The 68,351-nt window shown below is 50.8% G+C and overlaps 4 protein-coding genes across 6 annotated transcripts; 3 read left to right on the forward strand and 1 right to left on the reverse strand.

Moving 5' to 3' along the window:
* Window positions 1-1,807: 1,807 nt before the first annotated feature.
* On the forward strand, window positions 1,808-8,016 carry LOC132019646 (tubulin alpha-1C chain). The gene is made up of 4 exons (XM_059403027.1): window positions 1,808-1,930; window positions 4,744-4,966; window positions 5,110-5,258; window positions 6,925-8,016. Exons 1-4 carry the CDS (start codon window positions 1,928-1,930, stop codon window positions 7,897-7,899), a joined length of 1,350 nt encoding a protein of 449 aa, XP_059259010.1. The 5' UTR covers window positions 1,808-1,927; the 3' UTR covers window positions 7,900-8,016.
* Window positions 8,017-23,977: 15,961 nt separating this feature from the next.
* On the forward strand, window positions 23,978-27,920 carry PRPH (peripherin). The gene is made up of 9 exons (XM_059404840.1): window positions 23,978-24,751; window positions 25,158-25,218; window positions 25,401-25,496; window positions 25,888-26,055; window positions 26,157-26,282; window positions 26,359-26,579; window positions 26,681-26,730; window positions 26,975-27,054; window positions 27,514-27,920. Exons 1-9 carry the CDS (start codon window positions 24,210-24,212, stop codon window positions 27,577-27,579), a joined length of 1,410 nt encoding a protein of 469 aa, XP_059260823.1. The 5' UTR covers window positions 23,978-24,209; the 3' UTR covers window positions 27,580-27,920.
* Window positions 27,921-49,309: 21,389 nt separating this feature from the next.
* Window positions 49,310-55,944, forward strand: TROAP (trophinin associated protein). 3 transcript variants are annotated; one of them, XM_059403028.1, is made up of 15 exons: window positions 49,310-49,405; window positions 49,656-49,810; window positions 49,915-50,086; window positions 50,793-50,950; window positions 51,040-51,177; window positions 51,370-51,452; window positions 51,955-52,007; window positions 52,469-52,581; window positions 53,507-53,623; window positions 53,742-53,825; window positions 53,925-53,984; window positions 54,228-54,353; window positions 54,476-55,109; window positions 55,404-55,597; window positions 55,782-55,944. In XM_059403028.1, the coding sequence occupies exons 2-15, from the start codon at window positions 49,667-49,669 to the stop codon at window positions 55,812-55,814; spliced, it is 2,109 nt and encodes a 702-aa protein (XP_059259011.1). In that variant the 5' UTR covers window positions 49,310-49,405; window positions 49,656-49,666; the 3' UTR covers window positions 55,815-55,944. The 3 variants fall into 3 exon arrangements, with proteins under 3 accessions (XP_059259011.1, XP_059259013.1, XP_059259012.1); XM_059403030.1 differs by having other exon boundaries at window positions 49,317-49,405; window positions 49,632-49,810; XM_059403029.1 differs by lacking the exon at window positions 49,310-49,405 and adding an exon at window positions 49,412-49,544.
* A 702-nt stretch (window positions 55,945-56,646) lies between these two features.
* On the reverse strand, window positions 56,647-60,213 carry C1QL4 (complement C1q like 4). Its single transcript, XM_059404841.1, has 2 exons — window positions 59,529-60,213; window positions 56,647-57,407 (listed from the first exon to the last, which is right to left on the reverse strand). Exons 1-2 carry the CDS (start codon window positions 60,063-60,065, stop codon window positions 57,228-57,230), a joined length of 717 nt encoding a protein of 238 aa, XP_059260824.1. The 5' UTR covers window positions 60,066-60,213; the 3' UTR covers window positions 56,647-57,227.
* Window positions 60,214-68,351: the final 8,138 nt, after the last annotated feature.

Consider the following 68,351-nt stretch of genomic DNA (forward strand, 5'->3'; position numbering starts at 1 on the left):
TCCAGGAACACCAAGGGCTCACTCTTGCTTGGGGAGGGGGGCGGGAGTTGGGTTCCAGCTGCTCACTGTTAACCACTTGGCTAACCCCTCATGACCTTCAAGTCTTTGTTCAAATCTCAGGTATGATTAAGGCTAACCCCATCATCTTGTTTATATGGCAAACCCTCCCCCTACTCCACCCTCTGAGCAGTCTCATTCCACTTTGCTCAGTATTTTCCTATAGTCGTCCTATGCACTCTTCAGGTTCTGATGAATTTTATGATTTACTTATTTACTGTGTTCATTGTTTCTTTCTTCCTATCCCTCCTAGAACACAGACTCTATGAGGCAGAGATCTGCCAATTTTGTTCACATGTGTATTCCCAAGAACTCAGAAACTGTGCTGAATATATTGGTGGAATGAATTAAAAGGTTGAAAAGTTTTACTAATTAACACTAAAATATTTAGCAACAGACTATGATGCAAGTTATTCCAACTTTCAGAATATCCTGCCCCACAGTAGGTTCTCAATAAATATTTGATGACCTAACTGGGGTACTGTCATTTGAAAAGGAGTCTCTGTGCATATTTCCACTGCGTTTACTTTGTGTGGAACAGTTGGGGTGTATCTTGAATTCTGCCTATTCTGTATCCCAAATCCATTTTTCTTTTCATTTTGCCTCTTTCTACTTCAGGAAAAAGTCCTGTAACTTCTATTCTGTAGAGCAGTCACTTTTGTTCTCTGAATATTTCCATAAACTCTATCACCCTGAGAGGGTGAGGAGCTAAGATAACACGATAAAGTTTCAAAGAAAGAAAAACAGCTGAAGTAAAGCATGCTTCTGAGAAATAAACCTTTGCAGAGACGGTCAGCACGGTTTATTGACCATCAGGCTGTACAAAGTAGTGAGGGCTTATGGGCAGCTCCATTACTCCAGCTGTGCGAACTTAAACTAGTTTAATTCCTCTGAGGCCTCGTTTCCTCATCTGTAAAATGGGGATGACTCACAGGGTTTGTCGTAGGGATGAAATGAGATTGATATAGTGTGAAAAACCAACTACTCGAAATAGCACTAAGAAATCGTAGCTATTATAACGAACGGATGAAACTGCTTTTGCACCAACTGAAAGGAGACTGTTGTTAGGGACAAAAGGTTCATTTAAAAGAAGGTAGAAAAACAAGTAAAGAAGAGAATATGGGCTTTAGGCCGGCTGGTGGTAATTAAGAGCTGGAACGGGGAGCAAGGCCTTCTCTCTCCGGAATCCCTCGGCCACCAGAGAAGCGGGCGCCAGAGCTCTGCAAGGCGGGAGCGGGGGCCCCGCAACCGGGAGGCGTGCGGCGGGGACTGGCTGTCGGTCTTGCCGGCCGCCGCTCGATGGTCCGGAGACCCCCCGCTCGATGGTCCGGAGACCCCCGGGCGGGGGGCACGGCGGGAGGGGCTGCGCTCCCTACACCTGCCCCCTAACTCCTGCGGCTTTACCCACCTGACGACCCCTCTCCTTCTCCCGGAACCCACTGGGAACCCGGTAGATGCTTTGCCTTCCTTTTCCTTCCGATCGCCGTCCCCATCCTTTCCCCGCCCCACCCCGGCCTTCCCAGGCCTCAGGATGTCTCCTCCCTCCCTAGCGCCGGTTCCTTCCGAAGAGTTTGGTTTGAACTTTTGAACCCACCAATCAGCGCCGCGCGCCCTCCTCTCTGCGGGGCTGGGTGCGACCCGGCGTCCTGCCCGCCGCCCCGGGCTCGGAGGCGGGGTCGCAGCGGCCGGGGCGGGGTCAGGGGCCCGCCCCCAGGTCACGTGGCCACGGACGGGGTATATAGGGTCCCTCGGGGGGCGTACTTACCACTTACCACTTCTCCCCCGGACTCCTTGGTAGTCTGTCAGCGGGAGAACCTTGTCGCCGTCCCCTCGCCTTCTCCAGCTCCAACGAACCCTATAAGTCTCAGTCATGGTGAGTGGAGGGGTCCTGGGGATGTGACGTGGAGGTGAGAACAGCCCGAAGGGGCGGTGGAACCCGGGTGCACGTGGGGCCGCGTCCCGGACGCCTGCGAGTAAACTGGCTTCTGATGACGGGGTTGGGAAAGCCGAGTTTACCGGCAAACTTATGTTCAGGCTCGAAAAGGCGGCCAGGACGCTGCCTTGGGGGGAAGTGGAAAGCCCTCTAGATCCCAGTGAGAGGGCATCGCCCCAGGGCTCGCCACAACCGAAGGCAGACCAGCGAGCCGTCACCTTGGCCCCGAAAGACTTGTGAAAACTAAAAAAATCCCTCCCCTCCATTTCTCTAAATGACTTCACCTTCCCGGTGTCTTAGCACTCCGGCCCCGAAGGTGCATCCACTTCCTGGCCCCCCTCTCCGGCGTCCAGTGACTCCCCGCTGAGTCACCTGGGTCTTGTCTCCGGGGAGGGCTTCCAGTTGCATCAGTCCACCTGAAGGAGGTAGGCAGGCTGCTCCTTTTAAGGGAATTATTAACCGCCACTTTGTCTAATTTTGCAATTCTAATGTTAATGCAATGGGATGTTTATAGCTCAAGCTTTGTGCTTAGGCCACGTTTTTAAAAACCAGTCTATAAAAAGACAGTTTCTTATAAAACTGTTGAGTAAACAAGTACTAACAATGTGTTCTTAGAGAAGGTCTGTTGGAGGTCTACCTAAAAGAAGTCATGCTGTTAAGTCAGGATTTGTGTATTAAATGTTTAAAAATAATATCTTTAAAGAAAGGGGGATACAGTGAAGTCACCCTCATCAGAGACTACCCCTGTTGTCAAAACTAAGTCTGTCTGTAACAAATTGTTTGAGTGCATTTCAGCAAGGGAGGTGGAAAGATACTTGTCAAGGAGTGATTCAGAAAATAGTGCGGCTTTTTAAAGAAGGGCTGGAGAGCAAGAGCAGCAGATGGATTTAGGCAAGCACTGGCTAGATTAATAGTTGTTTTTTTTTTTAAGGTGGCTGCTTATCCAGTGAAAGCTAGACTAAGTGAGTTGATCACCTGTGTCTTCATCTCCTGAGTGGCCAGGAGAGAGTGGAGGGCAGGTAGTGACCATGGTCTAACAAGAAAGCAATTAAGAGGGGCACCTGGGTGGCTCAGTGGGTTAAAGCCTCTGCCTTCCGCTCAGGTCATGATCCCAGTGTCCTGGAATGAGGCCCCCCCACCCCCTGCTCTCTGCTCAGCGGGGAGCCTGCTTTGGGCTCGCTCTGTCTCCCTCTCTGCCTACTTGTGATCTGTATGCCAAATAAATAAAATCTTAAAAAAAAAAAAGTGTTGCACAGTGAAAGTTGTTTTGGGCTCATAAGTCAATAGAAGAAACACTTCATTAGAATGAAAGGCTTTTCTCAAATACTTTATCTCTTTGGGCCTGGAGCTGTCAGGAACTGCACTCTCTCCAGCTTTCCTGGGCTGTAGAATTTCCAAAGTTCAGTTAAAGGTAAACATGATGCAATGGTAAATAGTCATTGGTTCATTAGAACAACCAACTCCCCTTTCTCCCACAGCCCTAGAGCTGGGTGAGTCAATGCAGGTAATCATGAGCTCGGTGATGTGGTGAGGAGACCATGGGTGTTTTATGAGGAGTGTAGGCGGGAGGGAGGACCATAGGTCAAAGGTTGTGGATGATTGGGGTTTTTAATTATCTCAGCTTATGAAACTAGGCCCTTTGAGATCTTAGTGGTGGTGTTTTCTCTAACTAGTTTCCTGTTAGCAGCTTTTAAAAACTTGAAACCCTCATATTTGGGGAAAACATAAAAGGAGGTAGATATTTGGTGTCAGTATTTTTTGAAAGTCCTCTACTAGTCTGCAAAGTAGTCTGACTTACGGTGAAATACAATAAAGCACCATTTTTTGTCTTCCCCTTAAATCTGAAGGCAAAGATTCTGTGTTCACGGTCTTACTTTACTAGGCAGAAATGAGTTTGGAAACTTATAAATGATCTTGTTCATCAAGTAAAGGAAAACAGACATTTTCCCAATATCGTTAAATTCTTGACGCCGAAGGCTTTTTCCTCACAGTACCAGAGATCTCTGTATGTACATCTGGGTAGGAAACAACTAATTCCTTAAGCTATTAGTCAAGTCTCGTTGACACTTCTGCCTTCTATTTCCACGTGTCTTCAACCCTTCCTACTCAAGATGTGTTGATAGTATAGGAAAAATGTTCTTCCTTAAGATTAAGTTCTTCCGCAGGGTTAAAAAGCTGCCTCTGACCACAGTTTTTAGAATACAGCCAGCTGCTGCTTATCTGGCATTTTCCCCGTGAGTCATATGGCTGTGGTTTGCTGGTTTAAGCTGGTTTTAAAGGGAGAGGCAGAAGCCCTTGTCTTTTAAAGAATAGGATTAAAGAGGGACCAGAATGAGCTCAACAGTTACACAATCACACAGAATGAATCAGAGCTCCAAAGGGGAATTTTGCATGCCTTTAAGGAATCGTGGCAGGCATATTTCCCAGGAGCTGGGGGAAATGTATTGCTTTAGCACAGCTTCAGTCTTTCTAAAATGGTAGAAACCTGACCTTGAATATCTAATGTGACTACAAAGCAAGGGTCTGATCTCTGGTCCTGCCTAGTAGTTTATTAACATATCTTTGGTTTTGCAAAGCATTTTCTCCGAATTAGTCACCAAAGGCTCTTGCTTGTGAAATAACCTTGGACAGGAGTGACTTCCAGAAAGGTGATTATCTATCCTGAAGGTTAATTAGTCATTTAGGTGTGAATCATTCCTAAACGTTCCATCTGATCTGTCCTATTCTGGTATTTTCCTTCCTTCTTCCCACAGCGTGAGTGTATCTCCATCCACGTCGGCCAGGCTGGTGTCCAGATTGGCAATGCCTGCTGGGAGCTCTATTGCCTGGAGCATGGCATTCAGCCCGATGGCCAGATGCCAAGTGACAAGACCATCGGGGGAGGAGACGACTCCTTCAACACCTTCTTCAGTGAGACGGGCGCTGGCAAGCATGTGCCCCGGGCCGTGTTTGTAGACCTGGAACCCACAGTCATTGGTGAGTTGGCCTCTGTAACCTGGTGAGCTCCCCCGGGGGGTCTGGGACAGGAGGTCTGTCTTGGGGCTTCAAGGACCCTGTGAAATTGAGCAGGCTTGTGCAGGTGGTGAGTGATGGGGGGCTGCTGTGTTTGCCTTTTCCAGATGAAGTTCGCACTGGCACCTACCGCCAGCTCTTCCACCCTGAGCAGCTCATCACAGGCAAGGAAGATGCTGCCAACAACTACGCCCGAGGGCACTACACCATTGGCAAGGAGATCATTGACCTTGTCTTGGACCGAATTCGGAAGCTGGTAAACATACTTTTTATTTAAAGTGGGGTGAGCGTTTTCTTATAGTTTGGTCCCTCTTAAAGCTGTAAGAATCCTTCTTTGCACACTGAAGTGAGCCGTTGAGTGCTCACTAAGGAACTGGATTTTGAACCAGATGGTCCTGGGTTATGCAACAACTATTCGGGGCCGGTTTAAGTGCTCCATTGCCTATTTCCATGTCTCATAAGGCAGACTTGGGCAATTGCTCGAGGCAGTTAGGGCAATTTACCTAAAGTCAAGGTGAGGACCCAGGAGGCTTAACAGTTTAATTGATGTTTAAGATCATTAAACATCCTGGTTCATATTAATCAGCTTCCCTGCTTCAAGTTCCCATGCCCCTTTTAGGTCATCTTAGTCACATTGAGTAGGTGGCAGACTGTGACATGTACTGATCAGACTCCTAAAAAACAATATTGGATTACCTTACGTTTGGTGCTTTGTATCAAGACAGAAGGGTCAGAGCACAAGAAGCCAGCATAACCCTGACTAGAAATGGCAGACACTGGAAACTTCTTATTTATTTATTTAAAAAAAGATTTTATTTATTCATTTGACAGACAGAGATCACAAGTAGGCAAAGAGGCAGACAGAGAAAGAGGAAGGGAAGCAGGCTCCCTGCTGAGCAGAGAGCCCGATGTGGGGCTTGATCCCAGGACCCTGGGATCATGACCTGAACCGAAGGCAGAGGCTTTAACCTACTGAGCCACCCAGGCGCCCCAAATCTCATCACTTCTGAGAAGTGAGGATTGTCAGGTGAGAACTTTGAAAAGTCTCATAGAATGGCAGCTTGTTAACCAGAATGGTGTAGTGAAGTGGTGGAGAGCTCCAGTGATGTTAGGCTTTGTGGAGCTGTGGTAGCGTGTCAGCTTTTGCAGAATCCGTAGACTTTCTCTGATAACTAGTGTTTACTGTGTCAGGCTCTCTGACAAGTACTCACTTAATTCTCAACAACCCGAGGTAGGTTACTATTCTCCATTGATAAATGCGAAAGCTGAGATTGGGAAATAAATTTGATCAGAGCCATACAGCAAGGAACTGATAGAGCCGGATCCGGACCCAGCCTGACTCCTAACACCAGGGCATTGGAACTTGGTTCTTCTGTCGTATTCCAGCTTGGAAAGCAGCTGACAGATCTTTATAAGACCTCCGTTGTAGGGGGCTGGTGGTCCCAGGCCTGTCCTTGCTTGGTAGCTCTCCATCTGTGAGAAATTTCCCTTCCCTGTAGTCACAAGGGACAAGGGGGCCAGAGGTTGCCCTCTCAGCGACTGAAACTTGGGCCTTGCCCTCCTGATTCTTCTGTGGAAGTGAAGATAGTTCATTTTTAAATAGCTGTTTAGCAGATTCCCCCCCTTCCAAGAACTGTGAAAAGTTTCCCTGAATTTGAGCACTTAGAAGCTCGTTATAATTGCTGTCTTAGCAAATACTGTTCAGAAGATTAAAGAAATTTCAATTGGGAGCACCTGGCTGGCTCAGAAGAGTGCTCCACTCTTGATCTCAGGCTTGTGAGTTTGAGCCCCACATTAAATGTAGAGGTTACTTTAAAAAAACTTAAAATAATTAAAAAAAAAATCTCGATCAATGGAATTTTGAATTGAAAGAAGTCATTGCAGCTTTCACCAAGGCTAAATTTAAAACTTTTCTTTTACAGGCTGACCAGTGCACAGGTCTTCAGGGCTTCTTGGTTTTCCACAGCTTTGGAGGGGGGACTGGTTCCGGGTTCACCTCCCTGCTGATGGAACGTCTCTCTGTCGATTATGGCAAGAAGTCCAAGCTGGAGTTCTCCATCTACCCAGCCCCTCAGGTTTCCACAGCTGTAGTTGAGCCCTACAACTCCATCCTCACTACCCACACCACCCTGGAGCACTCTGATTGTGCCTTCATGGTAGACAACGAGGCCATCTATGACATCTGTCGTAGAAACCTTGATATCGAACGCCCAACCTACACTAACCTTAACCGCCTTATTAGCCAGATTGTGTCCTCCATCACCGCTTCCCTCAGATTTGATGGAGCCCTGAACGTTGATCTGACAGAATTCCAGACCAACCTGGTGCCCTATCCCCGTATCCACTTCCCTCTGGCCACCTATGCCCCCGTCATCTCTGCTGAGAAAGCCTACCATGAACAGCTTACAGTAGCAGAGATCACCAATGCATGCTTTGAGCCAGCCAACCAGATGGTGAAATGTGACCCTCGCCATGGTAAATACATGGCTTGCTGCCTGTTGTACCGTGGCGATGTGGTTCCCAAAGATGTCAATGCTGCCATTGCCACCATCAAGACCAAGCGTACCATCCAGTTTGTGGACTGGTGCCCCACTGGCTTTAAAGTGGGCATTAATTACCAGCCTCCCACTGTGGTGCCCGGTGGAGACCTGGCCAAAGTCCAGCGAGCTGTGTGCATGCTGAGCAACACCACAGCCATCGCGGAGGCCTGGGCTCGCCTGGACCACAAGTTTGACCTGATGTATGCCAAGCGTGCCTTTGTTCACTGGTATGTGGGGGAGGGCATGGAGGAAGGGGAGTTTTCTGAGGCCCGTGAGGACATGGCTGCCCTTGAGAAGGATTATGAGGAGGTTGGAGCAGATAGTGCTGAGGGAGAGGATGAGGGTGAAGAGTATTAGGCTCTCTGCTATGATTTTTACACTCCGTTGTCTTGATTGTCTTTTTTCTGTTCTGGAAGCTGTCTGTCCATGGCCCTAACTTGTCAATAAAAGTGATATTTCCATTTTAAATATCAAGCTGGCTTCTGTATCATGGTAATTACTAGCCCTACTTACTTAAGGCCAATTGGGAGTGGAGGAGGCTGGCAGAGGCTCTCCCCAGTCATTGGATCAACACTGTAGGTAGCTTCTGGGTACCATGCACTGTGCTAAGTGGTTTGTTTCACTGAAGACCCGATTGATGAGCAGGGATAGAATCCTATCACCAGCAAGGCAACAGGCTCAGGTTGGGCCAGTGTTTCTCAGGCTAAAGTGTGGATGTGAATCACACGTAGGTATTAAGATTTAGGTCCTCATCTGTAGGTCTGGAGGGGAGCGTTAGAAAATAATGCTTTTTTATTTATTTATTTTTTTAACAAGCTTCCAGCTCCTGCTCTTGGTCTGCTGGGACTGCCTATAAAATAGTAAGGGGGTTAGGGAACCTAGCTAGTAGGCGGTAGAGCCAAGATTCAAGGAACCAGCCAGGGTACAGAAACTATTGCTGTCAGGATTTAAGAACGTCTTAACAGTCACGTGGGAAGGGCTGAGAACTGTGCTGATCTGTTCCATACTTAACCAAAATCTACAGTGGCAAATAAGATTGTGCCTGAAAAAGTTACCACTCGGAGAAAGTAGAGCTGGCCGAGCACAAAATTGAAGTCACAAGTTGTTAAGCGTGTTGGTACTCGACCCAGTGGGCGTGATGCATGGGTCGGAAAGCTTGGAGAGGGAAGATCCCCTAATTGGGACCCTCTTCCAAGTACATGTTAGAAGCAGGGTGGTTCTTGATGTGTGGGTGGCGCCAAATGGCTGTGTGATGGGTAGTCAGGGACCCTTAGGAGTGTGGCTAATAAGGTAGAGCTAAGCAGTGAAAAGGGTTGGGTCTCAGGCAGGAAGGAGGAACCAGTTCCGGTGCTTGGGTGCGGGTCCTGGCGGGAATGCTACCCAAGTGGCAGGGGATGGGTCCAGAGCTGCAGATGTGTCTGACTTTGCTCCGTGACTGACTGTACTCCGCTGGGGCTCCGTTCCCTCTTTCTTTTCCTGCTGGTGTTTTCACCCCTGACTCTGAGGAAGGAAAGCATCTGAAAAACAGCCATTCTCTCTGCCCCCTTCCAAGGTGCTTCAACTTAGTATCCCGGGAGGCCCTTAGAGCTTTCATTGTTAGAGCAGCTGTGGTCTTCTTATCCTGAAGATAACCTGGAGCCCCTGGGGCCGGTCACCCCTGACTTGGAACAACCCCTCCAATGACCTCAGTAAGCCTTTACAGATAAATTGTTCTCTATGTGTGCCAAGACCTGAAAAAGGTTGGAAACCTTGAAGCAGCCACAATGGTGTGGGGGTGAAAGAAGAATTTAGTTGAGAAGAAATATTCTAGTGGAACAGAGCCTGGGGAATTGGAAGAACAAAGTGCTAGTGGTTGGGGAGGGATCTGTCCTTGCAATGATTTTTTTTTTTTTTTTCCCCTCCATGTTGGTGAGAGTGAATAGAAGTTAGCCTGCAGCAAGAACAAATATACCCCAAGGTCTAGGTCACTGCTTTGTGGCTGACAATCATCTGATCTGCCCTTGAGCACAAATGGAAAGTCTGGACTCAGAACGGCTGCCATGGCTGATGCTGCTGAGGCTTGATGGCGATAAATGGAGAAAGGCTAAGATTGGCTGCAGCCCCAGACTCTGGCTGTGTGGACAGAGGGCTTAGGCTGCCCTCAGCTGACCTGACCAGAGGAGCCATCTGCTTCTGCCCCATGGAGGCTGCTGGCCACTGAGGGCCTGTGGGCCCAGGCACGACTGCTTTCAGCTAGGACCTGGAGGGATGTGTATGGGCTGTCCACTTGTTCTGTGTTTGGGAAGCCACCGGCAAATGCCTCTGTTCCAGTAGGAATCTGTCAAACAGCCCAGTACTGGTCCAGAGGTGGCCAGGTGGGGTCTAGCTTGGAGAGAGCCCATCTTCGGGCCTCTGACTTCTGGAAAGTGTGTGGCAATTCGGAGTGAGGTTGTTGCTGTGGGAAGAAGGGGGGGCTGTGTCAGGGTGGGAGTGTTTCATGATCTTCACAACACCCTTCCACAGCTGAGGAAGTTGAAACAGCTTAAATTTCTAGCCTAAGGCTATAGAACAAGTGGTCAGGCTGAAATTTGACCCCAGAACTCCAATTCCAAAGCCCTTGTTCACACTACCTTGCCAAGTAGCACCCAGGGAGGACAGGGGCCACTTCTGGGAGCATGTGGGGCCTTAGGGAAGCCCTTGCACGGGCTCTCTGTAGTCCTGTGACTTTCTAGGAGCCCCATTCCCGGGCCCAGTGGCAGCAGAATGACCCAGGGTGGCAATGCCAGCTCGTTCCCACCGTCCAAGCTGTAGCTTCTCCAGGGAAAGGACTTTCGTGTCTGGGCCCCTCTCCGAGCTCCACAAGTCCATTTCCAGATTGTGGACAAATAGCATCCTTTCCGGTAGCTGCTACCATCCAGCCGGACTCCTGCTGACAAGACACCTGCTGCCAGGCAGGCAGGACAGCTCCCGCCCCCAGCACCAGGGCCAAGATGGTCAGCTCTTGTCAGCCAAGGCCACGAGGTAAAGCCGGCAGAGATGGCCCAGGCAGATGGCTCCTGGAGTCCAATGCCAGGGCAGCACAAGTTGAAGGGAATAGAGCCCCCACATGCTGGGGTGGAGAAGATTCCCAGCTTCTCCCCCATGGAGGAAGTCCTCTTTACTGGTACTCTCATCAGCCTGTCACTGCCCCTTTCGTTGGAGAGCCTGGTATCTCTGAGTTTGCGAGTCCTGAGCGGGTTCTGGGAAAATGGTTTCTTCCTCATCCCCCATCCCCTCTGAGTCTGCTGCAGGAGAGAAACACTCAGCAGCAGGGAGAGAGGCTTGTCTCCTTGGGTCATAATACAGAGAATGCTTTTAAACACCTGTCTCACCACCAGAAGGTTTCTTCTTCATTTGCTTTTTCAAATGAGAACAGAATGTAAAGCTCTCCTAATTACACGAGAGAGTTTTGTCTATATTCACGCATTAGTCTGATTCACTGAGGGTGTGGGTGGGTGGAAATTCTGTGTCATTGCGGTCACCCATCACCTCCCTCCCCGCACTCTGTTCTTACCAAATAGCTCATGTGGCTCACAGGAGATGTCTAGCCTGACAGTAAACTAATACTAAAATGCCCTTGGCCAAGGTAATCACATCCAATTATATGATTATAACAATCATTTCCATTTTTCAGCTTAACTCACTCGGTATTTTCAAAGAACCTAATTGGTGCGAGTCACTGTGCCGGATACTGTAGGGCTTATATTTAGCTTTTTTTGTCCCTCCCCTACACTGTAGAGACAGATAACAGAGGCACGACCCTAATTCAAGGCAGTATGGGCCCCATGTCTGAAGAGATTGTCACATGTCACAGCCACAATGACACATCTACCCAAAGCCGTCCCGGTGGGTGGCTCCACCTGCCGACACAGCCCGGCTCCGTTTAGGTGTTGGGCACCCACGGGCACTGGGGAAGCTGGGTCTCTCCAGCCCCAGGGTGAATCTTGGTCTCAGCTGCTGGAGGTAATTCCAGTTCTGTGGCCAGCGATTGGCTAAGGAAACAGCCTGTGATGCTGTTGACATGAGAAGGGAAGTAAGGTCTGCTGCTTGGGGGTTGGGGGGAGGATGTCCTTAGAAAAATTTCCTTGCTCTTGAAAAGGAACACAGGGAAAGGATTTCTGTCCCTTACAATACTTGGGTATTACTGCGTGAGCAGACAGTACTGGACGGTGCAGCAGTCATCTTATGACTGAGGGGACGAACGCCAACACTCAAAAGCTAACGCTCTGGGTGTGACAGGGCAGAAAGGAAAAGAACCTGGCTTCTTGGTGGGATGTTGAGGCCCTGAATTAACCAGACTTGAAACTTCTCTGCCTCTCGTTTTCTCATTATCTGAGATTTAAAGATCCCCCCCTTTTTTTAATTTAAGTTCAATTAATTAACATATAATGTAATACTGGTTTCAGAGGTAGATGTCACTGATTTCATCAGTCTTATAGAACACCCAGTGCTCATTGCATCATGTGCCCTCCTTAATGTCCATTGCCCAGCTACACCACCCCCATCCCTCTCCCCTCCAGCAATCTTCAGTTTGTTTCCTATGATTAAGAGTCTCTTATGGTTTGTCTCCCTCTCTGATTTTGTCTTGTTTTATTTTTTCCTCTCTTCCTCTATGATCCTCTGTTTTGTTTCTTAAATTCCACGTATGAGTGAGATCATATGATATTTGTCTTTCTCTGGTTGATTTATTTCACTTAGCATAATAACCTCTACTTCCAGCTATGTTGTTTCAAATGGCAAGATTTCCTTTTTTGATGGCTGTGTAATATTCCATCATATGTTTACCATATCATCTTTATCCACTCATCTGTTGATGGACATCTGTGCTCTTCCCATAGTTTGGCTATTGTGGACATTGCTGCTATAAACATTGGGGTGCAGGTGCCCCTTCGGATCACTACATTTATATCTTTGGAGCAAATACGCAGTAATGTAATTCCTGGGTCATAGGGTAGCTCTATTTTCACCTTTCTGAGGAAACTCCATACTGTTTTCCAGAATGGCTGCACCAGCTTGCATTCCCACCAACAGTGTAGGAGGGTTCCCTTTGCTCTGCATCCTCACCAACATCTGTTTCCTGCCTTATAAATTTTAGCCATTCTGATTGGTGCGAGGTGAAATCTCACTGTGGTTCTGGTTTGTATTTCCCTGATGCCAAGTGATATTGACCATTTTTTTTCATATGTCTGTTGGCCATGTGGATGTCTTCTTTGGAGAAATGTCTGTTCATATCTTCTGACCATTTCTTAATTGGATTATGTGCTCTTTGGGTGTTGAGTTTGATAAGTTCTTTGTAGATTTTGGATACTAACCTTTACCTGATAAGATATTACAAATCTCTTCTCCCATTCGTAGGTTGCTTTTTAGTTTCGTTGACTGTTTCCTTTGCTGTGAAGAAGCTTTTTATCTTCATGAAGTCCCAATAGTTCATTTTTGCCTTTGTTTCCCTTGCCTTTGGAGAGACATGTCTAGCAAAAAAACTGCTGTGGCCGAGGTCACAGAGGTTGCTGCCTGTGTTCTCTAGGATTTTGATGGATTCTTGTCTCACATTTAGGTCTTAAAAACCCCCTTATTGTTTAGGACATTTTGAGTTGGGTTTTCTATTGCTTCCTGCCAAAAAGCATACATCTAATACAACAGGGATGTCTGACTGGCTCAGTCGCATGCAACTCTCTATCCTGTGGTTGTAAGTTTGAGCCCCATGTGGGGTATGGAGCCTACTTAAAATTTAAAAAAAATTAAAGACCTTATATAATAGTTCATAGAAAATTTTGGTAAAATGCTTAATAATAAAAATATTAAGGTCCTTTTAAATGTGTATATCCTGTTTTCCAGAGCAAACATAGCCCTGGGAGACCACAGATTCTCTGCTCCCCAGGAGCTGGCTGAACTTAAAGTCATAAATTGAAAGTGCCCAGAGAACATCTGCAGGTTCGAAAAATGTACCTTCTATCCTTTTACATGCAACTGTGAATGGAACCCTAGTCTGATTTGCTGGTGGTATTGAAGAGCGAGGAGGCCCACTCTGGGAGAATCACCTCCCCGCAGGAAGCCTAGCCAGAAGATCTAGCCTAGGACCCAGGGCAGTCCCAGTTCTCCCAGAGCCTAGGGAGCTTTGAGCATGATTTTTTTTTAAAGATTTTATTTGTTTATTTGAGAGAGAGCGAGCCCACAAGCAGGAGGGGGGGTGGGGTTAGAGGGAGAAGCAGGCTCCCTGCCAAGTGGGGCTTGATCTCAGAACCCTGGGATCATGACCTGAGCAGAAGGCCAAACTTGAGTCTTGAGACAAGAACCAAACCAGATCCTGCAGGCTGCAGGCTGTGGATAGGGGTCACTCTGCTCTTGTTCCTGAGTATGAAGGCCCTTGAATCCTTAAGAAGAAAAAGCCTGCAAGGTCCTCTCTCCCTCTCTCACCCACTTGGTTTCCCCTACACTTTCTCGCTTCTCCCCATCTACCTCACCCCTCATCCTCTCCTCTCTCCACTTCTGTTTCTCCCTTCCCTCTGTCTCCCACTTATCTCTTTTCCCCATCTCCGTGTCCTCTGCTGCCTCCCTTCTCTCCAGCCGAGAGCATTCCCCTAAGGTACAAGTGTTTTTTCTTCCCTTTCCTCCCCCTGCCTTCTTCTTCCCTTCTCCTTCTCCTCCTCCTTCCTCTTTATGTGCAAGTAATATTTATTTCTACCCTGGTTGCTAGTAACAGTGTCATACAATTTTTTGTGAAAATTCACCCTGCCATACTGTGAAAACCTCTAACAGACCCCGACAATGGCCGTCTCTGGCTGGGAGATGACTCGCAGGCTCCCAGAGTGCAGGACTGGCTGGGCCCCGCTGTCAGATGAGTGTCTGCATGGCCTGCAGGCAGAGGGCCGGCAGGGCAGTTTGTAGGTATCAGACTCTTTGAACTTGGCTGTTCAGCTGTCACCAGGCCTCTCTGCACAGGAGGTAGGGCGAGATGGATGGCAGAGTGTAATGACTGCAGAAAGGAGCATCCTGGCAGCTGGCCAGATGGGCAGGAGCCCCTGTCCTGACTCCTTGCAGGGCCGTGCATGTGCTCCAGCCAGTGCCTGGTTAGAGAGGAGGTACGCAGGGGTCCTCTAGCTGAGGCCACGAGCCAAGGTCCCACCTCTTCACAGCCCACAGAATTGTAAGTACCACCTCCCACCACAGCATCTTCTTTGTGTGGGGGAGGGGAGCTTCGTGTCCCAGAGTTTCCTGCTCTAACCTTCCCCTGGATCAGACTAAAGGACTCATAGCAGTTGTCTGGAGCGAGGGAGTCCGCCAAGTGGGCCAGCATCAAGCCCACACCTCCTCTTGGGCAATCTGAATCACCAGAGAGTTGGGGTTTCGGGAGGACATCACTGACCCCCCAGGACGCCCTGACTGTGGTCTACTCTGAAAGTGGCTCCTTCAGCTGCAGATGAGATCACACGTATGTTCCAGCTGTGGTACAAGCGAGCCCAGGATGTGTTGCCACCGCTTCCCCCATCCCTTCCCCTCTCCGTACAGGGACTGCTGCTCCTTCTTATCCAGAGAATCCTGGCGCATCATGCCATGAGGGAGGAGCTTCAAGCTCCTGGGGAGCAGTGCCCTGAGACCCACCAGGATCTTTAAGAAATGTTTCTTTTATTCCCTGAGTCCCCTACTCAACAACATAGCTGCTTGGAAAAAAAATGTTGGAGATCATTTAAGCCAACCCCTTTATTTATTTTTTTTAAGAGACTTTATTTATTTATTTGAGAGAGAGGGACCAAGAGAGAGAGAGCATGAGAGGGGAGAAGGTCAGAGGGAGAAGCAGACTCCCCATGGAGCTGAGAACCCGATGTGGGACTTGATCCCAGGACTCCAGGATTATGACCTGAGCCGAAGGCAGTCACTTAACCAACTGAGCCACCCAGGCACCCGAGCTAACCCCCCCTTTTTTTTTTTTTTAAGATTTTATTTATTTATTTGACAGAGAGAAATCACAAGTAGGCAGAGAGGCAGGCAGAGAGAGATAGAGAGGAGGAAGCAGGCTCCCTGCTGAGCAGAGAGCCTGATGCGGGACTCGATCCCAGGACCCTGAGATCATGATCTGAGCCGAAGGCAGCGGCTTAACCACTGAGCCACCCAGGCGCCCCAAGAGCTAACCCCTTTTTTAACTCTGGGGACGGCACACACGGCCCAGTAACTGGCCCAGGCCTGGGACCCAGTTGCTTGATTAGTGGTTCGGCACTCTGCCCTTGCAACCTGAGCCATCTTCTGTGTAAACCCCTCTGCCTCACTTTTCCACCCTCCATAAACCAGTCCTACCCGCCCAGGATGCCCACAGCCTTGCCACAAACCTCTTCAGCCCTAGCCTCACTAAGGCGCTGCTGTTCTCCATCATGTTCCCTAGAGTTCAGCCATCCAAATCCTGGCCATCCCTCAAGGCCTTTGAATCAACTCAGCACAGTCTGGGTTTTTTTTTTTTCCTTTTTTTTTTTTTTTTAAGATTTTATTTATTTATCAGAGAGAGAGAAGGGGAGAAAGCGAGTACAGGCAGACAGAATGGCAGGCAGAGGCAGAGGGAGAAGCAGGCTCCCCGCTGAGCAAGGAACCAGATGTGGGACTCGATCCCAGGATGCTAGGATCATGACCTGAGCCGAAGGCAGCTGCTTAACCAACTGAGCCACCCAGGCATCCCCACAGTCTGTTTTCACTGGTGGAGCTGTTGGACCAGAGCAACAGGCTTGGTCAAGACTGCAGGGCTCATTATGGGCTAGGCCAGAGAGAGCACCTGCCATGTCCCTTCACAGGGGGTGGCACCGCTCCTGCCAGGCAGGGACCTACTGACCAATGAACGACCTACGAATTGTAAACCAGCTGAAAGGCATTGAGCCCATAGGGGAGATGCTAGGAAATGAGGTTAAGTTCAGGGGACCCCCGTGCACCCATGTTTGATTGGCAAGGCTGGCTCCATGTGGAGACAATAGGCTGAGAGGAGAGAAGTCTTTGCTACAGTCTCTCTGACTCTGGAGACAACATCCTCTGCTGGGAGTGGAGAGAAGCTCTCATCAGGCACAGTCTCTTCCAAGAGATGCAGTGTCAAGTGGAGGCCAAGAGGAGAAGCCCAGTTTCTATTCTGACCAGCGGTATGACTAACTGCAACTGCTCCTTCTTGGTCTCTCTCACCCAGTAGCCAGAGCCTCTGCCTTGCCCCACAACAGTGTCAAAGACAGTGAGACTGACCTACTAGAAAGTTCTGGGGAGTCATGACACTTTGCTCTTAGAGGCACTCCTGTGGGCACCGGCCAAGAACAAGAACATTCCCTTACACATACCATCCCTAAAAACAGAATACTCATTCCATAGCATATAATACGCAAATTATTGCAATATCACCCCCCCCCTTCAAATCCAGGATCCAATCTAGGTTTACATATTGCATTTAGCTGTTGTTTATCCTGATCCATCTCTCTCTCTCTCTCACTCTCTTTTTTGTCTACAACAATCTCCCACTGTAGTGGGTTGAGTGGTGGCCCATTAAAAAGATATGTCAACATCTGGGAGCAGGTGAATGTGACTATATTTGGAAGAAGGGTCTTTGCAAAATATAGTTAAGGATCTTGAGATCATCTTGGATGAACTGGGTCCCCAAAGATAATTGTCTTTATAAGACAGAAAAGAGAAGACATAGACACAGAAGAGAAGGCCATGTAAAGACCAAGACAGAGATTACAGATGCAGCCACAAGCCAAGGAACACCAGAAGCCGCCAGAAACTGGAAGAGGCAAGGAAGGACTCTCCCCTAGAGCCTTTGGAGGTACAGACCTGCCAATATCTTTTTTTTTTTTTTTTTAAAGATTTTATTTATTTATTTGACAGGCAGAAATCACAAGTAGACGGAGAGGCAGGCAGAGAGAGAGGAGGAAGCAGGCTCCCTGCTAAGCAGAGAGCCCGATGCGGGACTCGATCCCAGGACCCTGGGATCATGACCTGAGCCGAAGGCAGCGGCTTAACCCACTGAGCCACCCAGGCGCCCCAGACCTGCCAATATCTTGATTTTGGACTTCCAGACTCCAAAACTGTGAGAATGAATTTCTTGGTGTTTTAAGCCACCAAGTTTATGGTGATTTCTTATGGCATCCCTAGGAAATGAATTTTCCCACTTAAAAAAAAAAAGACACTGACATTTTTGGGATGCCTGGGTGGCTCAGTTGGTTAAGCATCTGCCTTTGGCTCAGGTCATGATCCCAGAGTCCTGGGATCCATCAGGCTTCTTGCTCAGTGGAGAGCCTGCTTCTCCCTCTCCTTCTGCCCCTCCCCCTGTTTGTGCTTTCTCACTCAAATAAATAAATACAATCTTTAAAGAAAAATGACACTGACTTTTTAAAGTGTCTTGGAATTGTTGTACTATAGAATGTCCCAATTCTGAAATTGTTTTCAGATTGACCTTTTAAAGTCATAAATCAGATCTAGTCACTCCCCTGCTTAAAGCCCTCCCCTGGCTTTTCATTGCATTAAAATAAAATAAGCTATAAACTCTTAACTCTGATTTACAAAGCCCTGCGTGCCCAGACTCCTTCCCACATCTTTAACCTCACCTTTCCCTCTCTCCTCCTAGCCCATCTTGCTCCCGCTTCACTGACCTTTCTCTAACCCCTGAAACATGCCAAGCTCATCCCAGACTTACCCCTATGCTCTGGCTCTTCCTTCTGCCCAGGTGACAAGCAAATACTATTCTTGATCTTTGATCCCAGATGGGGGAAAATAGCTAGGAAGGACATTCTTGGAACAATTGGGGGAATTCTTATAGGATTGTTTATTAGATAATATGGCTCTATCAGTGTTAAACTTCTTGAGTGGGTTAATAGTACTGTAGGAAAAGGTCTTTGTTCTTAGGAGATGCATGCTGAAGTCTAGGGGTAAAATATCATGATGCCTGAAACTTACTTTCAAAGGGATAGTGGCAAAATATTGACAACTGGAGAGTCTGGGAGAAGGGTATAGTGGTGTTTACAGTGGGCTTCTTTCAACTCTTTCTGGGTTTGAAACTCTTCAAAATAAAATGGGGGAAAAGATGGACAATTTAAAGAAAAAAACTTCATCCTAGAATACTCAAATTTCCACGTGCATCCAAAATCACCTAGGAAGTTTGTTAAAACGCAGATTCTAGAGATTCAGAAGACCTGGGTGGGGCACTGGGATCTACTTTTTAATAGTCCGGCAGGTGACTGTCAAGCCCTCAGGCCATGCCCTGAGGAGAAAAAGCCACTTAGTGTTCCACGTCCATAAGCTGCTCTCCTGTGCTCCAGCAGAGGGGTAGGGTAGCTGATTGGAAAGGTCAGGAAGGCAGGTGGAGATGGGATTTTATGATGGGGCAGGACTGGAGACTGTGAGCATAGTAGACGTTGAGGAGGCTGGGGGTGGTGTTTGAAGGCAGAGAATGGATTTTTGCCCAACTTCCCTGGCTTTTTGCTTGAGGGTGGGAGTTGCCGGGGCAGCTCCTGGAGACAGGTGAAGAATGGAGTCAGGGTTCTGAACTCCTAAACCAGTGTTGCTGTTCTACTTTACAAACACTTATGAATTTTTCTCAGCTGTAGAAAGAAGGTTCAATAACGGTGAATTCCCCAAATTTCAATGTTCCATGAACCAGGAGTCTTAGATGTACGGACTGCAGACATGTCATTCTAGCTTCTGACCAGAAGGTGGCAGCAACACATTTCTCTCTAGTTTCTGGACCACTTCTCAAGGGAAAGATATTTTTTCAGGTGCCTCAGAGTTCCCCTTCAGTTTAACCAACATTATTTGACCTAGATCCTATGCTATACTCCACAGTCACAAAGGTGACTAAAACCTGATCCATGACCTCAAAGATCATATTGTCAGGGATGGGGGAGTCAGACATATAAACAGACTGGTGTTAGTTTACTAGCTGTGTGACCTTGGGCAAGTTGCTTAACCTCTCTGGGCCTCAGCTTTTTCAACTGTAGAACGGGAATCATAATAGTCCTTATGTTGTAGGGTGATTTGAAGGATTAAAAATGATAATGTGTGTAGAACATATGCCATATAGGAAATGTTAGCTATTACTGTACAATACAGTGAGAAAAGGGATGGCGGGGCGCCTGGGTGGCTCAGTGGGTTAAGCCGCTGCCTTTGGCTCAGGTCGTGGTCTCGGGGTCCCGAGATCGAGTCCCACATCGGGCTCTCTCTGGGAGCCTGCTTCCTCCTCTCTCTCTCTGCCCACTTGTGATTTCTCTCTGTCAAATAAATAAATAAAATCTTTAAAAAAAAAAAAAAGAAAAAGAAAAGGGATGGCATGGAAAAGACACCCAGAGTGCCCTCTAACTGGGAGGAGTGGAAGCCCCAGATGGAGATAATGGGGAAGGGATTCCATTCTGGTGCAGCCACTTCGTCAGTGGGGACCCTGTGGCTGGACCAGTCGCCTGGGAGAGAAAGCCACTTTGAGAAGTGTGGAGCTGGAATGATCGTGGTTGAGGCTCCTCTTAGCTTCTATGGGGCCAGAGCCCAGAGAACATCAGCAGCGCCTGACCCACCAGGACGTGCCTTCCTGCAGAGGGAGCCACTCCTAGCTTGCTGTGCAATCTCAGACAGGCAACGTTGTCCCTCTAAACCTTGAGTTCTACCTAAGTGATGGGAACAGAGACCACAGAACCACCGGATGGGGCCGAGTCCCACATCCGGGCACTGTGGAGATTCGGCTGGAGAGTCAGCTAGTTCAGGGGCAGCAGGACTTGGAGCTAGGGGTATGAAGGGGAAGCCCTAGGAAGGCAAAGAGATCTTGAGGATGACACTGGACTACCCCCAGGATGTGGACTGGAGGTCAAGCCAGTTCTAGGGTTCTGAAGGGCAGGGGGACCCCAGCTGACACTTAGTTACAAGTAATTAGGGCTATGGCATGGCTCCTCTATGTCTCAGTTTCTTCTCCATCACAGAGCAAGGGAAGAAGGCCATCAGTAGTGCTGAGCACCTACTGTGAGCCTCATGACATGCTATTTACTCTGTGTACAAGTAATACATGAAGTACTTAGATCTCACTTAGATGTCACAACACCCAGGGAGGGGTCACTATCCCTATTTTATAGATGAAGAAACAGAAGCTCAGAGAGGACAAGTAAGTTGCCCAGGGTCACACAGCTCAGAAGTGCCCAGGCTGCTGGCCTGATCTCTTCTCCTATGACCTTTTCCTTCATTCAACTTTAGCCTCCGTTGCCCACTTCCTTAAAAACACTCTGGAAATCTTATCATTCATAAATACCACAGTTCTAGAATCACAAATTCCTGCATCTCACTCTCTGAAAAAACTTCCTACTGCCCCCCCGCCCAGTGCCTCTTTCAATTCTTCTGTATGAGGAGTGTTATTTGACCTTGCCCAGGAGGCCAGCTATGGACCTTTTTACTCTCCCAATCTCCTACCCTCTCTTGCCCACACACCCCTTCCTTGTCTAGCTTTAAGTCCATGGCCTGCCATTCGGCAGCACTCTTGCCAGTAAACTTCATTGCTCACCTTCCTTGCAAACCTCTGAACGCATCTGTCATTCCCCTCCAAGCCTTCACCAGAGCAGCAGAAGAGGACGAGTATTTCTAATACTGGCTAGTACTTACCAGCACATATTAGCACTGAGTGCCTCATATATGGTAACTCAGCTAACCCTCCCGTAGCATAGGTTGGTACAATTCTCATTGCCCCATTTGTGGACAAAGAAAATGGAGCGAACAGCGGTGAAAACACTCACCCGGACCCAAAAGCAAACAGCTAATTAAACTGAGGACCCAGGCAGTCTTCCCAGAGTCCATGTCTTCGTCAGTACATTGAGGAAAGATCAGCCAGGCAGTACTTGGCTCCTTCTACCCTGGGTCCAGAACTGCTCTCAGCCACTAGCAGGGGCAATCCAAAAGAAGTCCAGATCCTCACCGCGTTCGGCAGCTGACAGCATCACTTGGGCAGTCAGTAATGGTAATAGTAAGACTAACTTCCAGCCATTATCGTATGTATCCTAAGTATTGAATCCTCCCACCAACAGTGTGAGGTAGAAGTTACGATGATCTACATTTCACTGCGGGACATGGAAGGACATTGTAAATTCCTGCCTGTATTCCTACAACACAGAATGTTGGAGTCAGATGGGAGGCTTGGCCACTGGATACCGGAGCCCTGGCTCTCAACCATGACCCTTTCTCACCTTTCTTCTGGCCTTAAGATCTCCCAGGCCCAGCTCTTTCTGAGTAAGGGGGAGGAGGCTTCTCTGACTCGCTAGCTTGCCTTGTTCCCCCACCCAGGCCCTGGCCTCACTCCCTCCACAGCTCCCAGAGCCCTGCCGAGGAGGCTCTGGTTCCCTCTCCTCTGAGGTACCCATGTGCTGAGCTGGGAGCTTAAGCCGCGGAGAGGTGGGCACTCCACCTGGAACTGCCTGAGCCCAGCCCAAGGGGCCTCTATGTGATTCTCAAAGGCCCAGATCTACCAGCAGCTCAGTATAAAGTCAGAGTCTGGGAAGGACCAGCTCAGACTCCCAGTTTGCTCCCTATGGACCGTAGACAGGGACAGGCTAGGGCCTAGGCTGGGGTAAATGGGGGTCTTGGCCAATGGCAGCTGGGGTCTCAGAGCCTAGGGCTATGGCAGAAAGCACCAAAGTTTCCCCAGCATCCTGCCCCACCCTGACATATACACACACAGCCCCCAAGCTCCTCCCCACCCCCCCAAGCCAGACCCTACTCCTCCCCACTCCTAGAAGTCAAGGGGACAAGCCCAGGTTTGTCTGTCCTGTCCCCCCCCCCGCCCCCATCCTTCTTCTTCCCATTCCCCTGGCAACCAAACCAGATCCATCAAGGAGAAGGACCTGGCAGCTGTGCAGGGAGAGACTAATGGCCCGGAAGGAAGGAGGGGCCTGGAGAGGAGATGAAGGAAGGCGGTAGATGTGAGCGGGCGGGCGTTGGCCCATCTCAGAGGACACACAAAGGAGGGGAGGTTCCTCTGCCCTGCAATGCTGAGGAGCTGGCTGGCCAAGGAGCCGCCCTCCTCTCCCCCTCACCCAGAGATCCAGCCTGGAGTCCCAAACCTGCTTTCCTAGATGCCCAGCTCTGGTCCTCAGGGCCTGTCTGAGGTGGACCTGTCCGTGCTGGAAAGCCCTGGAGTCCGCGGCAGCAGCAGCCCCCTGGCTCTTGGCAAACCCAACGGGCCTCAGCAGCCTGCCTCCTGCAGACCACCTGAGCTGCCTCTGTCCACTCCGGGGCGGCCTGTGCCTGAGTTCTGGAAGCTGCAGACATGCAAAGGCCAGACGTCAGCCTTCCCGATAACTGGGGTGGGGGAGGGCTGGATGGGCTGTGTGGTTGTGTGTGTGTGATGTGTGTGCGTATAAGTGAGGTCCTGCTGTTACATTACGCGGATGCATCTTGTGTGCATAGGCTTGTGGATCTGCTCTGGGGCCTTCTCTCTCCTCTTTCAGTCCCTGGACCACTAGCAATGGGCACTTTCTCCTTCCCCATCTCTTCCCCATCCAGCCCTACCCATCCCTGGGTACCTGCAACTCCTCCATACTGGTAACCGGTTCCTGCCAGTCGCTTCATGTCTCAGCCTTGGCAGCCGCTGCCACCCCTCAGCCCCCTCCCCTTCCTACCTCAGGAATTGCTCTGGTTCCTGTAAGGCCCATGACTGAGCAGCAGTTGGTTGGGGGAAGGGAGAATCCAGGAAAGCCAGACGGTGGACAACCACCTCATTCAGCTCAGCCCCTGGCAGGGCACCCACCCTCCCGTGTGGGAACCCCGAGCTGGGCCCAGCCACCCTCTGCACCCTCTGCTGGGCCCACCCAGCAGGGGTCCAGCTTTGGGAGCTGTGTCTTTAAGGCTGAAACATCAGCAGGCAACCCCCTGGCCAAGTGTCCAGAGGAGGGGGAGGGGACATGGCCAGTCCATTAGCAGCAGAGCTGGCGCCAGGCAGCAGACCTCCATTGGGCCCTGGGGATTACAGAAGGATCAGCCCTTCCCCACCCCCCCTTGGCTCCCTCGGCCCTCCTGTCCCCTATTTCTCCCTGGGTGTGGTAACAGGGGTAGCTGACAGCAGGTAAAAGCAGGGCCTAGCCTTCAGGGGACAAGTGGGGGCACAGGCCCCAGGGCCCAAGCCAGGCCAACTCTCCGGGGCCACCTTCTCACTGCTCATGAGCCAGCAGCCTGCTCTTTAACCTCCAGGCCTCCTATCCCCCCATTATTTTTTGTACTGAGGTATAACTGACCTAACATATTAATTTCAGGTGGATAATGATTCTACATTTGTACATCGATTTTTACCAGCTCTTGCAGGCAGGAACCCCAGCTCCAGTCAGGCCCTCCCAGCCTAGGTTCCCCGTTCTGGATGTTGCTGGAAGGATCCATCCAGCTGAGCCCCCAGCCCAGGCTTGCGGGTGGTCGTCAGGCCCGCTTCCTTCCCGGCCAGCAACAGGGGGAATCAAGTAGGCAGGGCGCCAACAACCTTGGAGGGAGGGTGCGGCTCTCTTGCCGCTCCGCAGGGGTGGGGCGTCCCCCTCCCCACAGAGACCCGCTGTCAGGCCAGTGGGAGGAGCTGCCCGTGCCCCCCCTGAGCCCGAAGGCCTATAAAGCCGCCTCGCAGAGGTCCGCAGCTCCCTCCCAGCTCCCGGACCAGCTCTGCCCGCGGTGACTGCCAGTCCTCGGCCGCCATGAGCCACCCGTCGGGCCTCCGAGCCAGCGTCGCTTCCACCTCCTACCGCCGCACCTTCGGGCCACCGCCCTCACTGTCCCCCGGGGCCTACTCCTATGCGTCCAGCTCCCGCTTCTCGAGCAGTCGCCTGCTGGGATCGGCGTCCACGGGCTCCTCGGTGCGCCTGGGCAGTTTCCGCGGCCCCCGGTCGGGAGCGGGCGCCCTCCTGCGCCTGCCCTCGGAGCGCCTCGACTTTTCCATGGCCGAGGCTCTCAACCAGGAGTTCCTGGCCACGCGCAGCAATGAGAAGCAGGAGCTGCAGGAGCTCAACGACCGCTTCGCCAACTTCATTGAGAAGGTGCGCTTCCTGGAGCAGCAGAACGCGGCCTTGCGTGGGGAGCTGAGCCAGGCCCGGGGCCAGGAGCCGGCGCGCGCCGACCAGCTGTGCCAGCAGGAGCTGCGCGAGCTGCGGAGGGAGCTCGAGCTGCTGGGCCGCGAGCGCGACCGGGTGCAGGTGGAGCGCGACGGGCTGGCGGAGGACCTGGCGGCGCTCAAGCAGAGGTCAGGGAGCAGGGCCGGGTCTGGGCGGCGGCCGTCGAGGCGGCTGCTCCTCGCTCCGCTCCCTTCCCCACCAGTCGCCTGGGGGAGTGTCTCCTCTCGGTCTACACAGGAGTGCGCAGGGAGCAAGGCTTGCCCGCGGGCTCTCGCCCCCGCCGACCCTCCCCCACCACTTTGCTGCCTCTCTGGGGAGGGGAGAGAGGAGGAGTTACCATGCCTCCCCTGTGGAAAAAGGGGTCCCATCTCATCTCCCAGTCCGTTAGAGAGAAAGCGGGCGAGGCCATTGGGCCGGTTGAAGACCCGTCCTCAGCCCTGGACAGCAGCAGCCTCTAATCTAGACCCTGGAGTGCGCGGCCCGATGGTTGGGCGATGACTCTGCCCCTCAGCCTCTGCCCACCCTTCTTGCCAGGTTGGAGGAGGAGACGCGCAAGAGGGAGGACGCGGAGCACAACCTCGTGCTCTTCCGCAAGGTGAGCCCGGGCCCCACGTCACCCAGTCTCCCCACGTCTACCCCCGCCTGCGTATCTAGGGTGACATGTGCGGGCGCCAGGAGGCGACCAGAAGCCTCCAGAGACAGGCAGGGAGGGCCTGGCCCTTCCCCGGCCTGAGCAGCCCCTCCCTGCTCTTGAACCCCCTCGGCCACCCCACTAAGGACGTGGACGACGCCACTCTGTCCCGCCTGGAACTAGAGCGCAAGATCGAGTCTTTGATGGATGAGATTGAGTTCCTCAAGAAGCTACATGAGGAGGTAGGTGGACCGAGGGTCAGGGCAGGCTTCGAAGGTTGCAGGTGGTCGCATTGGAGCTGAAACGCAGGCGGTGGAGAAGACTGCAGCTGAGGGATTGCCCTGGGGAAGAGAAGTGAGATTCGCTGGGTTAGACGCAGCCCCTCAACCCCGGTCTACAGGTGGTTTGACTCCCACCCCTGCGCCACCTGGTGGCGAGCAGCGGAGCTGCACCCTGGAACTTGGCCGCGGCCTTGGAGCGGACCGGGGCGCAGGACGCGCAGACCAAGCGCGCTGCGCTCCCTGGCGCCCCCATCTGTTCGTTCGAGTGTTTCTTTTTCTGCGCGTGAACTGCTAGGCAGGCCCGCGTGAGATCCGCGCGGCAACCTCAACAACTTGTTGTCCTGGGCGGCAGGAGCTGCGAGACCTGCAGGTGAGCGTGGAGAGCCAGCAGGTGCAGCAGGTCGAGGTCGAGGCCACCGTGAAGCCGGAGCTGACGGCGGCGCTGAGGGACATCCGAGCGCAGTACGAGAGCATCGCGGCGAAGAACCTGCAGGAGGCAGAGGAGTGGTACAAGTCCAAAGTGCGAGAGCCCGGGAGGGTGAGGGAGGGTCTGGGCGAGTGGGGCGCAGCAGGGAGGGCGCGTCCCGCCAGCTCACAGCCGGGTTGCCTCGCGCGCCGCAGTACGCGGACCTGTCCGACGCCGCCAACCGGAACCACGAGGCCCTGCGTCAGGCCAAGCAGGAGATGAATGAGTCCCGACGCCAGATACAGAGCCTGACTTGTGAGGTGGACGGGCTGCGCGGCACGGTGAGTTTCGGACTTCGGGCCCCGGGCGGCGGTGGGGGTGGAGGCTGTTCCCCCAGTGACCCCCTGCTGCCCCCAGAACGAGGCGCTGCTCAGACAGCTGCGGGAGTTAGAGGAGCAGTTTGCCCTGGAGGCGGGCGGGTATCAAGCGGGCGCCGCGAGACTCGAGGAGGAGCTGCGACAACTGAAGGAGGAGATGGCACGGCACCTGCGCGAGTACCAGGAGCTCCTCAACGTCAAGATGGCCCTGGACATCGAGATCGCCACCTACCGGAAGCTTCTGGAGGGCGAGGAGAGCAGGTGGGGGCAGTGCTGCTGGGGGTGGGAGGATGGTGGGGATTGGGCGTTTAGGGAAGGGGTGGGGCCTGGGCCGAGTCGCCCACTCCTGGTTTCGTTCCCAGGATCTCTGTGCCAATCCATTCTTTTGCATCCTTGAGTATAAAGACGACCGGTGAGTCTCCCACGCCTGGCTTTAAACCTCCCTGTCCCCTTGTCCGCTTCTGCCCTGACCAGACTCTTGCTATGCCCCTGCTCAGGGATGGATTCTGTCCATTAACTTCTGGGTCCTAGTCTATACTCAGGCCTGCTCCTCATGCCCTGCCACTCCCCTCCCCTTCCCTCATAGATGAGAGGCAGGGCTTAGAAGGAGAGACACCACAATCCTCTCTTCCACCCCTTCATCCCGCTTTTTCCAGTACCTGAGGTGGAGCCTCCTCAGGACAGCCACAGCAGGAAGATGGTTCTGATCAAGACCATTGAGACGCGGGATGGAGAGGTGAGATGGACCACTTGAACCCAGGACCCCATCATTGGCCATATTATTTCTAGGCCCCAACATGGCTGCAGCTGATTTTTTTTTTTAAGATTTTATTTATTTATTTGACAGGCAGAGATTATAAGTAGGCAGAGAGGCAGGCAGAGAGAAAGAGGAGGAAGCAGGCTCCCCGCTGAGCAGAGAGCTTGATGGGGGGCTCGATCCCAGGATTCTGGGACCATGATCTGAGCCTAAGGCAGAGGCTTTAGCCCACTGAGCCACCCAGGCACCCCATGGCTGCCGCTGATTTTAGAGTATTGCGGGTTAGTGGTCTTTGGAGCAAGAGGGACAGAGAGGAGGTGGATGGTCAGTCAGGAGCCTCTGCTCGTTTTGCTGGAGAAGGAGACAGCATACCCCAAAGGAGATCACAGGGGGGTTGTGCTGAGTGGTTTGTGCCCTTCACATGCCTTGCCCCACCAGGTGGTGACCGAGTCCCAGAAGGAGCAGCGCAGTGAGCTGGACAAGTCTTCTACTCACAGCTACTGAACCCATTGGTCCAGAGCTCCCTGACCCTGCCCTAGCCCTACTCCAAGTCCCAGACCCCAGTACCAGTCCTGAATTAGCCCTCTCTGGCTCTGCATGTGTCCAAGGGATGCCACAAGTCACCCCTTCCCGGGCCTGTGGCCAAGCCCTACCCAGCCAGCCATAGCTGGCTCTTTCCTCCCTGCCCTGGTACGTATCTGTGACCTATATGCCCTATATATGACCTATATATCCCCTTATCGAGTCCTAGTAAGAGGCCGGCGATCTCCAGATCTAGTCATTATCCCATGACCAGTGGAGTGGGCCAGGATCTGAGTTCCACTTTTGAATCAAATAAAACTGCTGTCAAGAGAAACCTCTCCAGTGCGTTTGTCTCTATGGAAGTGAGGGTGGCTATGGGGATGGGGCTCAGCAGTATTTTTCCCTTGCCTCTAGTCATTTCTTTCCTGCATCCTGTTTCTTGGCATCTGTGACTCCTCTATCTATCCTTCTCCTAGTTCTACATCCACTGCTTCTCAACTTCTGTGTGTCGGTAGCAGCCCTGAATGTCCAGGAGGTGCCTTCTGGGTGCACCCTAGCCCCTCAAGCTGAGCGTGTCCAGACAGGGCTCCGCACTTCCCTCTCTACCTGCCATTGTGTTCTTCCTTTGGGGTTTCCCACTCTAGAAGAGGTTACCACTAAGGGGAACGAGACTGCCACATTAGAACACCTCATCTTCTACCCCTTCTTTTCTTCACCTAGCCACCAATTCTGTAAATTCTACTCCTTAACTCAAGTCTTTTTTTTTTTTTTAGATTTATTTATTTATTTGATAGACAGAAATCACAAGGAGGCAGAGAGGCAGGCAGAGAGAGGAGGAAGCAGGCTCCCCGCAGAGCAGAGAGCCCGATGCGGGACTCGATCCCAGGACCCTGGGATCACGACCCGAGCCGAAGGCAGAGGCTTTAACCCACTGAGCCACCCAGGCGTCCCGATCAAGTCTTGTCTTGTTCTCCCTGTCCCCACTGCCACCACCCTAGTCCACCCACTGTTTGCCTGGGTCTGTTATCTCCCTCACTGATCTCTTTCCCCTGGCCTAGTCCTGCCAGCCACCTAAACCTACTTGACACTCTTAGCAAATCAGACTCTGCCACCATCACTCCCTATCCTGCTTGAAAATGTCTCCTTCTACAATGCCCACTAACTCTACTCCGTCCTGCCCTCGCCTTCAAGTCAAAATCCATTTGAGTTTGTTTAAAGATTTTATTTATTTGTTAGATCACAAGTAGGCAGAGAGGCAGACAGGGTCGGGGTAGACAAAGGCTCCCTGCTGAGCAGAGAGCCCATGAGGGGCTCAATCCCAGGACCCTGAGACCATGACCTGAGCCAAAGGCAGAGGCTCAACGCACTGAGCCACCCAGGTGCCCCTCTGAGTTTTTTAAAATTATCTTTTTCACTCAATTATTGTGCTACATGCAGGAAGTAAGCCAGAGTCCCTGCTCTCAAGGAGCCCCCAGTCTGGGGTAGGGGACAGGGACTTACCAGCAGGTCGTTCCAGCCTTGTAAAGAGTGCTATGACTGGGAAAGAAGATGACATTGTGGGGACATGAGGAAGAGCATTTAAACCAGCCTCACAGTAAAGGCACGGCTTCCCGAAGGTGGCCCCACCATGCTGAGCACTGAAATGAGCAGGAATTATTCAGGAAAGCAGGGAGAGAAAGAGGCCTTTCTAGGCAGGTAAGTCCGTTGGGAGGGACAGAAAGCCAGTTTGCGAACTGGAAGTACTTCTCTCATCTGGAATAAAGGACAGAAAGGAGGAATGGCACTGAGGTTGGAAAGATGACACAAGGGCTGGGTCATGCAGGACTTCACATGCCATATGAAGGCTTTCCAAATGCATCCTAAGGAAAGGGGAAAAAAACGTGGTTTCATCAGAGGGGAAAGTATTCAGATTCTCATTTGAGACAAATCACTCCCGCCATGGTGTGCAGAAGCCATTAGGAGGTGGAGAACCAGGCAGAGGCTGTTGCAGTGAAACGGGCAAGAGGTGTTAGTGCGCAGAGACATGGGTGGATCTGAGAAATAATTGGAGGGAGGGACTCTGCAACACCTAAGGAAACAGTGCCTCTGGGGGGCCGAAGGGAAATAAATAGCAATGACCGACGGTTTTGGCTTGAGTCAGGCAGATGGTGGATCTTTCACAGAAACAGGGAAGATGAGAGAGGAGGGGAGGAGGGGGCCCAGACAACAGTCCGTTTTAGGCCTACTGAGTGTGAGATGCTCTGGAACAGCCCGGAGGAAGAGCTGACAGGCAGGCAGATCCATAGGTCTGGAGTTCAGGTGTGATGGGATATTTTGAGAAACTGAATCTATCAGGATGCTAGCTATCTGTATCTCATTTTTTAAAGAAACATACCTCATTTTTTTTTTAAGAAAAAGAAAGAAATAGCTCATGTAACCAGCCAGTGGTAGGCAGGCTCTGAGGGCTGTTGATTCAGTAGTTCAATGATGTCATCAAGGACTTAGATTCTGGTCAAGGTTGTACTCAGCCTTCCTCTTGAACTTTTGTCCTTGAGATAGTTCTCCTCATGGGCCCAAGATGGCTGCCAGCAGCTACTGCGCGGTACTTCCCTCTTCACATCCAGTGGAGAAAAGACAAAAACCTCCTCCCAGGTATGAGATATAAGTTCTTTCCTTTACACTATCTGGCTAAGGCCACTGTTGTGCCCAATCTTGGAGTAGTAACAGTAGCCAGGGAAAGCTAATCATGTGATTAGCTTGGGCTAATCATCTGATATGGGGTAGACGCTGAGAACCAACCACAATGTCCGTTGCAAATTTTGTGCAGGCTTCTCAACGCCATTGCCCTCCACACATGGATGCACATATACATGCATTATTTATACCTCTTGCTTTCTCTCCCTTTCACTCAGTGGCACTTATTATCCCAGAGGAGAAATATCACTACCCAGGAACAGACGAAAGCTTTGGAGTTGCCTCAGAAAGGCAAGGCAAGAGAAAACTTTCAAGGGGGAGTGCTGGCTGCACCAGAGGATGCTGGGAGCATGGGTTAGATAACAGTTGGAAAATCTGGGCTCTATCAACAAGGAAGACCAGGGAGACTACGGGAAGGGCCTCCTCAGGGCAGGGCGGTGTCAGAGACAAAAACACCGCCATCTGAAGAGTGAGCCCAGGTGAGGGAGTAGAGAGTGGATTACACCCTTGAGATACCTGAGCATAGGAAAGAAAGAACCAGAGCAAAGACCTGCATTTGAGAAGTGAAATTTTGGAGAAAGGCGAAACTAAACCAGTAGTTTTCAAGTAGTAGGTAAGGAAACTTTGTGATATAAATTACTGGGTCAAGACCAACATTTAAAAAGAAAAATAATAAAAAGTGTTGGAGTGTGGTGAAACTTTTCAATTTATATACATGTGTACTGGCTTGTCATATAAAACACATTTTTTTTGAGATTGATTTGTTTATTTATTTGACAAAAAGAGACACAGTGAAAGAGGGAACATAAGCAGGAGGAGTGGGAGAGGGAGAAGCAGGCTTCCTGCTGAGCAAGGAGCCCAACTGGGGCTCAATACCCTGCCCCTGGGATCATGACCTGAGCTGAAGGCAGATGCTTAACAACTGAGCCACCCAGGGGCCCCTCAAAACCCATACTTGAACATGTTTAAATGCTGGAGAGAATTAGAAAAAAATCAAATTGTCATGGGTGGATCCAGACATCTGCTGAAATGACACTAACTCAGACTTGGCTGTGATTGAAGAGTTTTAGGAAAACTCTAAATCCAATTCCAACCAAGGGGGATCAGATGCTAACCTTAGGAAGACAGGGCTGGGATTTGATTGTAATTAAGAAAGCTTATACCACATTGATTTTATCATACTCAGCTTGCTGGAAGCATGGAGCCAGTTCCCATGACATCTATAAGAAGGTCATCTCAAAAGCAAGGAGGTGACCTGGGGTAGGTCCTAGAAGGAACCAGACGTGGTGGGCATGTGGGCAGGTGTCCTGGACCCCAGGGAGGTGCCTGCTATGGTAGCAGGGATGATTCCTCAGGGGCCGCCTATAGCAGGTGGAAGGAGCTCAGTGATCCGTACTTCGAACAGACGCACCAGACATCTCAGGCAAAGGGGAGTGACTTGTGACCTGACACCTGGAAATAAGGGGACTGAGAGTGGGAGTGGCTTAACTGGAACCCGGAAACATGGGGCTGGTGGGGGGGCGGGGATCTGGCTTCCCAGGAAGAAGGGCTCTGCAGCCCTCCAGGCCCCACTGAGCCTGAGAAGCAACAGAAAGGCCCCTCAGCAGCAGGAGCCCACTGCTCCCTGATGGAGGGTTCTACAGCTTCTGCGGCTCCTGTCCTCAGGAGCCAATGCCCTCATCCTCTACCCCGGTTTCTGCTTCCCATAGTTCCTTCTTACTTGTGGCTTCAAATGTCCTGTGGCTTCCAGGGCCTAATAGCCTTTGCATGCTGTCTTCTGGGGCTCTCTTTAGTTCTGCTTTCACTTCCTTGCACGGAAAATGCCCACTTGCTAGCCTTATTATAGATCATTATAGATATTATAGATTATATAGATTATAGATATAGATATTATTATAGATGAATTGACATTTCCCATTCCCTCCGTGAGAGGGATGTAAGCAGATCCAACACACAGAGCTCTTGGGGCTGATGGGCTGCTCAAGTCACCTGGGCACTTCCCAGCCCACCATTAACAAATGTTGATAAGTGCGGAACAACTGTTGGCTGTATTTGTTACATGATCCCACCGTTCCAGCAGATGTTTTTTAAACTCCTCAAAGAATGTGAAAAGTACCGTTTTAATTTTAACAGCACGGTGATTAAGAATCTGCATTTAAATCTTGGATCTGTGCTTACTAGATGCACAAAAGATCTATCTAGTATCTTTGTCTGGGAAAAATACTTCGCCTCTCTTTGCCTCAGTTTCCTCACCTGTAAAATGGAGACAACTATAGCAGGATTATTGTGAAGAATAAATGAGATGATTCAGGCAGGGTTCACCGGTCTTGACTATCCTATAGGCAGGGGAATAAGGGGACATGGTGCAGAATATGGCCTCCCACACAGCTTCCCTCAGCAAGGTGGCCTGGGATGGTCATAAATTATAAACCGAGGATTTCAGTTGACTTATTCTTCAGAGTTTTTTTCCGTTTCAAGAGGACAGCCTGAGCATGTCCTGTGGCTTTTCTTCATACTGTATTAATTTCCTATTACTGGTGTAAAAAATTACCACAAACATGGTGGCTTAAAACAGCATATTTATTTATTTATTTATTTATTTTTAAAGATCTTATTTATTTATCTGATAGGCGGAGATCACAAGCAGGCAGAGAAGCAGGTAGAGAGAGAGAGGAGGAAGCAGGCTCCCTGCTGAGCAGAGAACCTGATTCGGGGCTCGATCCCAGGACCCTGGGATCATGACCTGAGCCAAAGGCAGAGGCTTTAACCCACTGAGCCACCCAAGCGCCCCTAAAACAGCATATTTATTATCTTCCAGTGCTGTTGTTTAGAAGTCTGAAATGGAATGACAGATCTGTGTTCCTGCTGGAAGCTCTAGAGAAGCCTTATTCAGCTTCTAAAGACTGTCTGCATTCGGTAGACTTTGGCTCTTCCATCTTCAAAGCCAGCGACCCCATCACTGATCTCTGCTTGCCTCTGGTAAGGATCCTTGTCATTACATTGCGCACACCAAGACAAGCCAGCATAATGTCCCCATCTCAAAACTTTTAACTTGTGCCCTTAATGTCCCTTTGTGATGGAAGAAAGTAGCCACAGGCTCTGGGCACTGGGATGCAGACAGGGGAAGGGCATTTTTATGCGTACCCTTGGGCCTCTGGCCTCCAAAGATTCATGTTGGTCTCATCTATAAAATATGTACACCCCATTTCAGGGCTCCCCCCAAAGTCTTAACCCATTATAGCATCAGCTGAAGGGCAAACTCTCATCAAGATGTTATCAGCTCAGAAGTCTCAAATCTTATCACTTAAACCACCTACAGGCTCTGGGTAAAACAGAGCCCCTTCTGTGGGCTTGTGACACTAGAAGACAAGTTATCTGTTCCTAAAATACAATGAACAGGCAGAGGGTAACAGCTACAGACATTCCCACCCAGAAAGGGAGAGCTGAAAGGAAAAAGGTTGTGAAGCAAATTTAAAATCCACCTGGCAAAACAACGTAAGGTTTCAAGGCCTAGGAATGATCTTCTGTGGCTCCTGGTCCCCCTTTTCTGGCCTCACTGTCTGGCCTTCCTCTACCCATTTCAAAATACCTGAGCTATTCGTTTCCCGGGTGTACATTCTGAGGTGGGGGTTCTGACAGTTTTCTTTCATTTTACCCTTCTTGTGGCTCTTTCAGCACTAGCTGGCAGTGTCTGCTTGCAAGACGTTCTCAAGAACCATGTGGGTCTCCTGTGTATGGCTCTGGGATTCACTCCATTAGACAAGAGGTGCCTCCACAGATCTTTTTAGACAATCCCATTTCTATGGTTGGTTTCTGCTGACATGGCTGAGGAAATCCATGGGTCATATGGCTGATCTCTCCAAAGGGGCCTTCGTGTGATTGAGTACTCTGACCTTTGATACTTCCTAGCCACTAGTGAAAGATTGTCCAGGTATATCCTCGGATTTCTCCTCAGAGCACACTTTCCTGAAGGCGAATGGCCCAATTTCTGCATTGTTTGCCATCTGAGTGGGCTGAAAATTCCTTAAATACCAAGTTTGGATGCCTTTCTTCCTCTTCCTCTCAGATTTTACACTAACCAAGCAAGAAAAAAGATCGAGCCACACTTTCAATACCTGGCCACACAGATAAATACCCCCATTCACACTCACAAATTCTGCTTTCCACATAACTGTGAAACACAATTCTGCTAAGCTTCCTGCTACTGTATAAAAAAATCTCTCCTTTCCTCCGTCTACTAATAACACATTCCTCATTTCCTTCTGAGCCCTTTGATGCTGACAGCACCTTTAACGTCCATGTTTCTCCCAACTGTCTGTTTGTGGTGATTTAGGTATTCTGTGTGCGCTTCCTCGCTCCCCTCTGAGCCCTCACTAGCAGACTGCAACATTTCCTATTTCTACTAACAGTCTATTGAAGCCAAAGTAGGCATTTCCTATCATACTCCTCAAAGTTACTCCAGACTCTATCCATTACCGAATTCCACAGTCACGTCCACATTTTTAGTTATTTATTATAATAGCATCCATTTCCAAGTACCAAAACCAGCATGGGTCAGGGTTCAACCAGAGAAGCAGAACTGGCAGGAGACACGTTAAGAGATCTGTTGCAAGGAACTAGATCACACGATTGTGGAGGCTTGGTGGGCAAATTCAAACCCCGTAGTGCAGGCCAGGAGACAGAGTGGGCTGCCCCCCTCCCACCTGGAAGTTGCTGGAACATCAGTTGCTGGCAGTTGTGAAAGCTGCTGTCCACAGTCAAGGAAGCCCCAGCTCTGCCCTGAAGGCCTTTCAGCCAATGAAATCAGGCTCACTGAGCCGATCCAGGATAATCTCCCTTAAAGTTCAACGGTTGTGGATTTTATTTATTTTTTTTTAAGATTTTATTTATTTATTTGACAGACAGAGATCACAAGTAGGCAGAGAGAGAGAGAGGAGGAAGCAGGCTCCCCACTGAGCAGGCTCGATCCCAGGACCCTGGGATCATGAACTGAGCCAAAGGCAGAGGCTTTAACCCACTGAGCCACCCAGGTGCCCCGGTTGTGGATTTTAATCACATGTAGAAACCTTCACAAGAACAACTACATTTGTGTTTGGGGACTATAGCCCAGCCAGGTCAACACATAAAACTGACCATCAAACATCCAAATGCTTAGAAATGATAAAAAATATATACCAGCAAACTACACATACTTAGCTATACCCTGAAACAAGCAAACAAACAGACAAAAAGCATTCTTACAGGTCCAGAAATCAAGATAATTATTTTCCCCCAAAAGGTCCTGTTTTATTGTTTTCAGTATAGTCCCAGAAGTCCCCAAAGAATGAAAACCAAGTACTCCAACAAATAATTGAACATGCATGTTCATAGGGCACCATTTATAATAACCAAATGATGGAAGAAATGAGAATGTTCATCACTAGATGAATGGATAAACAAAATGTGGTCTAGCCACATGATGGACTAGTATTCAGCTATAAAAAGAATGGAATACTTCTATACACCACAAAAGGGATAACATCGGAAACATTACACTAGGTGGGAGAAGTTGGGCACAATAGGCCACATATATATGATTCCATTGGTAGGAGGTATCTGGAGTTGGGAGACACAAAGCAAATTGATGTTTGCCAGGGAGTGAGGGGACGGGAGAATGAGGAGTAACTGCTTAATGGGTATGAGATTCCTTTTGAGGGGATGAAAATGTTTTGGAACCAGATAGAGATGGTCATTATACAATGCCACTGGATTGTTCACTTTAAAATGGTGGATTTTAGAGGCAGTCTTTAAACTACAGGGCTGATGCCTATTTGCCTGATGATACCTGGTCCTGGGATGATTAGGACAGCGGATCGTTACCTCCTGGAGTATAGGAGCCAGACAGAAGAGACAGGCTCTGGAGAGGTTAGTTTGCATATCAAAGGCATGCTCCTGGCTGAGTCCTCTGCCAGCCTTGGGAGCCAGTTAGCCCTGGAAAGGCAGCTCTCTCTAGTTTTGTGTCTTTTAAATTTCTTTTTTAGGATGTCAAAACACCATAATATACTGAAAATTAAATATATATATTTATGCACACAGACACAGAGTTGACCCTACAGAGTCAAAAATCCATGTATAACTTCTGACTCTCCAAAAACCTAACTACTAAGAGCCTGCTGCTGACAGAAGCCTTGCTGATAATAGAAACAGCCAATTAATACATATTTTGTGTGATATATATACATACACATATGGTATCATAGATTGTATTCTCATGATAAAGTAAGCTAGAGAAAAGAAAATGTTATTAAGAAAACCATAAGGATGAGGTGCCTGGGTGGCTCAGTCAGTTAAGCATCTGCCTTCGGCTCTGGTCATGATCCCAGGGTCCTGGGATCAAACCACAAGTCAGGCTCCCTGCTTCTCCCTCTCCCTCTGCTCCCTTGTTCCTGTTCTCTCTCTCTCTCTATCTCAAATAAATAAATAATTTAAAAAAACGATAAGGAAAAGAAAATGCATTTATAGTACTGTACCGTTTTTATAGAAAAAAATCCACATATAAGTACTTGCACAGTTCAAACATGTTGTTCAAGGGCCAACTGTATGTATACATATGTACAATACCCAAATCATCTGAAAAATTCTAGAATGCTTCTATCGAAGATTAATTTAGGGATGCACTGTTCCAGATTTTACAAAGGGATAAATAGATAGTATGAAAGAAAAGTTTAAAAATAGAAAATGGATGCAGAAATTCCTAAATCTGTCCTGTAGGAGTTTCAGTGGGAGAGAATAAAATAAACTAGTACTTCCCGAACTTCAGCATGTATACAGATCACGCGAGGATCTTATTAGAATGCAGATTCTAATTCCATGGGTCTGAGTGGGCGGTGCCGCCGAGCCATGAACCAGACTTTAATAAAAATTCTCCAACGCAGAAGATAGGTGTAATTGCAAGGCCCTTCAAGTGCTCCTTCAGATAAATCAAAACACATACTAGGACATGTTACATTTAGATTTCAGGGCTCTCAGACCCACTCCAGCCCCCACTGAATTGGAATCTGCATTTCAAGTCTCAAGACATGAAAAATAAAGGGAAAATCCCCCTCCCAGAGAATGCCTACAAAGGAATAAGGATCATGGCAACGTTAGACTTCTTATCAGAAACACGGGATACAAGAGGATGACAGAGAAGTACTGCAAACACGCCTAGACATCGTCTCAAACCTAGAATACTATCCTCAAAGTCTCAACGATTTGATGAAATTTTAAGACGAAGAATTCAGAATTTTATCACCCACAGATTCTCTCTGATAACATCTTTAGGGGAGCTACTCCAGATAGGAAGTTAAGCCAAGGAGTAGAGCAGACGCGGCAGCCTAAGCACCCACACAGCCCAGCCACCGTCGATGCCACCGTCTCCCTCCACATCCCCTTGGGCTGCTGGCCCTTGAGACTCGCCTCCTTCCAGCTGTTTGCGGATAAAGTTCCCAAGATGGCGGAGGACTTCCGTTCTCTGAGCACAGGGGAGCAAGGATTTGGTTTTAAAGGTCCCTGCTTTCACAGGATTATTCGGGGATATCTGTGCCAGGGCGGTGACGTCACTCGCATAGAGACACTGGCGGCGAGTCCATCTACGCGGAGAGATCCGAGGTTGAGGATTTCATCCTGAAGCACTCAGGGCCTGGCATCTTGTCCCCGACACCTGCTGGATCCAACCCAAATGGTTTCCAGTCTTTCATCTGCACTGCCCACACTGCGTGGTTGCCGGGCAAGTGTGTGGTCTTTGGCAAGGTGAAGGACGATGTGAATATTATGGAATATTATGAATATTATGGAAGCCATGGAGCGCTTTGGGTCCAGGAATGGCAAGACCAGCAAAAAATCACCATTGCTGAATGTGGACAAATCTAATAAATTTGACTTGTGTTTCTTTTCTTTTTTTTTTTTTTTAAAGATTTTTATTTATTTATTTGACAGAGAGAAATCACAAGTAGACAGAGAGGCAGGCAGAGAGAGAGAGAGAGGGAAGTAGGTTCCCTGCTGAGCAGAGAGCCCCATGCGGGCCTCAATCCCAGGACCCTGAGACCATGACCTGAGCCAAAGGCAGCGGCTTAACCCACTGAGCCACCCAGGCGCCCTGACTTGTGTTTCATATTAACAACCAGACCATTCCTTTCATAGCTCAGGAGAGCACCCCCTCACCCCTATCTGCTCAAAGTGTTTTATAATCTCCCTGCTCTCACTGCATTTTTGTGGGTTCCATATTTTCCTTGCTCCCCTCCCAGTCTAGCTGAATTGCAGAGTTAATGAATATGACATGAAAACTAAACAAAAAATGACAGCAGTCATGGAAGAAACTGGTGGGATATGAAAAGCAAAAGTACTGAAACTTTAAATCTAAATAAATACTAATTACAAAATCAAAATATTTTCAAGATAAAAAAAAACAAAAGCCATGAGGGTCATCTTGTGTGGACACCTGCCTCTCCTCCCTCTGTCTATCTCTTCAGTCATCGGCAAATATCTATTGAGCACCTTCTCTGTATCACGTCATAGGCCAGCTATGGGACAAGGCTGCCCTGTGGGTATAAAGATGAGCAAAATAAACTGTTCACTCATGGGGGTTACAGTTCAGTAGAAAATACTGATGATGATAGTAAGCAGGCAATTAAATGTGTTACTAGAAACTAGAAGTGCCATGAAGGGAAAAAAACAAAACAAAACAAGGCATTGTGAGAGGGAACAGTAGTGAAAGGAATAATAGGGAAGATCTTTTCTGAGGAAATTAGAGGGAATATAGCATCCCAGTAATGGCTTAAAATGACAGTAGCTGGGGCGCCTGGGTGGCTCAGTGGGTTAAAGCCTCTGCCTTCGGCTCAGGTCATGATCTCAGGGTCCTGGGATAGAGCCCCACATCGGGCTCTCTGCTCCGCAGGGAGCCTGCTTCCTCCCCTCTCTCCCTGCCTGCCTCTCTGCCTACTTGTGATCTCTGTCAAATAAATAAATAAAATCTTTTTAAAGAAAAATGACAGTAGCTGACATTTATTGAGTGCTTACTCAATGAATTACTTATATAAATTATATAAATTACTCAATAAATTACAAGAATTAACTCATTTAGTCCTCAGAACAACCTATTAGGTAGATACAATTATTATCCACATTTCACAGATTCACAGAACTGTTCCCAGTTCACGTAGCTGGTAAGGAGGAGATGGGATTTGAACCCAGGTGGCTTAACCTCGGAAGCTCCACTCAGTGCTGAAGTTGGGAAGGAGTCGGCCAGCTTGGGAAAATGCCCTAAGTGTCCAGAAAGCACTCTCAATGTTTCAGGAACTAAAGGAAAGCAGATACTGCAGATACTGGCAGATAACTGCTACCAGTCCTCTAAAATCAGTTTTCCTTTCCAGCAGAGTCAAAAAAATCGGGGGACATACCACTGCTGAGAATAAAGGCGGTATTTCCTAGCTTGCGTGAAAGCTGGGAGGGCCATGTGATAAGTTCTGGCCAATAGGATGCAAGCACAAGTATCACGTGGCAAATTGCACCCTTCTTCCTTAAGGCATAGCTGGCCAGAGTCCAGTTCCTCCTCTTCTTTGTTCCTTCCTGCAGTCTGTTGTCTGTTGCTCACGTGCTGCCAGCCCCATACCTGGGGATCACCGAGTAGTAAGCTGGAAGATGCTGCCCTACTAGCCGTGGACTGCCTACTATTGGAATTGTAAAATTATTATTAATAATTATAATTTTTTAGAGTAGTTTCAGGTTCATGGCAAATTGAGTAGAAAGTATAGAGCGTTCATGTACACCTCCTGGCTTAATCAGCTCAGGCTACCATAACAAAATTCTATAGATTGGATGGCTTAAACTATACAGGGTCAGAGGTGAAAAGTCCAAGTTAAAGGTGCCGTCCTGGTTGGTTTCTGATTGGGGTTCTTTTCCTGGATGGTATACAGCTACCTTCTCAGTGCGTCCTCACAGGGGGGTTGTGGGGAGCAAGTTATTTGGTGTCTCTTCTTACAAGGGCCCTATTCCCTTTGTGAGGACCCCACCCTTATGACTTTATGTAAACCTGATAATTTCCCAAAGACTCCACCTCCTGGGGCACCTGGGTTGTTCAGTCCTTAAGCATCTGCCTTTGGCTCAGGTCATGACCCCAGGGTCTTGGGATGGAGCCCTGCATCAGGCTCCCTGCTCAGCCAGAAGCCTGCTTCTCCCTTTCCTACTCCCCCTGCTTGTGTTTCCTCTCTCACAGTCTCTCTGTCAAATAAATAAGTAAATAAAATCTTAAAAAACAAAACAAAGACCCCATCTCCAAATACCATCACATTGGGGCTAGGCCTTCAACATAGGAATTTGGCAGGGCAGGGGCAGGGGGTACTGATACAATTCAGTCCACAGCACTCCCAGTCCCCACACACATACAACCCCACCATCATCCTGTACCACAGCGTTCTACTGGATTTTTAAAAAGATTTTATTTATTTATTCATGAGAAAGAGGCAGAGGGAGAAGCAGGTTCCCCACTGAGCAGGGAGCCTGATGTGGGACTCGATCCCAGAGCCCTGGGATCATTACCTGAGCCGAAGGTAGACATTTAACCATGTGGGCCACCCAGGTGCCCCTGGATTTTTAGGGAAAATATAAATAAGTAAATCTGTATCTCAGGTAAGACACTGTTGAATGGGGTTTATCCTAACTGATCTAGCCATATGGAGAGGAGTCAGGGAAGGACATTGTGCACGGCCTTGAAAGCCACAATACTCCGGGAAATCCGGTCAATTCTGACTGCAACTGCAAAGGACTCTTTAAAATGAGTGATGTTGGGGCACCTCGGTGGCTCAGTGGATTGAGCCACTGCCTTTGGCTCAGGTCATGGTCTCAGGGTCCTGGGATCGAGCCCCGCGTCGGGCTCTCTGCTCGTCGGGGAGCCTGCTTCCCCCTCTTTCTCTGCCTGACTCTCTGCCTACTTGTGATCTCTGTCTGTTAAATAAATAAATAAAGGTAGAATGAGTGATGTTACAATATTTCTTTTTCTTAAGAAGAAATGGAATTGACAAATTATCACTATGATTACTAGTTTAAGGTCTCTCTAGTCCAAAAGATAATTTATACATTTTGTAGCATACAACAAAATTCTTTTTTAATTTTATTTATTTTATTTATTCATTTGAGAGAGAGACAGAGAGAGCACAAACAGAGAGAGAGGCAGAGGGATAAACAGGCTCCCCACTGAGCTGGGAGCCCAAAATGGGAATTGATACCAGGACCTAGAGATTATGATTTGAGCAGAAGGCAGACACTTAACCATCTGAGCCATCCAGGCACCCCCACAAAACAAAATTCTTACATCTCTTTGCTCAGAATTGTATGCTTGATACTCTATATTTTTTTTTTATTTTTTAAAAGATTTTACTTATTTGAGAGAGAGAGAAAAAAAAACACAAGCAGGGGGAGTGGCAGAGGGAAAAGCAGGCTCCCAGTTGAGCAGGGAGCCCATGTGGGGCTTGCCCCCAGGATCCCGGGATCGTGACCTGAACCAAAGGCATACGCTTAACTGATGGAGCCACCCAGGCGCCTCATATGCTTGATACTTTAAAAGGTTGTTAGAGAGATGCCTGGGTGGCTCAGTCAGGCATCTGTCTTTGGCTCAGGTCAGGATCCGGGTCCTGGGATTAAGCCCTGTGGCGGGCTCTGCTCAGCGAGGACCCTGCTTCTCCCTGTGCCCCTACCCCTGCTTGGGCTCTCTCCCTCTCTCTTAAATAAATAAATAAAATCTTTAAAAGAAAAAAAGTTTGTTAGGAACTGGAAAATGCTTGCTTCTTAGTACCTCAAATAAGAAAAGAAAAACTGCAATTGGTTTTCATCGTTGTCAGTCATCTGTGCACTGGGAAAGATTCTACAAGGGGAATACTGACACCTTTCTTCTAGGAAACAGTTACCAGGCCACACCCACAGAACTTGACCATAGATGAACCTCTCTTTGCTACCCCTTTCAAGACAGATGAGTCTCAAATATTTGAAATGAGAAAATAAACCTCACCAGCAGAGAGTTAAAGAAAGCCCTCTAGGTTAGGTCTGATTATTAACATCTGCGTATATGAATTTTAAAACAAAGGAACTGTAGAAAAATCCTTTTTGGTTGATCTCTGTCTTTTTTTATTGCTAAATTTTCCATCTCAATTCATTAATTGGATCTGGCAAAGAGAAGAGAGCCCACATTAATTTGGGAAGTTCCTAAGATATTTGTTAAAGCCAGTAGAAAAAATGAACTATTTTAAAATAGGCAAATGACATGTTTTTTCTTTTTTTTTTTTTTTAAGATTTTATTTATTTGACAGAGCACAAGTAGGCAGAGAGGCAGGCAGAGAGAGAGAAGAGGAAGCAGGCTCCCTGTCGAGCTGAGAGCCCAAAGCAGGACTCAATCCCAGGACCCTGAGATCATGACCAGAGCCGAAGGCAGAGGCTTAACCCACTGAGCCACCCAGGCACCCAATGACATGGTTTTTAAAGGCCAGTCTTGAACTCACAATTCTTAATATATTTAGATACAGAAATATAGATGTAAATGTGGTGTGTTCATATGTGTGTGTGCATATACTCTCTATTTCTGTGTGTGTGGCCTATATTCCCTAGCTCTGTTCACTGAGAGGAACTGGGACACCAGTATCCTAATAACAATGAGTACAGTTGGTGTTCAGCTTTTGGTTTCATTTCGTTTCTTCTCTTCTCTTTTTTTTTTTTTTTTTTGAAGATTTTATTTATTTATTTGTCGGAGAGAGAGCACAAACTGGGGGAGCTGCAGGCAGAGGGAGAGGGAGAAGCAGGCTCCCCAATGAGCAGAGAGCCAGAAGCAGGACTCAATCCCAGGACCCCAGGATCATGACCTGAGCCGAAAGCAGACACTTAACTGACTGAACCACCCAGGCGTCCCTCTTTTCTTTTTATTGTTTTTAACAGGCTTTATTTTTTAGAACATTTTTACGAGACCAGTGCTCTAATCCCTGAGCTACAGAGCCTCACCTTTTTAGAGCATTTTTAGATTTATAGAAAAATTGCAGAGACGGCACAGAGGTTTCCAAATACTTTCCCTTTGCTACCCTAAGAGGGAAACAATTCTCCATATAGTTAACATTCTATATTGGTGTGATACATTTATTGCAACTGGTGAACGAATGATACATTATTATTAATTAATGTCCATAGTTTACATTGGGGATTATTTTCTGTGTTGGACAGTCCTACAGACAGTCCAAATGCATAATGTCACATGTTCACTATTACAGCATCCTACAGATAGCTTCCCTTCCCTAAAAATTCTCTGTGCTCTGCCTATTTATCTTTCCCTCTCCCCTGCCCCGTGGCAACTTTCCTTCCTGCTAACTCTTGCCTTTTCCAGAATGTCATATAGTTGGAATCATATAGTATATGATTATAGTATAACCTATATCATATAGTAGTATATGATTATAGTATAACCTTTTCAAGATTGGCTTCTTTCACTTAGCAATATGCATTTAAGATTCCTTTTGGTGGCATAATATCTCATTTCTTTTTATCACTAAATAATATTCTGTTCTATGGCCATACCAGTTGTTTATCCATTCGGCTACTGAAAGACACCTTGGTTGCTTCCAAGTTTGGGCAATCATGAATATAGCTACCAAAAAAACCCATGTGTGGGTTGTTATGTGGACATAAGCTTTCAACTCATTTGGGTCAGCTCTTGGTTTCTAAATAACTTACTCCAATAAAAGGAACCAGAGCTCCTTGGAGAAATGGTTGATTCCAGAGCTGATGTAGGGAAAGTATAATTTGAGCCCGAAATGTGTTGCTATGCCAGAAAGAGAAGAAATGCTAAAATCTGATAAATGCTGAAAGGATGAAGGCAAGTTTACAGGACACAGAAGATGACTTGAAAGGGCCCCAAATGACCAAATCAGAGTCAACCTGAATGTAAAAATAAACAATATTAGTAACTGGGTACTAATCCACTGCATATAACAGGAAAGTATGAGTGCATACTGAGGTACTTAAGTAAAGTGAAAGTTGGATGAGGAACAGAATATTCACATAATCTCAACATACTCCCCCCAACAACACACACAAAATAAAAATTCCAAAGGGAAAGAATTATTTACAGCAGAGAAAGCTGGCATTTCTTTAATGAAGTAATCAAAGGAACAGGACATATGGAGGTGGGCAACCCCAGGTAGGAGGCTCTAGAAGGAAAACAGCATCATTTCCATGATGGTCCTGCCAGAGATGCATACCCTGAGTCTTGTCATGAGAGCACAGCAGACAAACCCAAACTGAGGAGCATTCTGCAAATAAAGGGCCTGTAATCCTTAAACACATCAAGGGCATGAAATTAAAAAATGAAGGGGTGTTCCAGATTGAAGGAGACAATTCAGTGCAACACCTGCTTCTGGGCTGGATCCTTTTGCTATAAAGGATGTCACTTGGAAGATGCGAAACTGGGGCACCTGGGTAGCTCAGTTCGTTAAGCTTCTGACTTTTTATTTCTACTCAGGTCATGCTCTCAGGGTGGTGAGATCTAGGTCTGCATTAAGCCCTGCATCAAGCCCAGCTTTGGGCTACACGCTCAGCCTGGAATATGCTTGAGAGGCGCTCTCTCTGCCCCTCCCCCACCTCTCTAAAATAAATAAATCTTTATTTATTTATTTATTTATTTATTTGGCACAGAGAGAGAGAGAGAGAGAGATCACAAGTAGGCAGAGAGGCAGGCAGAGGGAGATGGGGAAGCAGGCTCCCTGCTGAGCAGAGAGCCTGATGTGGGCCTCAATCCCAGGACCCTGAGATCATGACCTGAGCCGAAGGCAGAGGCTTTAACCCACTGAGCCACCCAGGCACCCCAAGCCTCTTATTCTTTATATCGGTTTAGGTTTAGGTCTGATTCTTGATATCGGTTTAGGTCATGATCTCAGGGTTCTGAAATTAAGCCCCGAGTCAGACTTGTTGCTGGGCATGGAGCCTGCTTAAGATTCTCTCTTTCCCTCTGCACCTACCCATTCCCTTCCTCTTTAAAAAAAAAAAAGAAAGAAAGAAAAAAAGAAAATAACAGAGAGTCCACTTAATACCCATTAGAATTCTACAAATTAGAACATTTTAGGGGTGCCTGGGTGGCTTAGTGGGTTAAGCCTCTGCCTTCGGCTCAGGTTATGACCCCAGGATCCTGGGATTGAACCCCACATCAGGCTGTCTGCTCAGCAGGGAGCTTGCTTCCCACCCCTCCACCTGCTTCCCTGCCTACTTGTGATCTCTTTCTCTGTGTCAAATAAATAAAATGTTTTTTAATGTTGGAACAATTGTATAACATCAAGTGTTGGAAAGGGGAGAAGTGATAAGAACTTCAAGTAATAGTAAGAGTGTAAACAGCTACAAACCTGAAAAATAATCTAGCAGTATTCAGTGAAGTTAAGTTTGTATAAGCCTTCTGATCCAGAAACTGCAGTCCTGGATATATGTCCCAGAGAAATTCTTGAACAGGTTCACAGGGGACCATTTAAGAAGAGAATTCTCTAGCATTGTTCATAGAAGTTGGGAATGGGGGGCACCTGGGTGGCTCAGTGGGTTAAAGCCTCTGCCTTTGGCTCAGGTCATGATCCCAGGGTCCTAGGATCGAGTCCCGCATTGGGCTCTCTGCTCAGCGTGAGCCTGCTTCCTGCTTTCTCTCTCTCTGCCTGCCTCTCTGCCTACTTGTGATTTCTACCTGTCAAATACATAAATAAATCTTAAAAAAAAAAAAAAAAAAAAGAAGTCGGGAATGGATACATAAAGTGTGAGGGATGCCTATCATAGATTGCTATGCGATTGTTGTAAGCAACAAGCTAGATTAAACACAGCAATAAAGATGGAGCCTAGAAGCAGAGTTGGCTGAAAAAAAGTAAAACCAAAATCATACGGTGATGCCACTTATGCAAATTAAAAACAGTTGCCCTAAACAACTGTAATAGGTTGAATAATGACCCAGTATGAAAGATGTCCACGTCTTAATCCCCTGAATCTGAGAGTGTTACCTTAGATGGCAAAAGGAATTTTGCAGATGTGGTTAAGGACTTTGAGATGGAAGGTTATCCTGAATTATACGGGTCACTCAATGTTATCACAAGGGTCCTTGTAAGAGAGAAGCAAGAAATCACTGTGGATAGTAGATGTGATGACAGAAGCAGAGGTTAGAGTGATGGAACAAGAGGCCTAAGTTAAGGAATTCTGACAGCCCCCAGAAGCTGGAAAAGGCAAGAAATGGACTCTCTCTTCTGAAGCCTCCAGAAGGAACAGAGCTATGTCAGCACCTCGATTTTAGACTCTTGACCTCCAGACCCATAAGAGAATAAACTGGCATTGTTTGAAGCCACTAAATGTGCAGCAACCTCTTACAGCAGCAAGAGGAAACTGATGTGCAACCTTACATGTTTTATAAGCACACATGCATAGTCAAGAACTTCTCTCAATCACATTAGAGTGCTGTCCACAGGGCAGAGGAATAGGAGAGAAATAAGGGGTAAATCATAGAATAAACAAGATAGGTGGCTTGCGGGCCCCTGTACACGAGGTCTAGCAAAGACGAACAGAAGGAGGTCACTCTGCTGCGTAGAAAACAGGTTGGATGCTCTGATAGGTATGACGGATATTCTGGATAGTGGCTCCGTTAAAGACTTCTCTGATATAAAAATCAGTCTCCCTTGTATCTTGATTCTGTGAAGGTGATGCCCTCAAGAGCAGACATAAATATGTTAGTCATTGAAAGGTATGTCCTCTTGGTAAATCATTCCATTTCTCTTATGAATTTGATTAATATGAGTCAGTCCCTAGATTTACTCTGGGTGGTCTGACAAACTCATGTTTCCAGGTTTGTGAAGCTGAGGACCAAACCTGCATTGTGTTGACTGCCTTAAACCCATGTGAACTCACTATAGAGCTGTCTTGGTGCCTCCCCACCTTTCAGATTTGGTCTTATTCCTCCCTATATCCCAAACCCCTAGCAAAGGACTTTACACACAGTAGGTGCACAATGCTTGTTACTAAGACCCATCCCTGTGGGTCTAGTGGCTAGATCTGGCACATTCACAGTGCCTGTCGGTGGGAGGAGGTGACCTTCCCTCAACTCAGACCACCTTTCTAGTTTAATTTCCTTCTATTTCCTATATTCCATCTACCCCTAAGACCTCACTATTCTCTGAACACTCTATATTCTTCCATTTTTTTTGTCTTTGTTGAACAGCCTTCTCTCTTTTAAAAAAAGAGTTCAAATAATACTTCTTGGAGGTCTTCCCTGTCACTCCATGCATTCATTTGATCAATTATTCATCCCTCCATTGACTCATTCAACAAATATTGAGCACTTTACAAGGCAGGCACTAAGCAAGGCATTGAAAATATGATGGCAAGCGAAAAATAAAAGGTCACCACCTTCATGGACGTCTAGCAGGGGGATGGAGTTTAAAAAACACAATATATTATGTTCACATTGATGAATAATCAATTACCAACTAAGATGCATGCTCTGAGGAAACAAACACTATTCTCCGAGACCACAGGACCAAAGAATCTTTTTTAAAATTAGGGCGGGTTGTGAGCAGAGGGGTTAAGGAAGGCCTCTAAAGGAAGTAACAGTGAATATCAATTTGGAGGCATGCATAGGCAAAGTGGAAGGCACAAAGGCATTCCAGACAGAGACTGGAGGGAGCGTGAGGAGTTTGAGGAATTCAAAGAGGCAATGAAGTTGGAAAGCAGAGAATAAGATGAGGAGTGTGAGTGAGCAACAGTCAAGGCACAGTGGTAACAAGACCAGATTTGCCATTTTGAAAAAATTACTCTAGCTGCTATATGGTGAATGTATTAAAGTGGGGGGCAAGAGAGAATTGCAAACCTTTAGGTGACAGTAGAATGGATTAGGGTGGTGGTAATGAAGAGGGAAAAAAGTAAACGAATTGCAAAGAATGAAAAATAGTAAGAGTGAATGAGAGATTGTAAGGGGAGGAAAAGTGGGGTTTGAGAACAACTCCTGGTTCTTGACTAGCAGAATCCACTGTAGTCACGGAGAAAATCTACCAGTCCTGTGCACTTGAAACCATAGCCCATTTTCCCAAAGTCCATTAGAGGCCACCACTCCATTGTAACCAGGGTATTCTAGGTTCCCTAAGTTTCACACCCCTGCCTGCAGGTAACAGGCTGGGGACCCTCCTCTGGTCAGTCCTCCAGGCCTGTGGTGTTGAGTGAGCTCCAGTGACACTGGTTTGAGTCCTGTTTCTTATCTGCGAAATGGAGACCACACCTCAACGGGTTGCAAGGCTCCTGTGAGAAAAGGATAGTTTGTTTGTTTGTTTAAGATTTGTTTACCCAGAGAGAGAGAGAGAGAGGCCGGGTGAGGCAGGGGTGAGGAAAGGGAGGAGAGAGGATCTCAAGAGGACTGCCACTGAGTGCGATGCCCCACGTGGGGCTAGATATCACAACACTGAGATCCAGACCTGAGCCAAAATCAAGAGTCGGAGGCTTAACCGACAGAGCCACCTAAGTGCCCCAAAGATGGTTTATTTTTATTATCGTTAGGCTCAGTTCTATTCCTTCCAGCCCTTTCTGTCCGTTTGGAGGCGCTTTCTCCTCCCAGGCACAGAGACAGAAGACGTTTCCTATACGGGTCTGGGCGCTGTCGGGTAAGAGCCGGGTCTGGGGATCCGGCCAGCCTCCAACACCGTTAGCTTCTTTCAGGAGCGCCAACCCTCCCCGCAAAGCCGCGAGAACGATCCTTCTCCTTGCAATCTCCAGACCTCGCGAGAGTAGGGAGCGCCCGTTGTGGGAAGGACTCGGAGCGCCACGCCTTCCCCGGCCACCGAATGCCCGCCTCCTTTCTCTTTTTCCCGCCTCCCACCCCGCGCTCCGCTCTCGGATTGGCTAGCTGAGTCGGGTCAGTTTTTTCCTGGCCAGAAAGCGGCTCGACAACTAGCCCCGCCTTCTGGCCCCGCCTCCGAAGCCTGTGGATTGGACTGCTCAGCCAGGTGTCACGCGCCTCCGCGGGAGCGCAGACGAGCCAATCAGGCGCTCGGCGTATTTTACAAACTGGGGAAGTAGCTGCAGCTGAAGCCAGTCAAGAAAAAGCGAATCCAGTGTGGGGTGAGCCAGAGTGGTTCCGAGGAAGGTGCGGCGTGGAAATCTTGGACGGACTGGGGGGCTGCGGGGCTCATAGGGAGGAGAGGCCGCTCGGGGTCCTGGAGCGAGAGAGTAGGATCGGAGTGCCTGGAGGGAGCGGCTTCCTGGAGCGGCCTTGGAAGCATCAGGTCTTCTGGGCACATGGGTTTGGGCAGAGGTGGGAGCTTCAGGAATGTCAGAACTGGTGCTCCGAACTGGCTGACCTTTGATCACAGGTCCTGCTTTTCTTCCCATCTCAGCTGTAGCAGTCATGACCACCTTCCAGGGTAGGAAGGATCCTGTCCTCAGGGGTGTATCTCCTACTCCTAGCAAGATTCCCGTACGCTCTCAGAGACGCCCGCCTCTCCCCACAGTCAAACCCTGCGCCCTGGACCAGGAGAACCAAGATCCAAAGGTAAGAGGGGCCTGGTGGGTGAAGATAGTACCTGCAAGGAGACATAACATACCACCAATGCACCCCAGAGCTGAGCCCCAGCTTTTTGTCTTCCCCTCCCCCAGAGATTGGTCCAGAAGCCCAACCTCGACTCAGCAGGCCCCAGGCCGAAAGTCACACATCAAACAGAGAAATCAGAGAGATCGGTGGGGAGCACTCAGCTCCGGAACCCCTTGGAGGAACTGAGGCCTAGCCCTGGGGGACAAAATGCGGGGCCTAGGCACCCTCCCCAGACAGGTACCTGCTGGAGGTTTGAAAAACACAGTCTCCTTACGAGGGCATGGGGGAATGGGGTTGGTGCAGTCTGCTTGGGAGCTTTCCACTACCCTGGTCTCCTGCATACTGTAAGCAGTCTTGAACCCTGCTCCTGGACATCTCTGTACTCCCAGAAGCCGCCCGTCCCTCTTCTAAAGCCTTTTCCAGCTCCCTCAGTCACAATCAATTGCCCTGTGTGCTAATACTTTGTAGTTCTTCTTTTATAGCGTGTCATACTTTGACTTGAGCCTGTCACCTCTCTAGAGTGTGATGGTAACTTCTTGAGGCTGGGGGCTTTCTCATTCATCTCTGAGCCCCAGTACCTGGAACAGTGTCTTACTTAAAGTTCAGGGTGCCTGGGTGGCTCAGTGGATTAAAGCCTCTGCTTTCGGCTCAGGTCATGATCCCAGAGTCCTGGGATGGAGCCCTGAATCAGGTTCTCTGCTCAGTGGGGAGCCTGCTTCCTTCTCTCTCTGCCTGCCTCTCTGCCTACTTGTGATCTCTGTCAAATAAATAAATAAAATCTTTAAAAAAAAATAAAAAAATAAAGTAAAGTCCTATGAACTTCTGTGAGCCGAGTTTAATAATATGAGTCTCTAGCTCACTCTTGCACCTCAGGGTGACTACGTAGCAGCCCCGGGTCCCCTCAGCCTTCCTCCTCTTCTCATCTTCTCCTCTTCTCTTGCAGAGGCTCCAGGGACTGTAGAGTTTGTGGCTGACCCCGCAGCCCTGGCCACCATCCTGTCAGGTGAGGGGGTGAAAAGCTGTCGCCTGGGGCGCCAGCCCAGTCTGGCTCAGAGAGTCCTGATTCGAGGGAGCCAGGGAGGCACCACCCGTAGGGGCCAGGTAATGCGACAGGATATGAGGAAATCAGGCTGGTGTGGACGGAGGAGGGAGTCCTGAGTCCGTGCTGATGGCCTCATTTGTGGTGTCAGGGTGCCCGTGCCTCTGCATATTTAGCCCCTAGAACCCCTGCCCACCGACTGGACCCTGCCAGGGCTTCCTGCTTCTCGAGGCTGGAGGGACCAGGACCCCGTGGCCGGACCTTGTGTTCTCAGAGGCTAGAGGCCCTGGTGAGTGCTCTTGAGGGGCTGGGATCCTCAGTTCTTCTGTGAGCTCCTCCCTGGGACCAAGCTGGCCCTGAGGAGGGAAGATACTTCCTGAAAAGCCAGAGCGGTTGTGGAGGCTGGTGGGGCTGGTGGTGAGGCCTGAAGGTTTAGGGCCCACGTCTGACTCTGCTCTTTTCTTTTGCTCCCGTGGGTTAGATTCCACCTTCAGGACCTTCCTTTCACCCCTCTGCTCACCCCAGTTTCCAGGAGCTAAGAAGAGTGACAGGTGGCGGCAGCCGGTGAGGAGAGCATCATTTGGAAAAGAATGATCCAATGTCTGATACAGGGGTCCCTCGGAGCTAGAGACTTCCTGTAGCTTTAAGACTTCCCAGCAGCCGAGGAGGGGAAGGGGGAAACCTGTGACTCCCCAGGCTGAATCCTTAGAAGAGGGTTCAGGCCTCCACAGCCAGGCCTCCGTATGACATCAGTTTTTTTCAGGTTGTGGGGGGAAGAAGGAAAGAAATGAGAAATGCTGTCTGTTTTGTTTATTGGCTAGAGCATAGACTATGGCAATAAATGGGACTTGGGTTTGATTCTTGACTCTCAGCACTTACTAGAGTAAGCTCACCTTACCCCCCACCAAGCTTGTTTCTTTAATCTGTCAAATGAGGGTAACATTTGTATCATTAGAGGTTGTTGGGCAAAGACTTAAATGAGTTGACGTTTGTAAAGCACTTAGCAAAGTGCCCAGCTCACACTTGATACTCAGTGACTGCTAGCTGCTGTCCTTATTGTCGTCAGGACTTCAGTGAGCCAGACCTCAGGATTACTCCTGGAGACCCCAGTCCCACCTGGTGAGTGTGTCTGGCCACGGGGAGAAAAGAGGGGCAGATGGGCTGCCTAAGTTGGAGAAAGCTCAGTGGGTGGGGAGGGGGCTCGAGGGGAAGGCCACATCAGGAGGAGCCACCAAGGAAGGGACCTTAATAATAGGCCAGAGGTTACCCAGTTACACTTGTGTCAAAGAGGTGGTCTCCACTTCAACCCTTTCTCTGCCACTTCCTTTAAGATTTACCTTCCACTCACTGTTCTGTCCTCAGCACTAAGAGCCACCATCACACCCCTAGCCTACTTGGGGTGTTTAGATTAGTAAGTGATTACTGAGATGTTGCTGGGCTCCAAGGGGCTGCTAGGCGGGTCCCACTGATGGTACAGTGGGGGCTGTCAAGCTGACTTACCCTCTTTGGAGGTTCCAAAACCCTATGCCGGCCGTTGGTGTGTTTGCCAGCACTACAGCAAACTTCCTGTCTCCTCCTAGCTCCCTCTCTCCCTGAAGGAGAACATGAAGTTGTTACTCGCTCAGATGAAGGAGGAGGGGGCCCCCTAGGTCTGGCCCAGCGGGTACCATTAAGAGAGATAAGCCACACCAGGGTGAGATGAGATCCTTCTGGGATGGGGGGAGAAGGGGAGATGTTTGGGAGGAATTCTCTGGCATTGGCCAGCACTGAGGATTTGTGGGAGGGGGTCGGGATGTAAATTGAGTCTGTTTGCCCCACCGGCCCAAGGCTTCTCCAGAGTAGGTCTAGTCTCTGCTTACTAGCTGTCTGGAGCCTGGGGCTGAGAGGTCACAGGTTGGCATATATTTGTGTCACACAGCAGATCAGTGCTGAGAGCAAGGCAGATCTGACATTCATTGACTCCACAAGTGTTTGTTGACCACTTATTATGTGCCAAGCAGTACTCTAGGTTCTGGATACACAGTAGCAAATAAGTTCACATTCTAGAAAGAGGAGACCAAAAAAAAAAAAAAAAAAGAGTAAAATATATAGCCTGTCAGGTGGTGATGAGTGAAAACAAAGTAGACACTGAAGGGGGTGTGGAAGTAGGGGAGGGGGTATAACAATTTCATATAGATTGGTCAGGGAAATTAATTGAGAAGATGACATTTCAGTGAAAACCAAAAGGAGATGGGGGAGTGAACCATGCAGATATCTGGGGGAAGAATGTTCCAGGCCAGTTGAACTGTAGATGCAAAGGCCCTGAAGCGGAATGTGCCTTGTGTGTTTGAGGATCAGCAGAAAGGAGTTTGAGGATCCAGCCAGGCTGAAGCAGAATAAGGAGGGCAACAGGAAGTGAGGTTAGGGTGATGGCAAGATCAGATTGGGTAAGGATTTAGAAATCAGAGTGAAGCCTCGGCTTTTCCTTGGAATGAGTGGAAAGCCATGGGGCGGGGCGATGAACAAGGGAGAGACAGGATTTGATTAGTTCTTAAAAGAATCCCACTGGCTGCTGGAATGAGGAGACATGGGAATGCAGAGGGGGAGCGATCACTCTTCCACCTTGTTCCTCCCCACAGGACAACAGTGCCTCCCACCTGACATCCTCCCCTGGCCGAGTGGTGCCACCGTCCATCACCCACCCATCACCCTTTGGACGGGCTCAGCGCATACCTTCTCCTGGCCCCTCAGCTCCAGTTTGTATCCACCACTCCAGAGGGTGGGGGGCTTGCTGGGCAAGGGGAGAACATTCTGGCTGGGATCCCTGCCAGGTCGAGCTCTTGCTCCTGCTCAGCCATCCTCCTCTCTCCCCAGCCCTCCTATTCGGTTTTGCAGCGCCTTGCCATTCGTCCCAAAACCCAGTTCACACCCATCCAAGCAGCCCCCAGGGTTCAGAAGGTAAGAGGGAGCAGGGGAGGTAGCTGACCTAGGCCAGGGCGGGGGAGGAAGGGAATGCATGGGAACAGGGAGAGTTACAATGTCCCCCTTCTGTCCCAGGCCCAGGGTTTGACCGGCCTCTCCCCTCAGTCATGCCCTGAAGAGCCTGCCCTGCCCTGGGTATGTATCTGAAGGCTTTCCGTGCTGGGATCCCAGCAGTCTGAGGCAGGCAGACTCCCCCGAGAAGCTACCAACTCTCCAACACTCTGTGCTCCTCGGCTGTCCTCCTGCTCTCAGTTTAGGGCTTCCTGACTAACCTGAGCCCTTCCTGGTATGGGGTGTGGGGTGGGGACGCAGGCAGACTGATCTCCTTCCTGCCCCAGACCGGCTTCCTCACATAGCCCCTCTCCTTCCCTGTGCTAGGAGCAGATTGCAGTCCGGTTATTTGACCAGGAGAGTTGTACAAGGGTGCAGGAGGGGCCTGGGAAACCCCCTGTGGCAGCTTCTGACCCTAGTACACCCGCCACGCTCCAGGAGCTGAAGATGCAGGTGGGTGTGCATGTGGGCCTGACGCCTGCCTGGCAGCGACAGAGGATGCGAACAGGACAGTGTGGGTGGAGACTTTTACCCACACCTTGACATCCCCCTGAGGGCTCTTCTCCTCCCCACAGCGCATCAGTATCCTGCAGGAGTTGTTGCGACAAGAGGTGGAAGGGCTTCCTGGGGGCAAGTGTGCCTCCCTTAATGGAGGTTCCTCTCTGGAAATGGTTGAACTTCAGCCCCTTCTGGCTGAGATTTCTAGAACCCGGAATGCCCCAGAGCAGAATTCAGGGGCCTTACACCTTCCCGGACTGTTCCAGCACCCTGGGCTACCAGAGCCTTATGTTCCAGAGGAGTGTGGGGAAGCGCAGCCCTGCCCAGGAGCAAAGCCGGAGGCAGCTCAGCCCTGCCTTGCAGCAGAGCCAGGGTCCCCAGAGTCCAGCCATAGCAGGGAACCTGGGATACCAGAACCCTCTGTCCAGGAACAGCCTGTGGTATCAGAGCCCTGCCCTCCAGTAGAGCCCGGACACCTGCAGGCTGACTCCCAAAGGCACACTGGACTCCTAGAGCCCTCCCCTAGGATAGAGCCTGGGGCATCCGAGGCCTGCTTCCCGAAACCGAGAAGTCCGGAGTCCAGCCCACAGCCCTGCCGCAGTCAGTGGGCTCCAGAGACCACCACCCTCATCTTCTCCTCCCAACACCCACTTTGTGCCAGCCCCCCTATTCACTCACTCCAGTCTCTGAGATCCCCAACAGGCCAGGCAGGTAAGGAGTTGGTCAGAAGGGTTTCTGAACAAAGGAGGTCCTCATCTCTCACTGGAGGCAGGCCCCTACCTTGCACTGGGTGGTCCCATGCTTTCCTCCAGCTCCCCTAGCCTAGCCTAGCACTCCTTGGGAAGGAAGGGAGGAGTTGCCCCTCAATCTCTGTGCTCCTAGTTGGCTTGGCCCCTGGCGGCGGGGGGCGGGGGGGGGGGGTGCAGGTAGTGGGAAAGGGCTTTAGATGGTGGGAAAAGAGGACTCCGAGCCTGCACTGAAGTCTCTTTGGCTCTTGGCCCTTAGGTCCCAGCAGTCTTGCCCCTCGAACCCTGGCCCTGAGGCAGCGCCTTAAAGCGTGTCTGACCGCCATCCACTGCTTCCATGAGGCCCGCCTGGATGACGAATGTGCCTTCTACACCAGCCGAGCCCCACCCTCAGGACCCGCCCGGGTCTGCACCAACCCTGTGGCCACATTACTTGAATGGCAGGATGCCCTGGTGAGCCCCCCAACCACAGCCAGGCTTTGCCTGCACAGCACGCCTGGAAAATGGGGTGGTGTGGGTGCTGGGGAGAGAGTGGGGGCGGGGGGCCAGCCTCTGCTCCTTTGGGGAGGGCCATGGGGAAGGGTTGGCTACGGTTCAAGGATGGCTGCTGGGCTGTGACAGCCTTCTCTCTCCCCAGTGTTTTATTCCAGTTGGTTCTGCTGCCCCATAGGACTCTCTGTCATGGTGCATCCACCTCCTGCCCTGCCTTGCTCCTTGCCCCTTTTAGCCCTTATTTATTGTCCACCCCGTGAGACTGGGAGCCCATACCCTTTATTCTTCAATAAAGTTTCTTAATTGTCTTCGGAGTGTCTGTTTCCCACTGGGCCCATCTAGGCCAGCTACAGCTGTTGTTCTCCAGTTGCCCACACGGTGGCAGTGTCCTCCAGCTTAGAGGCGGGCCCTGGGCTCTCTGGATTCCCCAGGCTCCCTCACCTAGAAGCAGTCCTAAAGAGGCATCCCACTCCCGCCAACCTCCGCCCCTGCACAAGTTGTAGGAGTGCAAATCTGGACCTTTCCGGACCTGCTTTTCTTGCTTTTTGAGATCAGTGCCCCGCTCGGGAGCCATCAGCAGCTCCTTCCTGCCCTAGAGCTCCTCTTCTTACAGCTCCTCCTGCATCAGGCAAAAAGCAGAAGCACCAGACCCATATCTCTGGAACCCCCCCTTGTTAGTGTCATTCTGGCTGGTGTCTCCCTACAGTAGGAGGCCTCAAAGCTCTCCGGAAGCTTATATGCCTCCCTTTCCATATCAGAGTAGAAGCCCTGGGCTACTCTCCTCCTCTCTTCCCCCAGAGACAGGACTTGCCAGGAATAAGTAAACCTTTGCCTCTGGCAGAGAGTGGTAGGACCAGAGTCCTTGACAGCAGTGAGGGAAAGGGTCAGCCATTCTCCCCCACTCTGGGCACTAAGTTAAGAAGCACACACATTCTCCAACTTCACTTTATTGGGCAAGGCAACAGCAGCTGTAGCCCCAGGGCCTAGGCAGGATGGGCGGGAAATGGGGACTGTACAGAATGAGTTATAAATGCTAGGAAAGAATTCACTGGTTCCTCCAGTTCGCAGGAAGGCTGCTAGGCCGGAGCCTGGAGCCTGAAAATGGAGATGAAGGGAGGAGAGGATGGAGAGAAAGTTGTGACAGGGGACAAGCGCCAGCCAAACGTTTCCTCTCCTCCCACCTGGATGGGCTCCTGTTTCTGCTTTCCACCCCTGCCGCAGAGGGCCTCCCTCGAATGCCAGGGCTTCCTTTCTGCTTGCAGCTCCGGATGGTAAAGCTGTCCCCCAGCCCCCCGCAGTAGAGATGGTCTGGACCTCCGCTTTCACAGGCACGCACTCTGACCCCAGGGGGCCCTTCCGGAGCCGCTCTGCTCCTCCTCAGCACGACCTCCTCCTCTCCCCAGCCACTTCGATCCCCATCCCCGGGATCGTGGAGAGTCCACCCAGCAAGGCTGCCTCGGGAGCGGGAGGGTCCGCCCCACCGCCAGGCTCTCAAAGGAAGGGGTGGCACGTTGGGTGGGGTCGGCTGGAGGTGGGTGAAGAGGGGAGCGGAGGCGAAGGGCGAGCGGGGGCGCGGGGGATGGGGCCCTGCTCAGTCCGGGTAGATGATGAAGCCGGAGAAGGTGCTGTACTTGTTGGTGTTACCGCCGTGCACCTTCCCGCCGTCCAGCTTGATGAAGACTTCGTCACCCACATCCAGGTGCAGGATGACACTGTTGCTGGCGTAGTCATAGTTCTGGTCGGCGTCCTGAGCGATGGCGCTGGCCCGGACCTGGTGGGGAAAGAACACAACACGCCGCTCAGCCCCTGTGCGGAGCCCGGGTGTCCAGAAGCTTTGGGCGGAGTAGGTGCACTGGGCCCGCGAAGGCGGGGCGAGGGAAACGGGCTGCAGGGGCTGAGGAGGAGAGGGAGCGCGCGGGAGACCGCTGAGCTTCTCAGGCACTGCCACTCCCCAGCTGAGCGACTCCACAAGTTTCACGCCTTCTCTGGCCCTCAATTTGAACTAGAAGATGGGATTTCATAATAGGATTAAGTGAGTTAGTACATAAGAAGTGAGTTAGAACAGCGCTTTGCACCTAGAAAACGCTCTATAGGGGTTGCTATTATTAGCATTCAAACAATAAAATTAGCCTGTAGGGTAATTGCTAAGATTATGAACCCGCTCTGGCCTCCTGAAGTATCTTTCCCTTCCCTCAGTGATAGGGTACAGGTGCGTCTGTAGCCTGGGAGCGAGGGTGCGAGCCGTGGGAAGGTGCAATGATGCGTTTTCGCCTCTGGGTGCCCTTACCCCTTCTGGCGCCCACTGGCGCTAGGTCATGGGGGTCGCCTTCCGCCCCAACAGGTAACCTCTTCTTCCCTCTGGCCTCGCTGCTGGTCGCCTAGGGCCGCCAGCCCCTTCCCCAGCCCCCCTCTTCGTGTCCCGCGGGAGCTGGTTATTAACTCATTAATTATTCATCATTATTCTAATCACTATTTACCGTCCCCAGGGCTGCAGCGCCCGCGCCACGGAATACAGAGTGGGAGCCGCGCGGCCCCCACCCCCCTCTGAAACCGGCACATTCTAGATAGACAATCGCCCCCTCCTCCTGCTCACAGATAACCTGCAGAGACCACACACACCTACTCAAGGCCCCATGCAGATAGACACTGATCCATTCTCCCACCCTGGACCCACAGACACTCGCATTACACACACACACTCACTCCCTTACACACAAACGGCTGTCACTCCCATGCAGGCACACATACAGTCTCTCTTTCCTTGGGTCCCTGGGGCAGCCCTGCTGGGAGAAGACCCCAGTGCAATGCCTACTAGTCCTGGAGCAGCAGGGTCCTGCAGCTGGAGCAGGACCGGGCTCCAGACATCCAGGACCAGCAGGCCTGATGTGCCATGGTCCACATCTGGCGCATGGGGCATTCAGAGGTCACCGCTTAGCCCCAGTCTTACCCCCTGCGGCTTGTGGGGCCCAGGTGCCTTGCCCAACCCCCACTCCACAGCCTCTCCTTCCCACTCTGCATGTCCCAGTCCTCCCGCTGAGTCCTTGGAGCTATTCTCCCAAGTCAAGGTGGCAGTGACTCCAACTCTGACCACAGGGGCAGGAGCAGCAGAACCTGGAGGCCAGAGGTTGCCAGGGAAGATGTGGGGCCTACAGAACCAGCCCAGGGTCCAAAGATTCTGCTTTATCTGTTCTTTGCCTCTTTCCCCGTCCAAATCCCTTTCATCATGCTGCCCAGCTGGCCGGTGAACTGCCACATGATTTCCACCTCTGCCTACTGACTCAGTATTAGCCAAGGGTAAGGCCAGCTCTAGAATGGTCTGAGGCCCTGGGTGAGTGTCGTCTTTCTTTTTTGCCTTTTACTCGAAAATACAAGCTGAATGGCCAAAACAAGAACAGCTGCCCACTGCCCATTGCCAGAGACCTGGATTCCATGCTAATTCAAAAGAGCCAGACTCCAGGTAATTCACCCATCCTGAGGTGGGGAAACCCAAAAGCCAGAAAGGCTGCCTCAGAAGAGAGAGTGGCCCAAGACAGGGCGAGAACAGACGCTAACTGGCAGGATGAGACACCAAAGAAGTTTTGGTGTAGGGTTGCCTGTAGTTGGAGAGTGAGGATAGCAGCTGCAGAGACATTAAGCTTTGAGTCCTAAGTTCCGAGTCTGGCACCATTCCTAATGCTCTGTGAGACCCTGGGCAGGTCATTTCCTTTCTCTGGCCCCAATTCCTCTTCGGCTAAATGAAACAATTTGTAAGTTCTTGGCAGCCTGGCGTTTCTGGACTCAGTGACGCTGTTGGGTGAAGGGTTTGTATGCAGCCCTCAGGTGGAATGAGTGCAGGGAGATTTAGAAAGCTGCCCGGTCTGCTCTGGACCTGGGTGGGGGAGGGGCACCTCACCTGTCCATTCTTCATCAGGTCGGCCCACATGCTGGTGCCGTCACCGCCGCGCATGAGTACATGGTAAGCGAAGAAGTAGACACCTGGCATGGGGCAGGTGAACTTGCCGCTGGCCGCCTCGTAAGCGTTCCCCACATTGGTGACCACGTCGTCGAAGCGCAACACCTCGTAACCTTCGTGTGGCCGCCGCAGACCCGCGTAGAAGGCGATGCGAGGCACGTAGCCTGCAGGGGGCGCCACCCCGCCAGGGCCTGGGCCGGGAGGACCGGGTGGACCTGGCCTGCCCGGCTCTCCTGGAGGCCCTCTGGGGCCTGGGGGGCCCGGGGGCCCTCGCAGACCTGCCTTCCCGCGCCGGCCCACCTCTCCCTTGGCGCCCGGAGGGAAGGGGGGCACAGAGGCGGGAGCGCCGTCGGGTCCAGGGCCTCGCGGCCCATGTGGGTCGCATACCATGCGGCAGCGACCCAGCATCTCATAGTGAGCTGGCCCGCGGGAGCTGTGCACCAGCAGCGGAATGGCCACCAGCAGCAGCAGCACCATGGCCACCCCGACGGCCGCGCCTGCCACCCGCTTGCGGCGGCTCAGCCGCGACGCGGCCAGGGCCAGCAGATCCTCCTCACTCTTGGGCGCAATGGCGGCGGAGGCCCGGGGCTCTCCGCGGGCCCCCGAGGCGGTGGCCGGGCTCGGGCCTGGGTCGGGACCCCCCCGACGGCTGCGCCCGGCCCCCCCGGCCCTGCGGGCTCCCGCCTCAGCGGTGCCGTTCCCCAAACCTTCCGTCAAGGCGGAGGTCCCCCCCGTGGGTTGGGCCAGGGGGCTCCAGACGGTTCAAAACCCGTGGTTCTCTATTACCCTCCCTTTCAGCCTAACGTTCCCGAGCGCCTGAAATCAACGGCTTCTCGGACGGCCGGTTTCTTACAGATCTAGGATGCCTGCTCTCCGGACAGCTGTTTTCTCAAGGATGGCGGCGCCTAGGTCCCCGGCTACCCAGACGGATCGCTCCTGGCCGGAGCCAGGGACTACTCTCCGCGCTCTGGACGTCCCGGGCTCGGCGCTGCGGGTGGCGCCCGCCGGACTCGACCTCCTCGTAGGTTTGCGCTCTGGCTCTTGGCGAGCACTGACGCACCTTTCTACCCCAGCCGCGGCCCCAGCCCCTGCTAGAGCCCTGGACCCGCGTTTCTCTCCAGCTGGAGCTCTCCCTCTCTGCGTCCCTAACCTTCCTCCCCTCCCTCCCGGGGCGGCAGTGCGGGTGGTGTGAGCCGCTGCGCGGCGGGAGCCTCTATAAGCGGCCCGGGGCGGAGCGACCCCTGGCGCCCAGAGTGGGAAGCGCGGGGGCGGGGCAGGCAGAGGCCCCCATCCGCGTCCCCCCCCCCCCCCAGCTTCTCGGTTCCTGCCTGTTCTGAGCCGATTCTGCAGGAATTCACTGCCCCCACCCTATCCTTACTTTCACCCCACCCTGAGTTTGGTATTCCCAGAGTACGGAGGAAGCCAGAAATAGATACGGGATAAAAAGGGGTCGACATACACACACAGAAGACAGACAGAGGTGGATTCCAGAGCTAAAAAACCACCCCCTCCAAAGAAAGGCCCACAAAAAGGAAGGGTGATAAGAGGTTGAAATTCGCCACCCCACGACCCTCAGTGCCGTGACCCAATAACACATGGTAAAACCTTCAACAAGTACATGTTGGCCTGACCTGGAAAAGGCAAATTTCCAGCCACCCCTACCCTCGACCCTCAATGTTGGGGGGCACAGAGCAGCGAAGAGGGTGAAGGAACGAGAGGGAAAAACAGATCAGGCTTGAGGAGTGAGCAGGAAACCGACAGGAAAGCAGAGAAGAAACGACAGAGAAATCAAAGAGACAGAAAGCCAGATAGAGACGCAGAGACAGAGACAAAGCTTCGAAAAGAGACTAAGTGACAGGCCCAAAGCGGGTGAGGGAGAGACAGAGACAGAGAGAGAGAGAGACAAGAGCGGAGACAGGTTGACAGATCGAGAGAGAAATGTAAATGGCGCGCTGCAGAGAGACACCCAGGTCCGTGTTCGGACTCCAATGTGACATATCAACTGTGGGGAAGATGCGGGGGCGGGGCGGTTCTTCCAACAGAGTGGTAGGCTCCAGGTCTGTGCGATGTGACAGTGTGCTGGCAAGTGTGGACCAGGCCATGGTACCCTGGCCTTATGTGTTTCTGGGTGAGTGGGATTGTGGATTTTGTGTTGTCTTTGTGTGTGTGTGGCCCCGTGGGGGGGGGGGGCATACACTGTTTGAAGGGAGGTTTTTTTACTTGGTTTCCTCTTAGCCCCTAAATGTGGGGCCCCATGAATGCCATGTCTCCTATCTTAGGACTGAAGAGTAGAGAATCTACTGGGGAGAAGGAGTCATAAAGCAGCTCTAGTCTCTCACTGGGCCTCCCCTGCCCAGCTCCGCACCACCCCTGCCCCCAGTCTCAGATCTTGTCCAGCTGCAGCATCTCAGCCTCCTTCCCCTTCCCAAAAATCTGTGGTTAGATGGAAACCCAAAGAAGTTGGATCCCACATAGTAAATGTTGGAGGGAGGGATTTGAAGTTGGTTATGCAAATTAACACAACTAAAATGCAGATTAAATGCTGGGCACCCTCCTGTGAGAGGTGACTGTTTCTGTCATTCCGAGCAACCAAGAGGGGACACAAGCTTTGATAGATCCCTCTCTGTGTGGGGTCAGGGTCCAGGAAAAAAGCTTGTGGCTCTGTCTTTCCTTAGGGTCTGGCACCTCCGGAGGAAATTTCTTGCCTACAAGGGACCCCAGGGCCAGAGGTTTGGAAAAGGAGCTCCGGGACCGGCAAAAGTGGCAATGTTTGGAGACCGTGGAGGTGGACAGCTGCAAAGGACGTCTAATTGACTAGGATAAGCCAGGGCTGTAATACACAGGAATAAGTTGTGCAAAATGGAGGGCACAGGGCATACCAAGGCATGGTTATTGGGTGGAAAGTGATTCACCTCATCTTGTTTTCTGTACCCCTTTCCTGAACCTCCCAGCCCATAGCAGTGCAGGAAGAAAGAGGTTGCTGAGGCTCCGGCCAGTGTGGAGGGAGGCCCCTCATGCTTGAAAGGGTTGGGAGAGAAAGGATTGGCAGTCAGTGGGGGAGGGGCCGCCTCCTCCAACCATAAATACAAATTTTATTCAAGGTCTTTGTCGCCATTAGTCTTCCTCGGGGGGCTGAGGGCCATGTCGGCCCCGTGCATGTCTAATTCTGGAACTGCTCCCCCAGGCTGGATGATGGATGGATCAGAGAAGAGAGAGCAGGCCGGTGCTCACGCTAGCCTACCCTGCTCGGTCCTCAAGCCCCATGGTCTCAGGTCCTACCACCCTTCTCCTTCCTCCACACCCCTCCCCTGCCCTCCCTCCGCTGACCAGAGGCCTTCACTGCTCAGCCCCATTCCCCACCCCACTCTCCTACTCACCGAGGCCCTCTTTTTGAGCCCCTCACCTCAGCCCCTTTCAGGTCCCAGCCCTCTTCTCTCTGGAGCGTCCCTTCTCCTGTCCCCAGCCCAGGCTGTGAGCTGCGGTGACCAGCAGGGCTGCAGGCGGCAGCGGGTCTGTGTGGTGGGGGGAGCAGGCTTGGCTCACAGGGAGCTGAGGGGCCAGCTCCATGAATTTATTCATGTTCTGTTGCTCTTTCCCCACGCTCTGGAATGAAGCTGCCAGCTCACCAGGTCCTTATTGCTTCCCCTGCAGCTGTCACATTCGGCCGATGAGGGACCTGGGTAGGGTCAAGGCCAGCCATTGCTCCTGGGGCCAGAAGCCAAGTGTCTGGGCTCAAGAGGAAATGCTGAGGCCCAAGCTGGGGTCTGGGACGATTTATCCAGAGCTCCCCAGGCAGCCAAACTGGGAGGCCCCAGGGAGGTGGTGTGGATGGGAATGGGAAGTAGGCAGAGAAGGGTGTGGTACAGAATGTGGCCAAGAGCGGTATAGGTGGGGACGAGTCTGATGGGGGAAAGGAAAGGGAAAGGAGGCCTTTAAAGAGTTCCCTGTTCTCCCCTCTTTACAAGCACAGCCTAGGGGTGCCCTGCTGGCTCTGTTGGAGGAGCATGTGACTCTTGATCTTGGGGTTGTGAGTTCAAGCTCCCGCCCCACTTTGGGCATGGAGCTTACCTAAAAATAAATAAGTAAAATAAAAGCACATCCCAAGCTGAATCCTACCTTAACCTCCTTTTTTTTTTTTTTAATTTTTTTTTAAAGATTTTATTTATTTATTTGACAGACAGAGATCACAAGCAGGCAGAGAGGCAGGCAGAGAGAGAGAGAGAGAGAGAGGGAAGCAGGCTTCCTGCGGAGCAGAGAGCCCGATGCGGGGCTCGATCCCAGGACCCTGAGATCATGACCCGAGCCGAAGGCAGCAGCCCAAACCACGGAGCCACCCAGGCGCCCCCTACCTTAACCTCCTTGACTCTGCACTAACCCTGACCCTAATCCCAAATTATGCACTTGACTCCTTTCCAGTCCTGAAATGAATCCTGACTCCATAACCTGAGCCTAAATGGAGCACATCTCTCGTCTGTCTTGTCCTGGAACCCAGGGGTCTCCCAAGAATTCCCCCCAGAGCTTACAGCCAGGTGTGCATCAGAGTTCTGAGGACCAGACTTTTGATTAGCATGTTATTAGCATATGATTTGCATGGGATATAGGCTTTCTACTCTGAGGAAGTTTTTGTGTTAAAATTTTATGAAGTCTAGTGGAAAGGTCCTGGCTCCTTGAAGGTTCTCTCTTTGTGTTCCTTCTCCCACACTCCTTGTTACTGACCCAGACCCCCTCAAGGGAAGAAGAGGAGTGAGGAGATGAACAATAGAGGGCTGATGGGAGGAAAGATGCTAGCACTATGGCCTGTCCCTGTCACTAGCTGGGGAACCTCCACAAGCCTCAGTTTTCTCATTTGTAAGAGGAGAGAAACCAGTGGGCTGGTGTCACATTAAGATCTAAGAAAGCACTTTTGTTTGCTTGCACTCTCTCTTTCCTCACTTTTTGGGGTAATTAATAGTGTGGTCCCCAACCCCTCACACACATGTTGGCTTCCAGCTCCCACATGTAAGAGGACACAGAACTGGAAACAGTCTGGGTTGCCTCGTACCAAGCCCCTGGTATGACGAGGAAGGAACTTTGCCTGCCTGAGAGGACAGGGGATAACACGGAAATGGTAACCATATAACTGAGTATTTGCTGTATTTGAGGGCTTTTATATACAAGTTCTTACTGCATCCTCACAGCACCCCATAAGAGGTGGATATATTATCTCCATTTTTACAGAAGGGGGAATGGCCCAGAAAGTAGAAATGGCTTGTTCTGTATCACCCTGTAAGTAGCAGGCCTGGAACTAGAGTTCTGATCTCAGTGCCCCAGGGAAGAGACATGGAGACGGAGACAGTGCAAGGGGGAGAGAGGAGCGAGATCTGAACAGGTCTCAGAGGAGATCTATGTGTGTGAGGCCAAGAGGGCAGGGCCTAGGCTCAGTGTCCTTCATCCTCCACTCCTGCCCTGGGGGACCTGACACCCAACAGATGCTCCATTTTTGGCTAACGGTGGGTCGAGGAAGTTAGCTTGGGAGAGCAGCTGTTCAAAATAAGAGAAGTGGGCAGAGAATAGGGATGGAGAAGGAAACAAAACGAATCTGAGGAAAAATTGTTTTCAAGAGGCTAAAGGGAGGAAAACTGGCCCAGTCAGGGGAGTAGTGCTGAGGGCCGCTCTCCTTCTCCCACCATCGGGAGGAAAACAGTCTCACACTTTGCCGCGTTGCGCGGAGGGTCGGCAGACCTTCACCGCAGAGGGACAGAGCCAATATGCCACCGGGCCTAGGGCTGCCACTCCTGCCGGCACTGCTGCTCGGGGCAGCCTCGGGTTCAAAGGGCCGCGCTAGCGCCCACTGGACTGAGGGTAGGTTCCTGGTTCCCGCGTGGACGGGGCAGAGCCTGTTTCCAAGGTGTTTGTCGGGCAAGATCGCGCTGCTGACTTACTTCCGCAGCCCTTGACCCCAGGCCAGGGGCGTCTCCTCGCCCTGGCCTCCCTCTCCGCCTCCTTTTGCTCCCCCCCACCCCCACCATCCGCCCGCTCCAGCCTCGAGTTAATGAAATGTGGCGAGCGGCCGCACAGACAGCTGTCAGACCCCTCATTTCTCCGCGGGGATATTGGATCCGCGCTGGGAGACCGACAGGTGAGCAAAGGAGGGGGTGTGCGGGGGGCCGAGGGAGGGGCGCCAGCTGGCGAGAGCCCAGAGCCCAGGAGGCAGCGAGCGCCTGAGCTCCAAGCCTCGAGGGCAAGGCTAAGCGGGGTCGGCCTTGGGATGTTCTGTCTGCTCACGGCTCTTTCCTCTTCTCCAAGCAGGAAATTTAACAAGCCCCATATCCACCGCGCCAGGGCCCGGGTCCACCCGGGACTCCTAGTCCTGCACCCTAGGCAGGCCTGGCTACAGCGTGCGCCGCGCGCAGTGGCTCTGAGTCGGCGGCCGCGGCCCGGTGCTTCCTCCCACCTCCTTCCATCCCTTCCTTCTTGCTCCCCCTCCTTTCCGCGCTCCCTCCCCGGCGGCCGCGGCCTTTATTAGGGATTCCGCGGCTGTCGGTCCCGCCATCCATCCTGTCCGCCGGCAATTAGGCGGCCAGACAAAGAGCAGCTTCGGATGGATGAGGGTCCCGGCGGATCGGAAATGTGAAGGGTCAGCGCTGCCGCCCGCGGCGCACCCCGCTCCCCCCTCCGCATAATCACCGGCCGCCCGTCACTCAGCCGGCCGCCCGGGGAGCTCCGGGGCCCGGGCTGGGGAGTGGGCGGGGGGTAGGACTACAGCCTAGGCGCCTAGGGCAAGGCTAGGACGGACCTGCAACAGGGGCACCTCCTGGGGGAGAACGGAGGGCTGCGGGAGACGGGAGGCACCTGCAGGAGAGAGAGAGGGCAGGATATGGCCCCGGGCGTGACCTGAAGGCGGACTGTGGGACAACTGCCTTGGGGGCTCTCAGTGCCGAAGCAGGGATCTAGCAGCAGAAGGGAAGAGGGTGGTGGGCCAGGCGCCCCCTGCTGGGAGACTGAGGGATGAAGCCCTAAGGGCACCCGGTCGGTACAGGTGGAACTGCGCCCAAGACGAGCTTTCCTAGGGAAACTGAGGGTCTGTAATCTGGTGCGCCTCCTATCGGAATAGAGTGATACTGCGTTCCTACTCCCCCGTCTCTTAAGTGAGATCCAACCCATCCACGTCAAATCCAGAAAAGCTCCAAGGCTGGGCGAACCCGCGCGCCGCCGAAAGGAAGTTCAAGGAGTCCGGGTTTTACTGCGGATTCTTTGGCGCTAGCTCCCAGCTGACAAATCAACATCTCAATCTGACAATTAGTGGTCGAGATGGGGGGAGAGGGGCTCTCGCCGCCTGGGCCGCTTAGCCCTCCCGGGCTGCAGAGAGGTGGGCGGTGGCTGGCAGTGATGAACGACTCCCGGGGGGGCCCGGGGCCCGGAGCGCGCATTCATTACTCGACTGACAGGCGGACGGCGGCCGGGCGAGCAGCGAGTGGACGTGCCGGGAAAGAGGCCAGTGGCAGGAGGGAGAGTCAGGGAGGCGTTTAATAGCCCCACCGACAGGTCAGCTCCCAATTCCTCGCCTCGACCCCGGTACTTGACTTCCTTGAGCTCGGCCTCTCAGGCGTTGGAGCTGGCTCTGTTTGTACAATTTGGGGAGCGAGGGCGGGAACCTAAGCCCTCTCCTTGGGTTAGGCGATTTAAGGTCTAACCTCAAGAAAGTATACGGACGTTTAGGACTGGGCGCTTCAGCCTGGCCTGGGAGGAATTGTGCGTGTCCGTGCACACAGAGGTGGCGTGGGTGACAGGGACTGATGAGTGTGAATCAGACGTGGAAATAGTGACTGTGTGGGTCAGTTTTTTTAGGAATGTGTTGACCTGATTTTGCCAGTGGTGGTGTGTGTTGTGTGTGTCTGAGGATCAGCTGCAGCCTCTTCTTTCGTGTCTGTGCTGCCCCTAGCCCACATACGCACTACTTGCTGTCAGCTCTCTCTCCAGTTCTGTAGGAAATGGCAGTGTGCACAGTGACAGCTGAGGTATGCTGGTGGGGGTGGGGGGATAGATGTTAACTGTGAGGATGCTGGTCTGGACAAGTGCTCCTTTCCATCATCTCCACCCCAAATATCACCCTTTCCCTATGCTTCCTGAAAGTAATGGATGCTTTTTCCAAAGCCTGGAGACCCAACTGCTGAGTCCTGGGTAAGGAAGTGGCCACTAGAGTTTTCCATAGTCCACACCCCTACATATACAGTCTTCATCACATACAGGATGTAATCTCCAAAACGTCTTAGTTTCCCAGTCTGGTGGTGGTCAGAGAGTAGGAGGTGGGTCTCAGGCAGCAGTCAGACCATCAACTCCCAAGAGAACCCACCTATTTGGGGCCTGAGCTAGGGGCCCCTCAGACCCTTATCTTTCGCTCCTCAGGTCCAGTTACTTAGTTGACACCTTGGGAGAATAATGTTAATTCTAGTCTGATTCCTCTCTCTAATAACTCTCTTTCTTTACCTGGCTTTGTCCTCCCCCACTCTCAAACACACCAAAAGGTTAAGCCTGACTTCTTTTCCAGTCCGTAATCTCCTGGGTCTATAGGGCAGAGTTGGGGATGATTCTGGATCTCTGATCTCCAGTTTTGTTCGATGTGTCTTTCAACCACCTTCCCTTTGCCTTGCTCTTCCTCATAGCTAGGTTATCTCTTTGAGCCTCTATATCTTTGTTTCTGTACTTCTTCTTGTGTCCATGTTTAGGGATCGCCTCCAATTTTGTCTCCCTACATTTTGGGGTATGTCTTTGTTCCTCTGTGGC

The sequence above is a fragment of the Mustela nigripes genome, chromosome 6 (genome assembly GCF_022355385.1).
Source record: "Mustela nigripes isolate SB6536 chromosome 6, MUSNIG.SB6536, whole genome shotgun sequence".
NCBI lineage: Eukaryota > Metazoa > Chordata > Mammalia > Carnivora > Mustelidae > Mustela > Mustela nigripes.

Excerpts from the sequence above, each read along its gene's own strand:
- LOC132019646 (XM_059403027.1), top strand. Across the intron at positions 4,967-5,109 it reads CCTGGAACCCACAGTCATTG|ATGAAGTTCGCACTGGCACC; the intron begins GTGAGTTGGCCT and ends TGCCTTTTCCAG. Across the intron at positions 5,259-6,924 it reads TGGACCGAATTCGGAAGCTG|GCTGACCAGTGCACAGGTCT; the intron begins GTAAACATACTT and ends TTTCTTTTACAG.
- PRPH (XM_059404840.1), top strand. The coding sequence starts at position 24,210 with ATGAGCCACCCGTCGGGCCTCCGAGCCAGCGTCGCTTCCACCTCCTAC. Across the intron at positions 26,580-26,680 it reads CTGGAGGGCGAGGAGAGCAG|GATCTCTGTGCCAATCCATT; the intron begins GTGGGGGCAGTG and ends TTTCGTTCCCAG. Across the intron at positions 27,055-27,513 it reads TTGAGACGCGGGATGGAGAG|GTGGTGACCGAGTCCCAGAA; the intron begins GTGAGATGGACC and ends TTGCCCCACCAG.
- TROAP (XM_059403028.1), top strand. The coding sequence starts at position 49,667 with ATGACCACCTTCCAGGGTAGGAAGGATCCTGTCCTCAGGGGTGTATCT. Across the intron at positions 52,008-52,468 it reads GGAGACCCCAGTCCCACCTG|CTCCCTCTCTCCCTGAAGGA; the intron begins GTGAGTGTGTCT and ends GTCTCCTCCTAG. Across the intron at positions 55,598-55,781 it reads TTGAATGGCAGGATGCCCTG|TGTTTTATTCCAGTTGGTTC; the intron begins GTGAGCCCCCCA and ends CTCTCTCCCCAG.
- C1QL4 (XM_059404841.1), bottom strand. The coding sequence starts at position 60,065 with ATGGTGCTGCTGCTGCTGGTGGCCATTCCGCTGCTGGTGCACAGCTCC. Across the intron at positions 57,408-59,528 it reads ACCTGATGAAGAATGGACAG|GTCCGGGCCAGCGCCATCGC; the intron begins GTGAGGTGCCCC and ends TTTCCCCACCAG.